At 46.2% G+C, this 72089-nt stretch overlaps 1 protein-coding gene across 2 annotated transcripts; it reads right to left on the reverse strand.

Annotated features, from left to right (window-relative positions):
• Window positions 1-2116: 2116 nt before the first annotated feature.
• LOC134980482 (ERV-BabFcenv provirus ancestral Env polyprotein-like) lies at window positions 2117-21625 on the reverse strand. Of its 2 annotated transcripts, none has more exons than XM_063947325.1 (2): window positions 21357-21625; window positions 2117-4660 (listed from the first exon to the last, which is right to left on the reverse strand). In XM_063947325.1, the coding sequence occupies exon 2, from the start codon at window positions 4378-4380 to the stop codon at window positions 2449-2451; it is 1932 nt and encodes a 643-aa protein (XP_063803395.1). In that variant the 5' UTR covers window positions 4381-4660; window positions 21357-21625; the 3' UTR covers window positions 2117-2448. The 2 variants fall into 2 exon arrangements, with proteins under 2 accessions (XP_063803395.1, XP_063803396.1); XM_063947326.1 differs by lacking the exon at window positions 21357-21625 and adding an exon at window positions 20956-21329.
• Window positions 21626-72089: the final 50464 nt, after the last annotated feature.

The following is a 72089-nucleotide window of genomic DNA, read 5'->3' on the forward strand; positions in this document are numbered from 1 at the left end:
CAGTGGATGACAGGGAGAGGGTGACAGCAGTGACAGGGAAAAGGTGACGCAGGGAAGAGGGTAACCCAAGGGAGAGGGTGACAGCAGTAGGTGACGCCAGGGAGAGGGTAACCGCAGAGGATGACAGGGAGTGGGTGACGCCAGGGAGATTGTGAGAGGGAGCGGGTGATGCCAGGGAGAGGGTGACAGCAGTGGGTGACAGAGTGACAGCGGTGGGTGACAGAGAGAGTGACAGCAGTGGGTGACGGATATTGTGACAGGGAGTGGGTGATGCCAGGGAGAGGGTGACAGCGGTGGGTGACAGTGACAGCGGTGGGTGACAGAGAGTGACAGCAGTGGGTGACGGAGATTGTGACAGGGAGCGGGTGATGCCAGGGAGAGGGTGACAGCGGTGAGAGCTAGGAGAGGGTGACAGCAGTATGTGACGCCAGGGAGAGGATGACACCAGGGAGAGGGTAACAGCAGTGGATGACAGGGAGACGGTGACAGCAGTGACAGGGAGAAGTGTGGCAGCAGTAGGTGACGCCAGGGAGAGGGTAACAGCAGAGGATGACAGGCAGTGGGTGACGCCAGGGAGATTGTGACAGGGAGCGGGTGATGCCAGGGAGAGGGTGACAGCGGTGGGTGACAGTGACAGCGGTGGGTGACAGAGAGTGACAGCAGTGGGTGACGGAGATTGTGACAGGGAGCGGGTGATGCCAGGGAGAGGGTGACAGCGGTGAGAGCTAGGAGAGGGTGACAGCAGTATGTGACGCCAGGGAGAGGATGACACCAGGGAGAGGGTAACAGCAGTGGATGACAGGGAGACGGTGACAGCAGTGACAGGGAGAAGTGTGGCAGCAGTAGGTGACGCCAGGGAGAGGGTAACAGCAGAGGATGACAGGCAGTGGGTGACGCCAGGGAGATTGTGACAGGGAGCGGGTGATGCCAGGGAGAGGGTGACAGCGGTGGGTGACAGAGTGACAGCAGTGGGTGACGGAGAGATTGACAACATACACTGCATACCCCTCTACCCCACAACATACCTTACTCCCCCTGTCCCCCCACATACAATAAATATCCCTCTGCTCCAATATACCTAGCACTCCGTCCCCCCACATACACCTCATATCCCTCTACCACTCACACACCCTAATCCATCTGTCTCCTCACATAAAACCCATAAACTCTACACAACCTCACAAACCCTAGTCTTCCTACATACAACCCTCTACCCCAACACATAAGCTAGTCCCCCTGTTCCCTTACATACACCCAATAATCCACTACCCCCACCACACAACCTACTCCCACTGTCCCTCCACATGGTCATGCACACCCCATAATCCCACTTCCCTGTGTAGCCCGCACCTGGGTAGTGATCTCCTGATCTCGGCCGCAGCAGCAGTGCATGGCCCCATCAGCACAGTCAGAGTGTAGCGGGCGGCTCTGCAGCTCAGCGTCAGCTCCACTCAGGGCTCCTCTCCTCAGGATAGCCGAGCGGGACCAGCGCAGCGGGGGAGCTGAGACAGCCGCGAACAGGGAGCAAAGCAGTGTCCAGCCGGAGATACTGCTGCTGGCAGCGTCCGTCCTCCGGACGGTAGGCGGGTGTGTGAGGGTGACGCCGCCGGAGGGCATAAGGTATGTTCAGGCGCCGGGTGGAAGGAGGGAGGGAGGGAGGGGGAGCGGCAGGCTATGGACGCTGCACAGCTTAGTGCTACCCCCTACCACTGCCCAATCACAGCTAACTGTGACGCCCCTGTCAAAGAGGCACTTATAGTAAGTGCCGCTTCAGGAGCTTTTTTCAATGAGCTTTTGCTGCTCATTTCTTAGCTCCGCCCCGCGCTTCCGGCCATTTCATATGAATAGCGTGAGGCACCGAGAGCGGTGCCTCCTATACACATTTAAAACACTATTTACAATGTAAGAAATATTAAAATAATACAAAGTCTAAAACATATACCTCTTTGTATTATTTTAATCATTAATGACAGGGGAGGCACTGCCTCCCCTGCCTCCTGAAAGGATATCAGCCTCTTCTTGTACCCCTCGATTTGATGGCCACTGACGTCAGTGAGAGCAATCCTTAAAATTACAGATTATACACGACACCATGTAATTAAGAATCACTCTCCGTTTATTGTTCATAACAATGGTATATAAGGCATCATTGTCTAGGGAGGGATTGGAATGTCCAGGGAGGGGTAGGCAAAAGTAAATACTTTATTGGTTTAACTTTACTGCATAGGAGGGATAAAACAGGCTACATGGGGGGGGATGTAGGATACAGCCTAGTACTTCATCTAGGGGTGGTGATTTCACACAGTTCCCAACAAACTATGGGTGGAGCTATATTCATTTTATGCAATGCAAGCTAAATCCAAGGCAAAAGAAAAAGAAACAATATTTACACAATGCACACTGACAGAGGAGATTTAACCCTTCAATCCCCTCTTAGAATCATGATTGTTATATGACATGATTCTTAAGTGAGGCTCCTTTCTTGTTCCTCCAGTTCTTGAGATATTGGGCATAATCGTCGGGTCCCTTACTATCAGAGGAGGTGACAGGACTGGTGGTTATATCATAGTACATCAGGGCCTTATCAATGCCTTTGGAGGTAAGTTTCTTTCCACAGGGAATTACACAATAAACTATAATGCCTAAAAGAATTAAAGTTACAAGTATGAATATGCTTATTTGCACAAGAGCCTGTTTCCAATTTTCAAACCACCCAAAATATTGGCTCCATGGGTTATCAATACCTGAATTTTTCTTAAGTTCTATGGATAAGGTTTCTAACTTGTTTATGGCTAAAGTAACCTTACCGTTGGGACCAGTGTTGTCAGGAATATATGTACAACAGCCTTCCACCTTACTAATGTAAACACATGTACCGCCTTTTTCTGCTAGAATCATGTCAAGGGCCATTCTATTTTGGAAGGTCATTTGGGAAGTGGCTTCTAGCTGTTCAGCTATACCTTTAAGAGCATCTTTGGTATCATTAACAAATCTTTGTTGATTATAATATATATAATTAATCCAGGCTACGTTTTTATTTACAGTTACTATAGGGAACAATGATTCAAAACCCGCAGCCACCTCATCTCTAGCTTTGAACTCATTTGGAACACCTCTTGGGACCCCTATAGCATCAATGTATACGTGGGGGTCAAAGCTACCTCCTGGGAGTGCTCTTTTCTTTCGATTAGCAGGAGTATTAGAGGGAGGAGTGGGGTCATCGGTGATCATTAGGAGTGGCATTATGACTTTGGCCAGGGCACACTCACCATACCATGGTGTGTCTAATTTACTTCTAAGTTTCATATCCCCACATATGTAATAAATGTCGCCTAATGATCTAGTTTGGTTGACTAAAACAGTTGTTCTTTTATTTGCACAATACCCTGGTGGGAAGGTTTTTAAATTTCTCCCTGTGGTGGTGTTAGATGTATAACAGGTATAGTTTCCAGGATATATGGTTATGGTGCTTCCTGGGTTGGGATTTTTTGACAATATGGGATATTCCCTTTTCCACATTTCGCACTGACTGTCATTTGTTTTGGTGTCATTAAAAAGGCTGAAAAAACAATTTTCCTGTTCTAGGGGTATATTAAGGGGCACTGTACCTAGGTGGGGCCTAGATTTGCCACAGACATAACAGTTACTTTTATTATGTTTGCTAGCACTATACTTCATCCATTCTAACCAGAAATTGATGTCAGAGAAACCAGTTTCAATAGCTAGGGTGTCTTTAAAGGTGGGATTGTTAACGGCCATCATATCCTTGAAGGTGGTTATATGAGGTTTCAAGAGGTTGGGGCGTGGTTTAGGGGGCTTGAGCTGGGCATACTTTTCATTGTTAAACATATCCTGTAACAAGAATGGTGTAAGGGATGGGTTTAAAAAAAAGGATTCACCTAGGACATAGGTGCCTGCATCAGTAGACTGGGGATGTTTTATGCTTAATATGAATTTACTATCACATCTGTTTTGTCTATGAAGGGTAAGACGGGTAAGCAGGGACTCACCATATTTGTCTTTTCTTGAGAGAGCCTCTTTGGGCTGGTATCCATAACTATGGCCAGAATTCCATCCCACTGATCCCCAATACGCACATTTATTTCCCCAATATTTACTAGTAACACAAATATAGGCTTCAGTGGGGGTATTACGTGTACCATACTGATCACACTGCCAGGCATAATGTTTGTTAAGACAGGGAGCAATGGTACAGAAATCTATTTTATAGGCGGCAACCTCAGTATTGGAGGAGTTATACCAAAATGTGTAGGTGCCGGATTTTTGTGTAATGTCTACTTCAGCTGTAGCTTGGCAAGTGAGGACCATTAGGATTATCAACATAGTCCCCAGGATAGAGGTAGGGGACAGGTTCCTCATCCTCCTCTGTTCTTCTGTCTTCGCTAGGTGGGAGGTCAGGGCTGTCTGCCCCCGTTCGTACCTCGCTGGAATCACTTGCTTCCCTCTCTAGGTCTGGTCTAGGAACCTTTTTCACTCGGGATGCATGGATCCAGGTGGGGCTTTCCTCTGTCAGGACTGCTGTTCTGGTTACTGCTACGACCTCTGTCTCTGGACCGTAGGTAAAGTCTCCTGGGCTCTTGTTCCTGGGGAGCACCTTCACCACGACTCTGTCTCCGACTTTAAAGGGGTGTGTAGGTTCCTGTGGATTCAAAGGGTTTTTACAAACAACCTCATGTTCAATTTCATTCAGTTTTATTATCAGGGACCTGACATACTCTTCTCTGATAAGTTCTAGATCTCCCTCCTGTATTACTAATGGTTTCTTAGCCCAAGGTGTAGGGAAGGGCCTACCCATTAATATTTCAAAGGGGGAGTAACCCAAAGTCTTTTGTGGTGTCATTCTGATCTCTGCTAGGATAATAGGAAGGACCTTCTTCCATTTATGGAAGGTACCCCCTGTGGCCTTCCTAAGCTTGTCTTTGAGGGTCCTATTCATGCGTTCTACGACCCCTGAACTCTGCGGGTGATACGGGATGTGGAACTTCCATTCCACCTGCAGGGCCTTTACCAAGGCCTGTGTAATTTTTGCTGTAAAGGCGGAGCCTTTATCACTATTGATTTGCAATGGGCACCCCCATCTGGGGATGATTTCCTGAGTTAGGATCCTAGCAACTGTCTTTGCATCCTCAGATTTAGTGGGGAATACCTCTGGCCATCGAGAGAACATGTCTACAATGACCAGGGCATATTCCTGTTTACCAGTACCTGGGATATGGGTGAAGTCAATTTGCAGGTGTGTAAAGGGTGTGGTGGGGTATTCAAGATGCTGATGTTTTGCCTTGTCAGGGTTGTTGGGGTTGTTTCGCAGGCAAGTGATGCATCTACTGACATACTGATCTACTAATGACTTGGCATCCGTGACATAGAAATCATTACGTAAGAGTAAGGTAGTTGTTGCCTTACTGTGGTGTCCTATGCCATGGTAGTGGGCAATAAACAAGGGTGCACTGGACTGGGGTATACAAGGTTTCCCCTCTTTGCAGATTAATCCTGTTTTAGGATTCTTCTGCAAAACTGGGTAAGTCCAGTCAGCTAGGTCGGCATTGGAGGCTGAGGCCTGTAACTGGGTGATCAGGTAATGGTTGTCGAGAGCTGGGGGGGTCATGATGGTCATGTGGGCCTGAGTGATGGGCTGTGAGGCTGCATGTTTGGCAGCAGAGTCAGCAAGGGCATTTCCAAGGGAGACTGCATCCTTCCCCCCGGTGTGTGCCCTGCAATGGAGGATTGCAATGTCAGAGGGTAAGGTTATGGCATGCAGAAGGTCAGAGATGAGTTGGGCATGTGATATGCCTTTTCCATCAGCTCCAAGGAAACCACGGCGTTGCCAAATGACCCCATGGTCATGCACGACGCCGTACCCGTATTTGGAGTCAGTGTAGATGGTGACTGGTTTATTCCGGTAAAGGTGACAAGCCCTTGTGAGAGCAATGAGCTCTGCAGCCTGTGCTGACTGGTAAGGAATGGGCTGTGCTTCCAGAATAATGTCAGGGAGAGTGACAATAGCATAACCCGCTTGGTACGTGGTGTCATTGGGTCTGCTACAGGAACCATCTACAAAAATGACATCCGCGTCGGGGACAGGGACAGGGGACATGTCCAGTCTGGGGGATGTTTCTGACTCAATGGAGGCTGAGCAGTCATGGGGTTCAGGAGGGTGGTCTTCAGGACCTTTGAGCCCCAGGAGAGCGTGGAGAATGGGTGCAGGACCTGAAGAGTTGGTGGCATACTTAATGGTGAGGGAGGGGTTGTTCAAAAGGAGAACCTCATATCCACTAAGGCGCTGAGCTGACATGTGTTGTGTGTGTAACCCTTTTAAAATGGTTAGAACATCATGAGTGGTGTGAAGTATTGTTGTGTGGCCTAGGGTGAGTGTGGTGGCCATTTCAGTTACCATTGCACAGGCTGCAAGTGCCCTGAGGCAAGCAGGCATACCTTGCACAGTGACAGGCATTACTTTGGAAAAAAATGCCACTGGGCGCAACTTTCCTCCATGAAACTGTGTGAGCACCCCCGCCATGGTTTTACAATTGTCCCTTGCAAACAAATGAAAAGGTAGTACATAGTTGGGGAGGCCAAGTGCCGGACTTTTCATTAACATACACTTTAAGCTTTCATATGCAGTTAACATTTCTTGTGACCATTGTACAATATTAGGTTTGTCTTTCAGTGTGGCTTGTCTCAAAATGTTATCATAATAGGAACAATCAGATATCCACTGTCTGCAGTAATTTACCATACCCAGAAAAGACAGCAGTTCTCTCTGGGTAGTTGGGGTGACCAGGCCCAATACAGACTGAATGCGCTGTGGACTGACTTTCCTTTCCCCCTGAGTGAGCACAAAACCTAAGTAATCCACATGCTTCTTACACCATTGCATTTTTGTTTTGGACACCTTGTGTCCACATTCACAGAGCCAGTTTAACAGTGATATACCATCCTCCCGGCAGGCCTCCTCAGTTTGACTACAGAGCAGCAGATCATCTGCATACTGTAGCAGGACTGAACCATGGTGAGGTTGCCAGGGCCCCAATGTGGCCTGGAGTACAATGCTATAGACAACGGGTGCGTCAATATAGCCCTGGGGTAAACGACACCAGGTGAGTTGCTTGCCCTCAAAAGAAAATGCAAAAAGTAACTGTGTCTGTGCATCCACTGGAATGCTAAAAAATGCATTTTTTAAATCAATCACAGAAAAAATTGCAGCATCTGCAGGGATAGCTGAAATGAGTGAGTTAATGTCAGGTACAATGGGTGCTATGGGCACAATGAGTTGGTTAATTGCCCTGAGGTCTTGTACAAACCTTACACTACCATCTGACTTAGCAACAGGGTTGACTGGTGTGCAGTAAGGTGAGATTATGTGTCTGAGAATGCCTTGTTGGAGAAACTGTTGTATCATTGGTCTAAGACCTTCAACCTTCTCTTGTGACAAGGGGTATTGCTTTTGATAGACAGGTTGTGTGTCAGGTTTCAGGGTTGCTCTATATGGTGTGCAAGGAATGAGGCCAGTGTCATAGGGACCCTCCGACCATAGAGCAGGGTTCACTTTGTCAAAATCAGGTGTAATGTCTGTTGCCTCCCACACCGGTAGGTGTGGGGACTCGACCTCCAGGCCACTGCTAGTGGGTGAAGGGAGAATGGAGATTTCGAGTTTGCTAAGAAGATCCCTTCCCAGAAGATTAATTGGACATTCAGGTATTACAGTGAAATTGTGTTTACCCATATACGTGCCTCCCGTGGTTCTGACACTAAGGGCATCTGTCAGGTAAGCATCTGTGGGTATCCCATTGATTCCCATTGAAGGAGCAGTCTTTTCCAAATGACCATCGTACAGGTCGACACACAAAACACTAGTAGTTGCCCCGCTATCTACCAGGAAAGGGATTGCTCTCTTTCCTATAATCAAGGTTAGTAGCGGTGGGTCCTTCCAGTGTCTGGTGAGTTGGGCAAAGGCTGGGATACCCTCCTCCGGGCCCCGTCAGTGGGAGGGGTCCTGCCAGTCAACTCGGAATCGGACATGATCCTGAAAGGGGTTGTTGTGTGACTGTCGGGGATGATCCCGGGAGGGAGCCGGAGCTTGGGGCTGTCGGTGGTTTTGTGGGGGACAAGGGCAATCCCTTGCCCAGTGATCGTCCCTTCCACAGTTGAAGCAGGAGGTTTGTTTCCTGCTGGCAGAGTCAGGGGGGTGGGGTGGCCTGGCTTGTGGGTTTTGATATCGGGCTGGATTGCGGGGTGGGCCAGTAAAGTGCTGCTGGCGTCTATCTCCCCGGTTTCTGTGATTTTGGTAATTATGAGTTGGGGCATTCTGCAAGGGTTTTTTAACATCAAAGCATCCTGCAGCTTCCTTTTCATATAAGTGCTTTTCAAATTCCTTAATATTATCAGAGGTCCAGGAAGAAACACCTTGCTTAACAGGGACCATAACAGATGGCAACAAGTTATTTACAAAGGTAGAAATTAGTAAATGGTCTGTATCTACAAGAGTAAGACCTGCATCTTCAGACCAACACTTTTTAAACCTCTTCCAAAACTCAGTGACAGTTTCAGTGGGCTTTTGTTTACATGCTACGGCAATAGGAAGAGAAGCTCGGGTTTTAAAAATCTCTTTCATATGGGTCTCAATTTCCTTCCACATCTCCGTTACACCGTCCCCAGTATTGAGAGGGTAGCGAACGGCATCGTTAAGGGTGGTAGGAGTGTTTATGGTGGGAATCTTTTTCCAATCCCACCCGTTGTAATGGTCTATAACCCCATCTATGATCAGCTTCATATCTTCTTGAGTATAGCTGCGTCCTGTGCAAGCCTTTTTCAAGTAAGCTATGCAGCCGTCAGGTGCAACAGTGGGTTTGGGACAGTTCTTAACAATTCTGTCTAAATCCTCTATTTCAATGGGTTTCTTTAACAACTGATCCCCTACTGTCATGAAGGGCAGGTGCTGGGTGGCGACACTGCTGGCATCAGCACTGTTTTCAAGGAAACCAGTGCCGGATCGCGTTATGGAGGGGGTAAGAGGGTGGTGAATGATAACAGTTGAGTCAGCGTTACGGCGGGAGGTGATTTGTTTGTTAGGAGTAGGGGCACTAGGGGCGGGGGTGGTTACGTCTATGTGGAGGGTACTGTCAGGGGGGGCTATTCCTCCTGAGCCTCCTTCTCCTTCCCCTTCCCCTCCTCCCCCTCCCCTTTGCATCGGCATTCGTGACAAAGCAACTGAGCTTCCTTCTCCTTCCCCTTCCCCTCCTCCCCCTCCCCTTTGCATCGGAATTCGTGACAAAGCAACTGCAGCTAACAGATCTGTGTCTTTTAAGGAGGGGTATAGGGGATTGTAAGGCGGGGGAGAAGAATTTTTCAGAAACTTGTTGCTTCTAAATTCCTCAGCTTTATGCAGTCTGGAAGTTACAGATTTTATTCTACGCTGTTTCTGCTTGATATTCTTGTCATACCAATGAGGTGCTATCGTGAGCCATTGCTCTCCTCCAGCACGCATATATGTCATGTCCCATTGTGGGTCATGATCGTACCATGGCCAGGCTTCCTTGTCTTCCAGACAAAGACCTTTGACCATGTCCATATAAAAGGGATAATTAATACCGTCACGGGGGAATGGACTGGGGCTGCCAACTTTCTCTGTCCACCCCGCTAAGTTATCTACCCAAGGGTTAACTAAATAATAATCTGTGGTGGAGTTACGGGCAACATATTCCTTACATGTTTCTCCTGGTAAAGGTGGAGGATAAATGACTGTCTTACTCTGACCCCCTCCCATAGTAAAGAATACAATCTACACCAGCTTTCTACGCAATTTCTACAACAACTTATAACAACTGTCTATGCAATATCACAACAAAAATGCAGTTTAAAAAAAAACCTTCTATACAACTTCACAACAAAAAGACTTTCTATGCAATTTACAAAAACTTTCTATGCATGCATTAGTTAACACCAGTTAATTAGTCATTGACAATATCACAATATTATCTGTATAATGAGAACATGAAATCTTTTGACGGGTACGCTTACCTTCGTACAAGATGTCAGAAAAAATACAGCGTTTTAAACAGGAAGCAAGAAAAGTGTTTTGAGTAAAGATATCTGGCAGACGAAAACTTACCAGCCGTCTGGACCAAACATAAGAACTTATCACACTACAAACATACAAGAATATAGGCGATCAAATCGGGGTATTTTCTACGTTACGTATAGACCCCAGGTCTATTTTTTAAGTATCCCAGATACTAACGTCTTTGGAGAATTGCGCTTTTCTCAGACGTATCTTTAAGTCCCAGACATTAAAGATTATATGGTATCCCTGATACCTGTTTTATGGCTTTACATAAAACTACGTAATATTAAGTCCCGGACTTAAATATTACCTTGTCACGTGTTCCCGGAACACGGAGCGAGTTCAAATTCAGTGTTTGAACGCAATCCCTTACGGAAAAGACAGACAATGAATTCTCTATCTTACCGATTCGGGGGCGATCAACTGAATCCAGGACTGAGCCCCCACTTGAAAGGATATCAGCCTCTTCTTGTACCCCTCGATTTGATGGCCACTGACGTCAGTGAGAGCAATCCTTAAAATTACAGATTATACACGACACCATGTAATTAAGAATCACTCTCCGTTTATTGTTCATAACAATGGTATATAAGGCATCATTGTCTAGGGAGGGATTGGAATGTCCAGGGAGGGGTAGGCAAAAGTAAATACTTTATTGGTTTAACTTTACTGCATAGGAGGGATAAAACAGGCTACATGGGGGGGGATGTAGGATACAGCCTAGTACTTCATCTAGGGGTGGTGATTTCACACAGTTCCCAACAAACTATGGGTGGAGCTATATTCATTTTATGCAATGCAAGCTAAATCCAAGGCAAAAGAAAAAGAAACAATATTTACACAATGCACACTGACAGAGGAGATTTAACCCTTCACCTCCCCTGACTGCACGTCCCTGCCACAGACCTGCCTACACTCAGCAGCGTGTGCTAACTGTAACACAATGCTGCTGCTGTTGCTGGCAGGACGGGGGAGCTTCAGAGCTGGGGCAGAGCTACTCCAGCCGGGGGGCCCCCTAAAACTGTGAGGCCCGGGGTACGTACCCCCTGGGCCCACCCTTAATCCGTACCCCCTGATGCCCCCTCTCCCTCTGTCTCCACTAAATAGACGCTGTGTGCATGCTAAGCAGAACAGCGAGTACAGGAGCTTCCCAACTGCCCCCCCCCCCCCCCCCCCCCCACCTCGGGACACTGCGGCCCGCGGGTGGGACAGTGGGACAGACCCAAAAAAATGGGACTGTCCCGCGAAAATCGGGACAGTTGGGAGGTATGGCAGTGTGTGAGGGGGTATGCCATACAGACAGACGGGCACCGGCTCACTGTGTACTTGACCCCCCACGTCAGCATACTCAGCAGGATCTCTCTGACGCAGAGGAGCGTCACTTTCTGGCACACTCCACGCTTCTTAGCTGCAGTTTTGTGGGGCACCTGCCGCTGTGCAGGTTCCGTACTGCCTCTGTTATCTCCAGCCCCGGCAACCCCACCGCTAGCTGCAGCGCTACCGCCCGCAGTGAGGTGCGCCCAGCTCCTTCACACACTTTAGCCGGCGGGCAGCGCTGCAAAAGTCCGCGCTGCTTGCAGGCTCCGACCCCCTCCTCCCTCCAGCCGCAGCGTCTCCTGGGGGCTAACCAGTCACTCCCAGTCTCCCCTTACCACAGTGCCCGGCAGCCGCGAGCATGCTATGACCCCCTAATACCAATCTCTCCTGTGCCCTGTGTTCTGTCATGTCCCTGTCACCCCTATCCTGGCCCTGTCAACCAAATCCTGGTCCCGTCGCCCCTATCCTGGCCCCGTCGCCCCTATCCTGGCCCCGTCGCCCCTGTCCTGGCCCCGTCGCCCCTGTCCTGGCCCCGTCGCCCCTGTCCTGGCCCCGTCACCCCTGTCCTGGCCCTGTTACTGCATACTCTCCAACTACCTTTTTGGCAGGTACAGTACCCGCAGCGCCTCCAGACCCCTCCCCAATGCACCACACCTCCGCACTTTCCCCTCCACCACATGCGACACTCCACCCCTCCCCCACACGCTGTGCCTCCAGACCCCCTGCACCACCAGCGACTCCCACTCCCCCACCACCCACAGCACCTCCGGACCCCCTCCACCATCCACCCCCCATATATGTCTCCCCCCACACCTATCCTCCTCCACCCACAGCATCTGCAGACACCCTCCTCCATTCGCGGTCCCCCCCTCACCCACCCACGGCACCTCCGCACCTGCCCCTCCACCATCTGCAGCGCCTCCGGACCCCCTTCCCCATCCGCGCACCTGCCTCTCCCCCACCGCGGTGTCTCCGGACCCCCTACCCCACCCCCGGCACCCCCGCCCGTTCCCATCCCACAGCACCTCCGGAACCCTTCACCCATCCGCAACATCCCTGCACCTGCCCCTCCCCCACCTGCAGTGCCTCCGGACCCCTCCCCCATCTACAGCCCCCACTCTTCTGTCTCTCCCCCACCCGCAGCACGTCCCAACCCTTCCCCATCCGGGCCCCCCCGCATCTGCCCCCCCTCCACCTGCAGCATCTACAGACACCCTCCCGCATCCGCAGTCCCCCCCGCACCCGCTCATTCTGTACATCGTGCCCTGCAGGTGCTGTTCACGCCGTCGCAAGGGGCTGCGCCTCCTTCACCATCGCACGCCCTTTCATTGTGCAATATTTAACCACTAACAAAGGAATGCAGGTAATACTCCATATAATACAAATATTGAACCCCATATAGGCATGCAAGGGTTAAAGGGGCGTAGCCCCTTGCGATGGTGTGAAGAGCGCCCGTAGGGCGCGATGAAGCACCTAGTTTAACTTAATTGATTAATGTCGCTGAACACACGGAACAGGAGGAGAGGTGCCCCCCTTCAAAGCAGGAGCCCGGCGGCAGCTGACTCCGTTGCCTCCCTGAGTTCTGCCTCTGGATATACTCACAAGCATATATACAAGCACTGAGTACATTTTATAAGAACTGTGTACTGAAATATGATGATTAATGATGTTTGTTATTGTTATTGCTTGATGCTTTTAGTATGTTTTGTTATAGGAAGTTTTGAGAAAGTTTGAGAAATTTAGAAACAAGAGACATCTCTAAAGGCCCGTACACACTGGTCGATATATATTGGCCGTTCTCTTGAACGGCCGATATATCGCGGGACCGTCGGCCAGTGTGTACGGCCGATACGTCTGTGAACTCCGTCGTTCACAGAGGTATCGCGTCGGCCGCGCAGCACAGCCGACGGCCAATATATCTATCGATATATTGGCGCGTCGCTGTGTGTGTACGGGGCGGTCGGCCGCCCGCCCGTACACATGCTGTGGCGGCCGGCGGTGATTGACAGCTGAACTGGGTGGGCGTGTGTACACGCCCGCCCAGTTCATGACGTCAGTCCCCGACGGATCGGGCAGTGTGTATGCTGCACACACTGCTCGATCCGTCCATAGATATATCTGCAGATCAATTGATCTGCAGATATATCTATTAGTGTGTACCCACCTTTAGCGAAAGGGGAGGATATTGACATGTAGCTAAATGGTTAAACGCTGCAGGCTGTCTCTTAACTGCGTGTTATTGTGCATTTACTGTACAGTGATGGACAGCTGGACAGTACTTCGGGCCTAATTCAGCATGAATTCCACTCCTTCCACTAACATGCGGGGTCCAACCAGCACAGGGCAAGGCCACACCACATGCCGGGTCTCCTCACCTCCCCCGCACTAAAATGCGAGCTTGCATCCTGCAAAGGAAGTTGCCTGGCCGTCATGTTTTGGGTTGCAGCGGCTGCATGTCACAACACGCAGCCGCTGCGGCCAGTCCCGTAAACGGTCCGGACATGCCTCATTGTCCAGACCGCGGCCCCCAATGCCGCAACGTTGTCCAGAAAACGTTGCCCTTGATGATGCCCCATCACCGCCCCCGCCATCACTTAGATGCGATTGTTTAAGTCCTAGTGCATGCACCCAGAAGTGCGAAAATCGCTGAATAGCGATTTCCACACTTCAGAGATCGATGCTAAATCAGGCCCCTAGCCCAGGAGAGATTGATACCTTATCATTTTGACTGTTGTGTATCTTCTACCACATGTATTCTGTTACCTTTAATAAATCCTACTCTGGTTTGAGTCAACATGTGGACCTACCAACTTGTAGGCATCTGTGAATAGTCTTCAGACTTTAAAAACTCCTGCTAGCATCCTATCTCCAGGCCCCTAGCTCATTACATTATGACTTAGAATAGAGGCCTCAATACAACAGAGGAAGAATGGCATAAGATTTTCCTTAAAAACCCCACTAGCTCCACTTCTATATTAGTCCAAGAAATTCAAAATAACATTTTAATGTAGTGGTATAGATACCTTACCCTACTTTTCAAAATATTCCCCTCTACCTCAAAGGTTTGTTGGCAATGTAATCCAGAGCCAGGTAGTCTCTTGCATATGTCATGTGAAGGCTTACTCATTCAACTATTCTTGAAGGAGGATTTTTAATCTCCAAAGAAATACTGAATAGTGATGCACCAGAGGATGAAGATTTTTTTGGCTGATGCCTCAGTCCACAATGCCGAATGAGCACTTACAAAAAGTCTCTTATATGCCATCTAAGTAACGTAGCCAGGGTTGTGATTACATTTTTCTGGAAATCATCTTACCCTCAAAGACTGGTTTTTTAGAACTGGCTTTTATATGTCAACAGAGGATATCAGTCTTGAGTTTTGTGCAACCTGGTTTAGCTGGTTGAACATTAAGGAGATGGGTAGCTATAAAAACTGCTTCTTCCAGTTAGCTCCATAGATCGGCTTCATCCTCCCATTGGGTTTGCTTTGATACTTTTCTGCTGCAGTTCTCATCCTCCATTCATGTGCACTCGTGTAGGGGTCATCCACGTCTACGGTTGCTATTTTACACATGATCCTCAAGGCACCCCAACGGTCCAGGTTTAGATCCATGCTTGGCCACAGATGACTTATTTAGTACCTCAATCAATTTGATTTAACCATCTGTGATGAGCTTTGGACATACTTTAAACCTGGACTGTTGGTGTGTTTTGAGGACTGTGTTTGAGAACCTCTGGTTTAGGGTATTTTTCTTTGCTGTTTGTTAACTACTACTACCTTTGAGCAATGATATTCCAGTTGTATTTATTTCTATTGGTAGTACTTGCGAGTTGGTTTGATTGGTTATTGCTGATGCATTACTAATTTGCAAACATTTTTAAACAGAAATAACTGCCGTGTGTTTGTGCCGCTGCTCTGCTGCTTAGTTTACCCAGTCAGCCTTTGGCCGATGTTGGGGAACAATATTGTGAGCTGTGAGGTGGTCAAACTTTATTGGAAATGACTGACAATTAATGTTATTGAGGTTAATAAAACTATAGGAACTTAAAAAAAAAACAGCTCAGATTATGTGATTTTAAGATGTTTTAGCCATTTTTAAATAAAAAAATACAGATCCAAAACCAAAATACGTGAGGACAGTTTTGGCGAAACCAAAACATGAAGTTAATACAGATCCAAAATCAAAACAGGTAGGTCGGCGCACATCTCTACTAGCTTATTTACACCCAGTGGTGACACTAGGGGGGTAATTCTGAGTTGATCGCAGCAGCAGGTTTGTTAGCAATTGGGCAAAACCATCTGCACTGCAGGGGAGGCAGATAAAACATGTGCAGAGAGAGTTAGATTTGGGTGGGTCATTTTGTTTCTGTGCAGGATAAATACTGGCTGCTTTATTTTTACACTGCAATTTAGACTGCAGATTGAACACACCACACCCAAATCTAACTCTCTCTGCACATGTTATATCTGCCCCTCCTGCAGTGCACATGGTTTTGCCCAACTGCTAAAAAATGTCCTGCTGTGATCAACTTGGAATTACCCCCTAGGATCGGTGAAACCCGGTACAGCCAATAGTACGAAAAAGGGCATTCAAAAGTGGGAGTGGTCTCTCAGAACGGGTGTGGCCTCATGGGAAGTCCAAACTGACATCATTATGGGGCGTGGACTCGCTGGAAGCCCTGATTACCCAGCATCCCTGGAACTAATGGCTGCAATGCTGTCTCTTAGTCAGTGACAGGAGCCGTTTGCTGCAGGGTACTATCACACTGCAGCATCTTGCTCCTGTCACTTGGAAGGGTGACACCATACCTGCACCCCCTTTGTGACACCTGTGTTTATACTTCACCCAAATCTAGTCTCAAATGTGCCCAGAGCCATAATAAACCTCATTATTTACTAAAAACACTGGGATGCAGTTAAGATACCGCCTGTCAGGATCCCTGCAGTCGGAATACCAACGCTGTAATCTGTATACTGTTTACCCAAACTATATGGTTTTCTCTTTTTTTTATTGGTCTGATACCATATACCCATTAATATATGTTTAATTTTAGAATCATCTGACACCTCTTTATTTTATGAACAAATATATTCTGAAGGTTTTACCATCAACGTCCTTTAAATTAACCCTTTTTAAACACTAGTGTGGCAGCATTATTACTGTTTTAACTACAGTACATTAAATTATTTGTTATTGTACATAATAGTTGGAAATATTATTAACAACAAACACTAATTAAGGCCCAGATTTATCAATTCTTGGAGAGTGATACATAGCACAGTGATAGATGGGCAAATGTATTAAGCCTGGAGAAGTGGTAAAGCAGTGATAACGCACCAGCCAATCAGCTCCAATATGTAAATTAACAGTTATGAGCTGATTGGCTGGTGCGTTATCACCTTGCACTTATCACTGCTATATCACTTCTCCAGGCTTCATGCATCTGCCCCAGAGTACAAACCAACCAGCTCCTAACTGCCATGTTACAGGCTGTGTTTGAAAAATGACAGTTGGGAGCTGATTGGTTGGTACGTTATCGCCTTGCAGTTTATCACTCTCCAAGGCTTGATAAATCTGGACCTATATTTGTGGATTGAAGGTATTAATGTTATTTGATTCCATTATATGTCAATAAATGCTGTGTTGTATATCTGATATTGTTCAAGTTTATTCTATTACCCTTTAAGGTATACTTTACCCACTATCCCGGCAATATCATTTGTAGTTCACACATACATTTATAAATACTATATACACATTCCCTCCACTTCAAAGAACCCTAATTCCTTACAAAGAAACAGCCGCATATGAACAAAAGAAATATATTTATTTAAAATATGTACTTTTTTTTTCTTAAATAAATAATTTGACATAAAGGTTTATATGGCGTCCTCTATTACGTCGATGTACTGCAGGATATTATCCAGGCTCCTTCGTATGTTGCTGATTTCCTGATGGAGCGCCTGCAGGTAACCAGGCTGCCTACAGCACATAGCTGCTGCAGGAAATGGAAACTCCCTCTAGGATAGTTGATGAAACAAACACAACATACACTGCTCAAAAAAATAAAGGGAACACTAAAATAACACATCCTAGATCTGAATGAATGAAATATACTTATTAAATATTTTGTTCTTTACATAGTTGAATGTGCTGACAACAAAATCACACAAAAATGATCAATGGAAATCAAATTTATTAACCCATGGAGGTCTGGATTTGGAGTCACCCTCAAAATTAAAGTGGAAAAACACACTACAAGCTGATCCAACTTTGATGTAATGTCCTTAAAACAAGTCAAAATGAGGCTCAGTAGTGTGTGTGGCCTCCACGTGCCTGTATGACCTCCCTACAACCCACACAAGTGGCTCAGGTAGTGTAGCTCATCCAGGATGGCACATCAATGCGAGCTGTGGCAAGAAGGTTTGCTGTGCCTGTCAGCGTAGTGTCCAGTGCATGGAGGCGCTATCAGGAGACAGGCCAGTACATCAGGAGACGTGGAGGAGGCCGTAGGAGGGCAACAACCCAGCAGCAGGACCGCTACCTCCGCCTTTGTGCAAGGAGGAACAGGAGGAGCACTGCCAGAGCCCTGCAAAATGACCTCCAGCAAGCCACAAATGTGCATGTGTCTACTCAAACGATCAGAAACAGACTCCATGAGGGTGGTATGAGGGCCCGACGTCCACAGGTGGGAGTTGTGCTTACAGCCCAACACCGTGCAGGATGTTTGGCATTTGCCAGAGAACACCAAGATTGGCAAATTCGCCACTGGCGCCCTGTGCTCTTCACAGATGAAAGCAGGTTCTCACTGAGCATGTGACAGATATGACAGAGTCTGGAGACGCCAAGGAGAACGTTCTGCTGCCTGCAACATCCTCCAGCATGATTGGTTTGGCAGTGGGTCAGTAATGGTGTGGGGTGGCATATCTTTGGGGGGGCCGCACAGCCCTCCATGTGCTCACCAGAGGTAGCCTGACTGCCATTAGGTACCGAGATGAGATCCTCAGACCCCCTGTGAGACCATATGCTGGTGCGGTTGGCCCTGGGTTCCTTCTAATGCAAGACAATGCTAGACCTCATGTGGCTGGAGTGTGTCAGCAGTTCCTGCAAGACGAAGGCATTGATGCTATGGACTGGCCCGCCCGTTCCCCAGACCTGAATCCAATTCAGCACATCTGGGACATCATATCTCGCTCCATCCACCAACGCTACGTTGCACCACAGACTGTCCAGGAGTTGGCGGATGCTTTAGTCCAGGTCTGGGAGGAGATCCCTCAGGAGACCATCCGCCACCTCATCAGGAGCATGCCCAGCCATTGTAGGGAGGTCATTCAGGCACGAGGAGGCCACACACACTACTGAGCCTCATTTTGACTTGTTTTAAGGACATTACATTAAAGTTGGATCAGCCTGTAGTGTGTTTTTCCACTTTAATTTTGATGGTGTCTCCAAATCCAGACCTCCATGGGTTAATAAATTTGATTTCCATTGATCATTTTTGTGTGATTTTGTTGTCAGCACATTCAACTATGTAAAGAACAAAGTATTTAATAAGAATATTTCATTCATTCAGATCTAGGATGTGTTATTTTAGTGTTCCCTTTATTTTTTTGAGCAGTGTATTAGTAAAATCAGGCGCAATTATGCATCAGTAACACTTCGTTAGGCTCTTCCATACATTAGACAGCTCAGTGGGGCTTGGTTACTGCACATGGATTGTTAGGAATGTTATTACAGGATCCTACAGCATGGCACAGGAAGAATGTTTATGACTTTTTTTAGATTTTATTGTAGACTGTATGCAAAGTAGCAGTTCTGCAGATAATGCTGACGGAGGATGTCTGTATAAGAGCGGAAAAGCCAAGGTATGCAGAGACTTATGAAATGTATCACTCATGAAACAATGGGTAAATGACGTGATCTGACGGACTTTGAACGTGCAGTGATTGTTGATGCTCGCAGTACACGAGTGGATCAGCAGACAAAAACTTGGGTCTGATCGCATGGCCAGTGATCTTAAACTGGATGCTTCAGTGGAACGGAGAGTGGGCAGACTCTCTCAGTCCCACAGTTGGGCAATACAGCATTGCACATAACACAATATGGGCTACAGAAACAGAGGCCTGTCCTTACGCCACTCCTGTCTGTTGCAAAAAGTTTGTTCAGGAACACAGGAAATGGGTCATGTGCTGTGACGAATCACATTTTCAATTACACCATGCAGATGGCAGGGAGAGGATATGAAGACAACAATATGAAAGCATGGATCCCTCTGGACCCGCTACCATGAAACCTTCAGGGACTTGAAGATGAAGTTTGAAGTTTATCACATGTGGGATATATTCCCTACAAAACATACCGACAGTAAGTAGAATCCATGCCTAGAGGAATTCAAGGGTAAAAGGTGGCCCAACAAAGTACTATCCAGTCATCATAATAATGTGATGGACAGTGATGGATTTCCCACCAGGTATTTCAGGCACGTGCCTAGGAGTGCTATTACCGAGTGTGGCACAGCAGGTAGTTGACCCTGCGTCAGAGCCACTGTTTTGTTATCATGTAGCACCAGTGTCACACATCGCAGTAATATGACTTGTTTCTGCACCAGGTGCTGAAGCATCATGACAGTGCTTCACTCATCTCTAGTTTCAGGACATATTTGTAGCCCTAAAAATAACATAGACTGCTTTTTCCATCTGGAGCCGGTTCTACTGGCACATGGGAGCCGCCATCTTGTCCATAGTCAGCTGCTAGCTATTCAACCAATTCCTGCTCTTATTTCCATGATCCCTGTGTCCAATCTGCAGCTAGGACAGCCAATTTAATTCTCTCCCTGCTCACTTCTCGTTGCCAGGGCAACTTCTGCTGATTCCTGCCTGTTGTCCCAGAGTTTGGCTCCACAATACAGCTTTCCATCTGCTGCTGTGTTCGCCTTCAGTACCAGAATGTCGTGCTGCATTCTGTGTATACTCCTGTGCTTACAGCTGTCTCCTGAGTAAGCTGTATTTCAAGCTGAACTCAAGCTCAAGTCAACCCTGGGACTAATACCATAACAAGGCTCCGGAGCGGCCTGTGCTGGCCCCGCCCCATGACGTCTCTCATAGGATGCGGAGCCGCCAGCTTCAGGAAGTATAGCACTGCCCAGATCATCCAGAGGACACACCAAATGACTACACAGACTACAGGGTTCCAGCCTGTATTGTCCAAACAATACAGAGAATAAATAGGATATCGTAGTGCGCAAATATAGCAGCTGGTATAGTCTCGAAGTTTCTAAGGAGGTTTTCCTTCACCCCTCACCCATATAGTGTACAACAGAAAAATAGAAACCAAGACTTAACTAGCGCTCTCTTAGTTTCTTCTGGTCCTTATGCTCCCATGGAATCTCATTGCTCAGGGTCGAATCCCATGTGGAAAAAAAGTATATGTGTATATAGTGAAGTACTATTTTAATAATCAACATATAACACATAAAAGTACATCCAATAAAATTGATATAAAATCCAATATATTGCACAATCCCTTCAAGCATGTGTATGAGGACGGGCTAATTACCAGATGATTATGAACTGTGGTTTAGACAGTTCAATCAGCGCATGAAAGATGTAATGTGGGGTTACCGGATCTTCCCACCATGCCACTCAGATCTCATCGAGAGCCTGGTCCTTGCGTCCGTCCTCAGGCTTGTTCAGGAAACAACCAACGCGTTTCTACCCCTGCCTGGGTTCTTTCTCAAGGTTTGCAAGCTAAATGATTACCTTCCTCTCACTCCTGACATTTAAACCACATTCTCCCAATCAGAAGGCTAGGCACCCAGCTGAATCCTATACATTGTCATTTACTACAAGTCCCATGATCCTCTGCCAGAGCGTCCATAGCCACTTCCTGTCCTAATCCTCTATACAGCTTCTGGGCGGGCTTGTTGCCCTGACAACCTTCGCTCCCTCTCCACATACCTGAGGGATGCATAGGTATTCCTTTAGTTTCACCACGCCCCTGGTCTGTGCTACGGACCGTTGTCATGACGACCCGCTTCTCCATGTGTGATTCTATCCCGTACACTGTAGCGCGACGTCACTTCCGGTCCCGTTGCCATGGGAACCGGACGCTCTCGGCGCTACGATCTAGCTGTGTCCTGTGGCGGATTAGATGTTCCTCATTAGGACAGGATTCCTATCCAGGCCTCCCTGCTTTGGACACCCAAAGCCTCCATTGTTATTGGCAGGTTTTAACCGTGATTCATTTCTTCCCTTAACACCGTAACGTCACTTCCGGTCCTGTTGTCATGGGAACCTGAGGGCTTGATCTTTTAAATCCTGGGATTTACCCTGTCATCTGTACAAGTGGGAAAAAAATTCTTACGGGTGGCAGTCCTTATCAAATGTTGGCAAATCCCCGTGCAAATCTTCCTCCATGTCTTCCTAAAATATGATTTAAGGGAAAGTCACCATATAAAATCCAATTTAAAAGAAAATCACAGAATAATAAAAATGTAAAAATATAAAAATATAAAATATTACAAGGATAAAATAAACACATCCAATGCACCCCCTATTCTTAAAATGTAAACTAAAGAAACCACTTCACTTCGAAATCCGAATTGATCCCTCCCGGTTTCAGAGTGCCAAATTCATATATTAGCTGCATTTCTTTCTTAGCTAGCTGACTTGACACATCCTTACACCTCCAGTTGTTCTTTACATGTGTTATTCCGCAAAACCGTTTGATGGCTAAAGTGCTACACTGATGTACGACCCTGAAGTGTTCTGACAATGCATGCGTATTCAGGCCTTTCTTTATGTTCCTCAAATGTTCGCCAATACGAGTTTTCAATGCTCTGGAAGTACGTCCCAAATACCAGAGGCCGCATGCGCACTCTATTGCATACACAACATTCGATGTATTGCACGTAATGAATTCGTTTATTTTCCAATCTCTTTTATTGATGGTAACCTGTGTAATTTTGCTGGTGTCTGACCGGATTCCTCTGCAGCCCAAACAGAGACCGCAGCGAAAAAAACCTTTTGATTTTATCGTGCAAATGGCTCTCTTGGGGGGAAAAGCACTCCTAACTAAGTTGGTTTTAAGATTCGGGGCTTTTCTGAAGATACACTTGGGTTTTGTTGGAATTATTTTGCCTATCACCTGATCTTTTTGTAATACCTTCCAATGCTTTGCTAAAGTTTTCTCTATGTTTCTGTACTGGCTATTATAAGTGGTAATGAAAGCCCAATCAAATACAGATTTTTCTTTTCTCTTCCCTGTGTCGCTGGGCTGCAGAAGGATGTTCCTATCCATTCTGGCTGCTCTGTTCTTGGCATCCAAGATCTTCTCCTTCTTATATCTGGATGCTTCAAATCTAGATTGCATATCCTCTGCTTGTTTGAGATAGATTTCTTCGTTAGTGCAATTTCTTTTAAGTCGCCTGAATTGTCCTTCAGGGATTGAACCTAGCCAATCTGGATGGTGACAGCTTTTGGCGTTGATATACACTCCTGAGTCGGTAGGTTTACTGAAAGACCTAGTATTGAAATTGCAATTTTCTACATACACTGATATATCTAGAAAATTCACCACTTCGCAGCTTTTTTCAAAGGTGAAATGTATGTTCAGATTATTTGTGTTGAGGTATGTGCAAAATTCCTCCAGAAGGGTCTCTCCACCTTTCCACACAAAAAAAACATCATCTATGTACCTTCTCCATAGCACCAGGTTCGCTCCAAAAGGGCAGTGCGAACCTGGTGCTATGGAGAAGGTTCACAAATAATCTGAACATACATTTCACCTTTGAAAAAAGCTGTGAAGTGGTGAATTTTCTAGATATATCAGTGTATGTAGAAAATTGCAATTTCAATACTAGGTCTTTCAGTAAACCTACCGACTCAGGAGTGTATATCAACGCCAAAAGCTGTCACCATCCAGATTGGCTAGGTTCAATCCCTGAAGGACAATTCAGGCGACTTAAAAGAAATTGCACTAACGAAGAAATCTATCTCAAACAAGCAGAGGATATGCAATCTAGATTTGAAGCATCCAGATATAAGAAGGAGAAGATCTTGGATGCCAAGAACAGAGCAGCCAGAATGGATAGGAACATCCTTCTGCAGCCCAGCGACACAGGGAAGAGAAAAGAAAAATCTGTATTTTATTGGGCTTTCATTACCACTTATAATAGCCAGTACAGAAACATAGAGAAAACTTTAGCAAAGCATTGGAAGGTATTACAAAAAGATCCGGTGATAGGCAAAATAATTCCAACAAAACCCAAGTGTATCTTCAGAAAAGCCCCGAATCTTAAAACCAACTTAGTTAGGAGTGCTTTTCCCCCCAAGAGAGCCATTTGCACGATAAAATCAAAAGGTTTTTTTCGCTGCGGTCTCTGTTTGGGCTGCAGAGGAATCCGGTCAGACACCAGCAAAATTACACAGGTTACCATCAATAAAAGAGATTGGAAAATAAACGAATTCATTACGTGCAATACATCGAATGTTGTGTATGGAATAGAGTGCGCATGCGGCCTCTGGTATTTGGGACGTACTTCCAGAGCATTGAAAACTCGTATTGGCGAACATTTGAGGAACATAAAGAAAGGCCTGAATACGCATGCATTGTCAGAACACTTCAGGGTCGTACATCAGTGTAGCACTTTAGCCATCAAACGGTTTTGCGGAATAAAACATGTAAAGAACAACTGGAGGTGTAAGGATGTGTCAAGCCAGCTAGCTAAGAAAGAAATGTAGCTAATATATGAATTTGGCACTCTGAAACCGGGAGGGATCAATTCGGATTTCGAAGTGAAGTGGTTTCTTTAGTTTACATTTTAAGAATAGGGGGTGCATTGGATGTGTTTATTTTATCCTTGTAATATTTTATATTTTTATATTTTTACATTTTTATTATTCTGTGATTTTCTTTTAAATTGGATTTTATATGGTGACTTTCCCTTAAATCATATTTTAGGAAGACATGGAGGAAGATTTGCACGGGGATTTGCCAACATTTGATGATAAGGACTGCCACCCGTAAGAATTTTTTTCCCACTTGTACAGATGACAGGGTAAATCCCAGGACTTAAAAGATCAAGCCCTCAGGTTCCCATGACAACAGGATCGGAAGTGACGTTACAGTGTTAAGGTAAGAAATGAATCACGGTTAAAACCTGCCAATAACAATGGAGGCTTTGGGTGTCCAAAGCAGGGAGGCCTGGATAGGAATCCTGTCCTAATGAGGAACATCTAATCCGCCACAGGACACAGCTAGAACAGAGGGCCAAGAGCGTCCGGTTCCCATGGCAACGGGACCGGAAGTGACGTCGCGCTATAGTGTACGGGATAGAATCACACATGGAGAAGCGGGTCGTCATGACAACGGTCCGTAGCACAGACCAGGGGCGTGGTGAAACTAAAGGAATACCTATGCATCCCTCAGGTATGTGGAGAGGGAGCGAAGGTTGTCAGGGCAACAAGCCCGCCCAGAAGCTGTATAGAGGATTAGGACAGGAAGTGGCTATGGACGCTCTGGCAGAGGATCATGGGACTTGTAGTAAATGACAATGTATAGGATTCAGCTGGGTGCCTAGCCTTCTGATTGGGAGAATGTGGTTTAAATGTCAGGAGTGAGAGGAAGGTAATCATTTAGCTTGCAAACCTTGAGAAAGAACCCAGGCAGGGGTAGAAATGCGTTGGTTGTTTCCTGAACAAGCCTGAGGACGGACGCAAGGACCAGGCTCTCGATGAGATCTGAATGGCATGGTGGGAAGATCCGGTAACCCCACATTACATCTTTCATGCGCTGATTGAACTGTCTAAACCACAGTTCATAATCATCTGGTAATTAGCCCGTCCTCATACACATGCTTGAAGGGATTGTGCAATATATTGGATTTTATATAAATTTTTTATCAATTGTATTGGATGTACTTTTATGTGTTATATGTTGATTATTAAAATAGTACTTCACTATATACACATATCCTTTTTTTCCACATGGGATTCGACCCTGAGCAATTTGATTCCATGGGAGCATAAGGACCAGAAGAAACTAAGAGAGCGCTAGTTAAGTCTTGGTTTCTATTTTTCTGTTGTATTGTCCAAAGGACACTCCGGAAGACACTACTGCTGCAGTACTGGCTGCAGGGTGCCATTCCAGAGCTGTGGTACTGCTCGCACACCTCTAGTTATGGGCCTGCTGGGACCACGTTAGGGACTGAAAAGTTTAGCGAGCCACTAACTTACAATATTAACACTGAATTTTCACTTAAACTTGTAGCTGCTCTCTAATACAATAAACTTATTACAAAAGGGTTCCTAAAAGTTTCATATATTCCATAGCATTACAGGTGATCACTTTTTTCTCGGTAACGCAGAACATAGGCAGGCTGTACTCATGACCATCCTGTAGGCTATGGATGAGCGCTGTGTGATAATCTGCTAACGGGGTCTACTTTTAGCAATAAATATACAGATGCTAGAAATTATGTGAGTAAAACAGGGTTATTAAGTGGAGGTTTCAGTGAAAAATTAACTCTTGATATTTGATTGGGTTTCATTCATCCACCACAAATAGAGATGCTCATTTTTAATTAACATTTTGCAGATCCAATTACACAGTGCTGTGAAGGCAAACACATTTAGGCTGCATGAAAATATTGTATAGGTTACACAAAGTGAACACCACAAATGAGGGCAGGTGATGGATTTAAATTAGGTTTAGGAGGACAAAAGCCTTAAGCTCACAAAACGTCAAATAATCATAGGAGCCATAGGACCTTATTCAGCTTTAGTTGCAGTTTTTCTAATTTAGCAAAACTGCAACTGCTAGCACATCCAGCAAAATAAGGGTAGCCCCCTGCCTGCGCAGCCTGGCTGCGAAGGCAGTTGAACTGCCGCCATATTACATGTCGTAGCGGCCGTGTGTGATGTCAAGTGGCCTCCCCGAAAATGGCCCGGACCCACCCCTGCTTTTGCAGCCACGCCCCCACAATGCCGCATCACCGCCCTGCGAACACGTCTGCCTATAAATCAGGCAGAGGCGTTTGCATCTATGTGATGCAATAGCATCTCCTGGGCCACACACACACAGAACGGGCCCTGCGCGTGTGCACTGACCTGAAAATCGGGAAACTTTGATTGCTTTGCATTGACCAATTGAAGCTGAGTAAGGCCATAGAGCAAGTGTGCACTTCTGAAATAGCACCTGGGCTGCCCTCAGAAATTGTGGGGCCTTGGACTGACAAAATAGACAGGGGCCTGCAACAGGATGCAGTTAATTTACCGGCTGTTGGGAACCCGGCGGTCGGGAGACCTATACCGGAATACCAACCAAAGTCCCGAGTTCCCAATCGGGTGGTGGTCCACGAAGCCACCCGACGGGGAATATAATAGTGTGGCTGCGCTCGCCGCTGGGATTATGGCTATCGGGATTCCAGCGTCGGTTTCCCGCCATCATCCTGACTGCCGGTATTACATATCAGACCCCCTGCAACACCCAAGGCCATTTTATACCTACACAAAATAATTTTAGTCAGATATTTTGCCCAAATAACATCAAGCCTGCCACCAGCTCAAGGTAGACTTTTCAGGCAGCTCTCAGACCACTCTCATTAAGTTAACTTCAACAAATAGCGTTCATGGTGCCTGTCTCCAGGTATTGGCAGGGGCGGATTTAGGGGTGAGGGCACCCCTAGGCACAACAGTAACCGCCGCCCAGACTGTCTTGTTTTATTATTTTGATTGGCTATAAGCCCATATTTGATGATAGCTAATTTAATAGAATAGTAATAGCAAAAAAGCCACTAACTATTAGAGATGAGCGGGTTCGGTTTCTCTGAATCCGAACCCGCACGAACTTCATGTTTTTTTTCACGGGTCCGAGCGACTCGGATCTTCCCGCCTTGCTCGGTTAACCCGAGCGCGCCCGAACGTCATCATGACGCTGTCGGATTCTCGCGAGACTCGGATTCTATATAAGGAGCCGCGCGTCGCCGCCATTTTCACACGTGCATTGAGATTGATAGGGAGAGGACGTGGCTGGCGTCCTCTCCATTTAGATTAGGAGAGAGAGAGAGAGATTGACCTGAGGCTGATACTGTAGAAGAGAGTGCAGAGTTTAGTGACTGACCACAGTGACCACCAGCAGTGCAGTTGTTTTATTTAATATATCCGTTCTCTGCCTGAAAAAAACGGTACACACAGTGACTCAGTCACATACCATATCTGTGTGCACTGCTCAGCCCAGTGTGCTGCATGCCTGCATCATCTATGTATATATATCTGACTGTGCTCAGCTCACACAGCTTATAATTGTGGGGGAGACTGGGGAGCACTGCAGTGCCAGTTATAGGTTATAGCAGGAGCCAGGAGTACAAGACAGTCACATACCATATCTGTGTGCACTGCTCAGCCCAGTGTGCTGCATCATCTATGTATATATTATATATCTGACTGTGCTCAGCTCACACAGCTTATAATTGTGGGGGAGACTGGAGAGCACTGCAGTGCCAGTTATAGGTTATAGCAGGAGCCAGGAGTACATATTATATTAAAATTAAACAGTGCACACTTTTGCTGCAGGAGTGCCACTGCCAGTGTGACTGACCAGTGACCTGACCACACTGACCACCAGTATAGTTAGTAGTATACTATATTGTGATTGCCTGAAAAAGTTAAACACTCGTCGTGTGACTTCACTTGTGTGGTGTTTTTTTTTTTATTCTATAAAAAACTCATTCTGCTGACAGACAGTGTCCAGCAGGTCCGTCATTATATAATATATATACCTGTCCGGCTGCAGTAGTGATATATATATATTTTTTATATCATTATTTATCATCCAGTCGCAGCAGACACAGTACGGTAGTTCACGGCTGTAGCTACCTCTGTGTCGGCACTCGGCAGTCCATCCATAATTGTATACCACCTACCCGTGGTTTTTTTTTCTTTCTTCTTTATACATACATACTACTACATCTCTTTATCAACCAGTCTATATTAGCAGCAGACACAGTACAGTACGGTAGTTCACGGCTGTGGCTACCTCTGTGTCGGCACTCGGCAGTCCGTCCATAATTGTATACCACCTAACCGTGGTTTTTTTTTCTTTCTTCTTCATACATACATACTACGACATCTCTTTATCAACCAGTCTATATTAGCAGCAGACACAGTACAGTACGGTAGTTCACGGCTGTGGCTACCTCTGTGTCGGCACTCGGCAGTCCGTCCATAATTGTATACCACCTAACCGTGTTTTTTTTTTCTTTCTTCTTCATACATACATACTACGACATCTCTTTATCAACCAGTCTATATTAGCAGCAGACACAGTACAGTACGGTAGTTCACGGCTGTGGCTACCTCTGTGTCGGCACTCGGCAGTCCGTCCATAATTGTATACCACCTAACCGTGGTTTTTTTTTCATTCTTCTTCATACATACATACTACGGCATCTCTTTATCAACCAGTCTATATTAGCAGCAGACACAGTACAGTACGGTAGTTCACGGCTGTGGCTACCTCTGTGTCGGCACTCGGAAGTCCGTCCATAATTGTATACCACCTAACCGTGGTTTTTTTTTCTTTCTTCTTTATACATACATACTACTACATCTCTTTATCAACCAGTCTATATTAGCAGCAGACACAGTACGGTAGTTCACGGCTGTAGCTACCTCTGTGTCGGCACTCGGCAGTCCGTCCATAATTGTATACTAGTATCCATCCATCTCCATTGTTTACCTGAGGTGCCTTTTAGTTGTGCCTATTAAAATATGGAGAACAAAAATGTTGAGGTTCCAAAATTAGGGAAAGATCAAGATCCACTTCCACCTCGTGCTGAAGCTGCTGCCACTAGTCATGGCTGAGACGATGAAATGCCAGCAACGTCGTCTGCCAAGGCCGATGCCCAATGTCATAGTACAGAGCATGTCAAATCCAAAACACCAAATATCAGTAAAAAAAGGACTCCAAAACCTAAAATAAAATTGTCGGAGGAGAAGCGTAAACTTGCCAATATGCCATTTACCACACGGAGTGGCAAGGAACGGCTGAGGCCCTGGCCTATGTTCATGGCTAGTGGTTCAGCTTCACATGAGGATGGAGGCACTCAGCCTCTCGCTAGAAAAATGAAAAGACTCAAGCTGGCAAAAGCAGTAGCACCGCAAAGAACTGTGCGTTCTTCGAAATCCCAAATCCACAAGGAGAGTCCAATTGTGTCGGTTGCGATGCCTGACCTTCCCAACACTGGACGTGAAGAGCATGCGCCTTCCACCATTTGCACGCCCCCTGCAAGTGCTGGAAGGAGCACCCGCAGTCCAGTTCCTGATAGTCAGATTGAAGATGTCAGTGTTGAAGTACACCAGGATGAGGAGGATATGGGTGTTGCTGGCGCTGGGGAGGAAATTGACCAGGAGGATTCTGATGGTGAGGTGGTTTGTTTAAGTCAGGCACCCGGGGAGACACCTGTTGTCCGTGGGAGGAATATGGCCGTTGACATGCCTGGTGAAAATACCAAAAAAATCAGCTCTTCGGTGTGGAACTATTTCAACAGAAATGCGGACAACAGGTGTCAAGCCGTGTGTTCCCTTTGTCAAGCTGTAATAAGTAGGGGTAAGGACGTTAACCACCTCGGAACATCCTCCCTTATACGTCACCTGCAGCGCATTCATAATAAGTCAGTGACAAGTTCAAAAACTTTGGGTGACAGCGGAAGCAGTCCACTGACCAGTAAATCCCTTCCTCTTGTAACCAAGCTCACGCAAACCACCCCACCAACTCCCTCAGTGTCAATTTCCTCCTTCCCCAGGAATGCCAATAGTCCTGCAGGCCATGTCACTGGCAATTCTGACGAGTCCTCTCCTGCCTGGGATTCCTCCGATGCATCCTTGCGTGTAACGCCTACTGCTGCTGGCGCTGCTGTTGTTGCTGCTGGGAGTCGATGGTCATCCCAGAGGGGAAGTCGTAAGCCCACTTGTACTACTTCCAGTAAGCAATTGACTGTTCAACAGTCCTTTGCGAGGAAGATGAAATATCACAGCAGTCATCCTGCTGCAAAGCGGATAACTGAGGCCTTGACAACTATGTTGGTGTTAGACGTGCGTCCGGTATCCGCCGTTAGTTCACAGGGAACTAGACAATTTATTGAGGCAGTGTGCCCCCGTTACCAAATACCATCTAGGTTCCACTTCTCTAGGCAGGCGATACCGAAAATGTACACAGACCTCAGAAAAAGACTCACCAGTGTCCTAAAAAATGCAGTTGTACCCAATGTCCACTTAACCACGGACATGTGGACAAGTGGAGCAGGGCAGGGTCAGGACTATATGACTGTGACAGCCCACTGGGTAGATGTATGGACTCCCGCCGCAAGAACAGCAGCGGCGGCACCAGTAGCAGCATCTCGCAAACGCCAACTCTTTCCTAGGCAGGCTACGCTTTGTATCACCGGTTTCCAGAATACGCACACAGCTGAAAACCTCTTACGGCAACTGAGGAAGATCATCGCGGAATGGCTTACCCCAATTGGACTCTCCTGTGGATTTGTGGCATCGGACAACGCCAGCAATATTGTGTGTGCATTAAATATGGGCAAATTCCAGCACGTCCCATGTTTTGCACATACCTTGAAATTGGTGGTGCAGAATTATTTAAAAAACGACAGGGGCGTGCAAGAGATGCTGTCGGTGGCCAGAAAAATTGCGGGACACTTTCAGCGTACAGGCACCACGTACAGAAGACTGGAGCACCACCAAAAACTACTGAACCTGCCCTGCCATCATCTGAAGCAAGAAGTGGTAACGAGGTGGAATTCAACCCTCTATATGCTTCAGAGGTTGGAGGAGCAGCAAAAGGCCATTCAAGCCTACACAATTGAGCACGATATAGGAGGTGGAATGCACCTGTCTCAAGCGCAGTGGAGAATGATTTCAACGTTGTGCAAGGTTCTGATGCCCTTTGAACTTGCCACACGTGAAGTCAGTTCAGACACTGCCAGCCTGAGTCAGGTCATTCCCCTCATCAGGCTTTTGCAGAAGAAGCTGGAGACATTGAAGGAGGAGCTAACACGGAGCGATTCCGCTAGGCATGTGGGACTTGTGGATGGAGCCCTTAATTCGCTTAACAAGGATTCACGGGTGGTCAATCTGTTGAAATCAGAGCACTACATTTTGGCCACCGTGCTCGATCCTAGATTTAAAGCCTACCTTGGATCTCTCTTTCCGGCAGACACAAGTCTGCTGGGGTTGAAAGACCTGCTGGTGAGAAAATTGTCAAGTCAAGCGGAACGCGACCTGTCAACATCTCCTCCTTCACATTCTCCCGCAACTGGGGGTGCGAGGAAAAGGCTCAGAATTCCGAGCCCACCCGCTGGCGGTGATGCAGGGCAGTCTGGAGCGACTGCTGATGCTGACATCTGGTCCGGACTGAAGGACCTGACAACGATTACGGACATGTCGTCTACTGTCACTGCATATGATTCTCTCACCATTGAAAGAATGGTGGAGGATTATATGAGTGACCGCATCCAAGTAGGCACGTCACACAGTCCATACTTATACTGGCAGGAAAAAGAGGCAATTTGGAGGCCATTGCACAAACTGGCTTTATTCTACCTAAGTTGCCCTCCCACAAGTGTGTACTCCGAAAGAGTGTTTAGTGCCGCCGCTCACCTTGTCAGCAATCGGCGTACGAGGTTACATCCAGAAAATGTGGAGAAGATGATGTTCATTAAAATGAATTATAATCAATTCCTCCGCGGAGACATTGACCAGCAGCAATTGCCTCCACAAAGTACACAGGGAGCTGAGATGGTGGATTCCAGTGGGGACGAATTGATAATCTGTGAGGAGGGGGATGTACACGGTGATATATTGGAGGGTGATGATGAGGTGGACATCTTGCCTCTGTAGAGCCAGTTTGTGCAAGGAGAGATTAATTGCTTCTTTTTTGGGGGGGGTCCAAACCAACCCGTCATATCAGTCACAGTCGTGTGGCAGACCCTGTCACTGAAATTATGGGTTGGTTAAAGTGTGCATGTCCTGTTTTGTTTATACAACATAAGGGTGGGTGGGAGGGCCCAAGGACAATTCCATCTTGCACCTCTTTTTTCTTTTATTTTTCTTTGCGTCATGTGCTGTTTGGGGAGGGTTTTTTGGAAGGGACATCCTGCGTGACACTGCAGTGCCACTCCTAAATGGGCCCGGTGTTTGTGTCGGCCACTAGGGTCGCTAATCTTACTCACACAGTCAGCTACCTCATTGCGCCTCTTTTTTTCTTTGCGTCATGTGCTGATTGGGGAGGGTTTTTTGGAAGGGACATCCTGCGTGACACTGCAGTGCCACTCCTAAATGGGCCCGGTGTTTGTGTCGGCCACTAGGGTCGCTAATCTTACTCACACAGTCAGCTACCTCATTGCGCCTCTTTTTTTCTTTGCGTCATGTGCTGATTGGGGAGGGTTTTTTGGAAGGGACATCCTGCGTGACACTGCAGTGCCACTCCTAAATGGGCCCGGTGTTTGTGTCGGCCACTAGGGTCGCTAATCTTACTCACACAGTCAGCTACCTCATTGCGCCTCTTTTTTTCTTTGCGTCATGTGCTGATTGGGGAGGGTTTTTTGGAAGGGACATCCTGCGTGACACTGCAGTGCCACTCCTAAATGGGCCCGGTGTTTGTGTCGGCCACTAGGGTCGCTAATCTTACTCACACAGTCAGCTACCTCATTGCGCCTCTTTTTTTCTTTGCGTCATGTGCTGATTGGGGAGGGTTTTTTGGAAGGGACATCCTGCGTGACACTGCAGTGCCACTCCTAAATGGGCCCGGTGTTTGTGTCGGCCACTAGGGTCGCTAATCTTACTCACACAGTCAGCTACCTCATTGCGCCTCTTTTTTTCTTTGCGTCATGTGCTGATTGGGGAGGGTTTTTTGGAAGGGACATCCTGCGTGACACTGCAGTGCCACTCCTAAATGGGCCCGGTGTTTGTGTCGGCCACTAGGGTCGCTTATCTTACTCACACAGTCAGCTACCTCATTGCGCCTCTTTTTTTCTTTGCGTCATGTGCTGATTGGGGAGGGTTTTTTGGAAGGGACATCCTGCGTGACACTGCAGTGCCACTCCTAGATGGGCCAGGTGTTTGTGTCGGCCACTAGTGTCGCTTAGCTTAGTCATCCAGCGACCTTGGTGCAAATTTTAGGACTAAAAATAATATTGTGAGGTGTGAGGTATTCAGAATAGACTGAAAATGAGTGGAAATTATGGTTTTTGAGGTTAATAATACTTTGGGATCAAAATGACCCCCAAATTCTATGATTTAAGCTGTTTTTTAGGGTTTTTTGAAAAAAACACCCGAATCCAAAACACACCCGAATCCGACAAAAAAAATTCGGTGAGGTTTTGCCAAAACGCGGTCGAACCCAAAACACGGCCGCGGAACCGAACCCAAAACCAAAACACAAAACCCGAAAAATTTCAGGCGCTCATCTCTACTAACTATTACATTTTTAATTTTTAATTATGTATACATATTTACTAAGTGGGACAGCTTACAAGGGCTGTATGTGCACGTCCTACCATTTTACACTCCATTCAAGATGGCATATGGTACAGTACAGTGGAAATATTTTGCAGTTACTGGTACTTTTTGGGTTTCAGTACCAACACAAGTATGCCCCCGAACAAGTGCAGCCCCTAGGCAAGTGCCTCACGTGCCTAATGGGAAATTTGCCACTGGGTATTGGCGATATAAAGGTAATTAAAACAATGGTTATTTAATCTGTTGCTGTAAAGCCCTGTCCCCTCTAGGCAAGCTTTGGATGCTGTTTCCAAACAGCTGGAGTGCACCACAGGCTCATGCCCTAATGTATATTGCCCCTAAATCGATAAGTATATCGATGTTACTACCCTGACCCAGACCCTTCCAACCACTGGTTATGATGCATAGGGCAGGGCTGCCACGTAGGCTCTTTGTCTGGACCCGGGACTCCAGCCACACTGCCCTTACCCCCAGCACATGGTGGCCTGCCCCAGCACATGGTAACAGCTGGATACAAATATCAGATAAAGCTGATGTGTGCATGCATAATTACCTACTATACAGCCCAGAGGGGAAATGTAGCTGGCCACTGATTGGGGTGGGGCCAGTTGCTTTGCATCATTAGGTACTGCCCCTTGAGGCATATTGCCACAAATCACGGGTCTCTGGCAGGGCAATTCTCATCATATTGGCTTTGCCCCCTCCCTAATGTATTGCAATTCGTGGCATTATGCTTCCCTTTATGCACATTTCACTAAGAATTGGGAAGGATGTGAGCAAGCCACATAATTTTATGGGGGTCTGGGGAACTTCTTGGAGATTCCAGGAGAGTAAGTAAGTATGGTGCATGTCAGGCCTGTGTCCTACAGTTCTCTCTGCTTAATATTCCCTTGTGACTGCTATGTTGTGTATGGTGTCAAATCTAGTCCCCATACTATCTCCCAAGGGTGCTTGGACAGGTTGCTCCCACACCAAGGCCCCTGGATAAAAGAAGAGTGTGTTCTGGACAGTGGACACCTGAAGGAAGCTGCTCTTATCTTCCACTGATCATGTTAAACAGAAGGAGCAGTACTGTCACTACTGAATTCTCTTTTATGGGGGGTATTCAATTAGATCTGCTTTTTCATCAAGACAAAAAAATGGCCTTGGCGATTTGCCCTATTCAATAGCAGGGCCGTTTATTCGTCTAGGCAAAAATTTTTGCAGGAGCGAAAAACAATGTGAATCAGCGGATCCACGTGTTATCACACCTGCGCCGGTGAAAACGCGGGCCATTTTCGACAATTTGGGGACATTTTTCACCAATGCCTTTTTGCTAGAAGAAAATAATGAAAAATGCCTTCAAAACGGTCAAAAACAGCCCGCAATTGGATACGCAGGGGGGTGAATTCAATAGCTCTGAAATTATCGGAGCTAATTGAATACACCCCTATGACTCATAGTGGGAAATGTATCAAACCTTGAAGAGAGATAAAGTACCAATCAGCTTCTGTCATTTTTCAAAAACTGCCTGTAAAGTGGCACTTAAACACTGATTGTCTGGTACTAAGGCCCTGATTTATCACGCCTTGGAGAGTGATAAATTGCACAGTGATAAAGTACCAGCCAATCAGCTCCTAACTGCCATGTTACAGGCTGTGTTTAATAGACAGGAGCTGATTGGCTAGTACTTTATGCAGAGGCGGATTGGCCATAGGGTTTACAGGGAAGATTCCCGTTGGGCCGACGCACCCGTGGGGCCTGTTTTGTTTGAGGACATGTGGTCCTATTTATCGACATAATGAATAAGATGCAAAATAATTTACATATATGAAAATTTCTTTGCCACTTAGCCTGTGATTGCAGATGATCTAGTGTATGCTCTGTCTGCCTGCTTGGCTGACATATAGGATTGAGTGAATAGTGATTGGGATACGCGGTTGGTGTAATAAGCTAGAAAATATATCTTTCTAAAGAACTATATAGTTTCCTAAATTCTGAAGGTGTATCATATAATGTGCTCATAATATTTCATTTTATTTCCTTTTAACTTCCCCCTTGATGCTGGACATCCCCACTATCTGGAAAGTCTTGGGAGAAGGGAGCTGCTGCCATGGCCCATGGCTAGACCTTACACCTCTGGTGCCGCCCATGTGGGGCCACTAGTACAAATTTTTCCAGGGCCGCTTTTTGTTCCCAATCCGGCCCTGACTTTATCACCCTGCAATTTATCACTCTCCAAAGCTTGGTAAATCTGGGCCTTTATCTCTCTATCAAGGGAGTAAAAGCAGAAGGCAATGGAGGCAGTTTGCCTCCAAGCATCAGCCCTGAAGGGACCACACTGATCTTCTCCATTGCTCTAGTTTCTGCTTTATGTGCCACAGAGCAGGAATAAGCATGGGAGCAAGTGCGTAGTTACCATAGGTGCAGGCAGTGCAGCTGCTATGGGGCCCAGAGGTGAGAAGGACCACCTTCCCTGTCACAGTTACATGTGTTTTATACAGGGTGTAGCTACCATAGGTGCATGCAGTGCAGCTGCTATGGGGCCCAGAGGTGAGAGGGACCACCTTCCCTGTCACAGTTACCTGTGTTATATATACAGGGTGTAGCTACCATAGGTGTAGGCAGTGCAGCTGCTATAGGGCACAGAATGGAGAGGGACCACCTTCCCTGTCACAGTTATATGTGTTATATACAAAAGGGTGTAGCTACCATAGGTGCAGGAAGTACAGCTGCTATGGGGCCCAGAGCTGAGAGGGGCCCACCTTCCCTGTCACAGTTATATATGTTATATGCAGGGTGTAGTTAACATAGGTGCAGGAAATGCAGCTGCTATGGGGCCCAGAGCTGAGAGGGACCGCCTTCCTTGTTACAGTTACATGTGTTCTATACAGGGGCATAGCTACCATAGGTGCAGAGAGTGAGCTGCTATGGGGCCCAGAGCTGAGAGGAGCCACCTTCCCTGTCACAGTTACATGTGTTATATACATATTTCATCGTTAGGTGGTACATAGAGGCCCATACAAACCTTTGCCTTGGGTCCTGCAATATATCTAGTTATCCTTCTGGCCCTGCTCTTTGTAATGTGGTATAAAGTGCATTATAATGTTACATAATATCAACTGGGGCACTGTAATCTGGCATAATATGAAGTGGTAGCACTATAGTGTGGCACAATAGGAACGGGGGAACTGTAATCTGGCATAATACAAACTGGGGGCACTGTATGTCATAATGTGAATTGAGGGTACTTATGTTGCATCATGTGTCCTGGCAGCCCTATAATGTGACACATATAATGTGAACTAGGGCACTATTATGGGGAATTTAATTAACAACTGCTGCAGAGAGGTGTTTCTTTAGAAGCATTGGGACAGGGGACCTTTCAGAATGTTGCTATGGGGCCCACACCTTACCTTAAATGTGCATACAATCCTTCGATTTCTCTCACAGATGCGGTGGAAATCGAAGGACTGTATGCCATATCTCACAAGTGTATGGGCTACATAACTGTTAGACATATAAGTGGTGCACTCAGCAGGCAATGATCGCGGCTTGATCATCTGTAACCCCAAATCAGTCTGCCATCTCAAAAAACAAAAAAACAGTAATATTACAATTACAACAATGTAGGGTTGTTGTTTTTTTGGGGCGGGGGAGGGGGCCCTACATCATACTTGCCTACCTGACCCTCTCCATGAGGGAGAAAATGCTCTGTTCCTGGACTTTCCTGGTAATGTATGATTGCCATCACCTGTGGTGAGCTAGGTAATTGATAAGAAAGGTGTTTCACCACAGGTGATGGCAATCATACATTACCAGGAAAGTCCAGGAACAGAGCATTTTCTCCCTCATGGAGAGGGTCAGGTAGGCAAGTATGCCCTACATATTTTGTCTGTCCCAGGCCCCACAATTTTTGATGGCAGCCCTGTGTGTAATCACAAGTCTGATATTTTATACAACCCTTCAGTTAAAAAATACAGTATTTTATTGATTATCTCATATTTTTCATAGCAAAGTTATTTTGATAGCAAATTATAAAAAAATAAATGTTTTTTAAACATACGCAGCTTGATAACATTTAAGACTGCTGAAAGCAAGAGATTCACAGATCACCGAGACATATTTAACATGAAGATCCCTTTTCTGGGGATGGGTTGGGCACGGGATCCCGGGGGTCGGAGTCCCAGCGGTCAAATTACCAACGGTGGAATCTCGACCGTAAGAATGCTGACGGGGGGGGGGGGAGGGGGGGGCTGGCGGAACGCGTCATGCTCGCCACACTGTGGGCTCGGTGGCTCGCTTCGCTTGCAACAGGTTCTATTCCCACTCCATGGGTGTCATGGACACCCAGGAGTGGGAATAGCTGTGGCGGCGCTGTGGGCATTCTGGTGGTCAGGATGCTGGCATCCGTATTTTGACCGTCGGGATTCCAACTTCATCCCGTGGGGATATGTAATATGTTACTGTACATACAGTGACACTGATTAGTTAGTTTGCCAGGCCAGTCCTGGAGCCAGTTTGCCCGATTGGGTAGAAAAAATATTTAAATCTAAAATGTGCAGTATTTAAAAAATAATAATATTTAAAACCTTTATACATAAAAAAAAGCTTTATTCAATGCATAACACATTTTTGTTAAATGAGTGATTAATTTGCTGTTATGTGCTGACAAAGTAGGTGTTGTGCTCATATAACTACCGTCATAATAAATATGAAATTTGCACGGCGGACCTTCAGAGATGAAAGCCAATGAACCTTCCTTCAGTAAGAGTTATCATCGGCTGTAAGATTTGCTGGCTCAGAAACAATTCCAATCAGATTGTTCTTATCTGCCATCCTCAGGTTCCTCCATGTCGCTTTTGCTCAGCGGCCTGCAAGACTTCAGCGATGTCATCTGACTAGATGGAGGAAGGATAGGGGTGACTTGTAAGAAACAGTGGGTGGTGGATGGACGTACAGGGCAATATCTACTGTATAAGGAGAAAATGATAGAATGGGGGGGATAGAAAGAGAAGAAAAACATTATGCAGAGGCACACAAAGGAGTGGGGTGAAAAGAGAGACATGGGTGCATACAGAACTACAGGCAGAGAAGGGAAATTATATACACAGAGGAAACACACACACACACTGGCATGGGGTGGTACAAGGATAAACGCTACAGCGTTTATAACTTACCCATAACTGATGCGTCGGCTCGGGTCTGGGAAGCACCAGGCAGAGGAGGAGCAGAGGTGAGGGCAGGGGCACTTCATGTGAACTGTAATTGCCCTATGTATCTGCGCCGGTCCTCATATCATATGTTGCCCCCTGCCCAGAGTGATAGATTGTGGTGCCAGCATGTTATGTGGGCATATTGCTATAATATCTTAATGCGTGGGTTGTATTTATTGATGCAGTGCAGATTCCATAGATTTAATATTGGAGCTGATCGGAGGTTTATTAGTTGCTCTGCATTCCAGGAGATGAATAGTATATTTCGCTTTTTTCAAATATGGCTTCACCATATCGGAATCCATGCAGGAAGCAACAGAGCTTATGACACCAGAAGACAGTGAAGAGAAGAGAAGTGGTCTGCGTACGTCTTAATGGTGCTGGGACTGTCTCCTGCACTGAGGACTTTCACCAGGGGTGAAATAACAGAGGAAGGGGCCAGTATACAGACTCTATATATGGCTCCCTTCCTCTCAACGGAGCCATAGACTCTACTGCGCATCTGCAGGTCTCTGGAGACATGGCACCCATCATGTTCTGGAAACTAAACACTACTGTGCATGCGCGGCGGCCATTTTCGGAGTGATTTTTTGCTGCGTCTGCAGCACTGACTAGGAACTCTGGAAAGATAAGTATTTAAACCTGGGTGCAGGAGCACTGCACACACTGCACCTATTATAGACTTTCGCCCTTATTCAGGGGTGCACATGATGTCAATGCTGAATGCACTGGGGCAATTGTTTGCCACTGTGCATGCGCCAAAGCTGCACTTTGCATGTGCAGTGATTGCATTGAAGTAGTGTGCATGTGCAGTGATTGTATTGATGTAGTGCGCACGTGCAGTAATTGTATTGAAGTAGTGCGCATGTGCAGTGATTGTATTAAAGTAGTGCACACGTATAGTTATTGTATTGAGGAATGTGCATTGATTGTATTGAGGTTGTGCACACGTGCAGTGATTGTATTGAGGAAGTGCCTGCAGGCAGTGATTGTATTGAGGTAGTGCGCTCGTACGGTTATTGTATTAAGGTAGTGCGCATGTGCAGTGATTGTATTGAGGAAGTGTGCACGTGCAGTGATTGTATTGAGGTAGTGTGCACGTGCAGTGATTGTGCTGAGGTAGTGCGCGCGTGCAGTGATTGTATTGAGGTAGTACACGCGTGCAGGGAGGATTTCTTCGTACAATGAGTGACAAGTAATCGTGTCGGGTCTGTCTTCTGGGCATTTCCTAGTCAGGTATTGCGAGGCGCATGTGTAGTGATTGTATTGAGGTAGTGCGCATGTGCAGTGATTGTATTGAGGTAGTGCACATGTGAATTTATGGTACTGAGGTAGTGCACACGTGAAGTGATTGTATTGAGGTAGTGCACATGTGCAGTGATTGTATTGAGGAAGTGCGCACGTGCAGTGATTGTATCAAGGTAGTGCGTGCAGTGATTGTATTGAGGTAGTGCAGATGTGCAGTGATTGTATTGAGGTAGTGCACATGTGCAGTGATTGTATTGAGGAAGTGTGCATGTGCAGTGATTGTATTGAAGAAGTGCGCACGTGCAGTGATTGTATTGAGGTAGTTTGCACGTGCAGTGATTGTATTGAGGAAGTGCGCACGTGCAGTGATTGTATCAAGGGAGTGCGTGCGTGCAGTGATTGGCACATGTGCACTGATTGTATTGAGGTAGTGCACATGTGCAGTGATTGTTAGAGGTAGTGTGCACGTGCAGTGATTGTATTGAGGTAGTGTGCGCGTGCAGTGATTGTATTGAAGTAGTGCGCATGTGCAGTGATTGTATTAAAGTAGTGCGCACGTATAGTTATTGTATTGAGGAATGTGCATTGATTGTACTGAGGTTGTGCACACGTGCAGTGATTGTATTGAGGAAGTGCCTGCAGGCAGTGATTGTATTGAGGTAGTGCGCTCGTACAGTTATTGTATTAAGGTAGTGCGCATGTGCAGTGATTGTATTGAGGAAGTGTGCACGTGCAGTGATTGTATTGAGGTAGTGTGCACGTGCAGTGATTGTGCTGAGGTAGTGCGTGCGTGCAGTGATTGTGCTGAGGTAGTGCGCGCATGCAGGGAGGATTTCTTCGCAAAATGAGTAATCGTGTTGGGTCTGTCTTCTGGGCATTTCCTAGTCAGGTATTGCGAGGCGCCAGCATCTTAGGTGAGGTGCTCTGGGTTACACAGATGTCCAATGGTGCGACCAATGTCCATCCAGTATTGTCAATGCTGCTGCTCATGGATGTGGGATGCCGGAAGGAGGTGTCTCTGTGAATAAGACTGCAGCTGTGCCATTAGCTTATTTTGAGAGACACAGAGTGAAGGGGGGAAGGCTGAGAGACAAAGAATGAAGGGTAGGAGGCTGAGAAACACAGAGTGAAGGGGGACAGACAGAGAGACACAGCGTGAAGGGGGGGTGGGGGGGCTGAGAAACACAGAATGAAGAGTAGGAAGATGAGAAACACAGAGTGAAGGAGGACAGACTGAGAGACACAGAGTGAAGGGGGGCAGGCTGAGAGACACAGAATGAAGAGTAGGAGGATGAGAAACACAGAAGGGGGACAGACTGAGAGACACAGAGTGAAGGGGACAGACTGAGTGACACAGAGGGAATGGTGCGCATCTGAAAGACAGAGTGTAGGGGGGCTTAAAGACAGTGAAGGGTGGGAGGCTGAGAGACACAGAGTGAAGGTGGGAGGCCGAAAAACACACAATGAAGAGTAGGATGATGAGAAACACAGAGTGAAGGCGGATAGACTGAGAGACACAGAGTGAAGGGGGGCAGGCTGAGAGACACAGAATGAAGGGTAGGAGGCTGAGAAACACAGAGAGAAGGGGGACAGACTGAGTGACACAGAGTGAAGGGTGCGAGACTGAAAAACACAGAGTAAAGGGGGGCTGAAAGACAGTGAAGGGTGGGAAACTGAGAGACACCGAGTGAAGGTGGTAGGCTGAAAGACAGAGTGAAGGGTAGGAGGCTGAGAGACACAGAGTGAAGGTGGGAGGCTGAAAGACAGAGTGAAGGGTAGGAGGCTGAGAGACACAGAGTGAAGGTGGGAGGCTGAAAGACAGAGTGAAGGGTAGGAGGCTGAGAGACACAGAGTGAAGGTGGGAGGCTGAAAGACAGAGTGAAGGGTAGGAGGCTGAGAGACACAGAGTGAAAGGTAGGAGGCTGAGAGACACAGAGTGAAGGGAGGAGGTTGAGAAACACATTGAGAGATGTACTAAGCCTTGGAAAGTTATAAAGTGGAGAGAGATAAGGTAACAGCCAATCGGCTCCTAACTGCCAAGTTACAGGCTGTTTTCAAAAAATGTCAGTTAGAAGCTGATTGGTTGGTAGTTTATCTCTCTCCACTTTATCACTTTCCAAGGCTTAGTACATATCCCCTCACAGAGTGAGGGGGATGGTGAAAGATGCAGGTGGTAGATGATGGCGAGGCAGAGAGACACAGGCGGGAGATGATGGTGTAGATCAGGGATGGGGAACCTTCGGCCCTCCAGCTGTTGTTGAACTATACATCCCAGCATGCCCTGCAACAGTTTTAGCATGGCCAAATAACAAAACTGTAGCAAAGCATGCTGGTATGTGTAGTTCAACAACAGCTGGAGGGCCAAAGGTTCCCCACCCCTGGTGTAGATGATACATGCAGGGGAGAGATGATGGTGTGCTGAGAGATGACGCAGGCAGGAGATGATGGTGTGGCTGAGAGATGACGCAGGGAGATGATGGTGTGGCTGAGAGACGCAGGGTGGAAATGGTATGGCTGAGAGACAATCCAGGGAGGAGATGATGGTGTGGCTGCGAGATGCAGGGAGGAGATGGCATGGCTGAGAGATAATGCAGGGAGGAGATGAAGGCATGGCTGAGAGACAATCCAGGGAGGAGATGATGGTGTGTCTACGAGATGCAGGGAGGAGATGGCATGGCTGAGAGACGATGCAGGGAGGAGATGATGGTGTGGCTGCGAGATGCAGGGAAGAGATGGCATGGCTTAGAGACGATGCAGGGAGGAGATGGTGGTTCGAGATGCAGGGAGGAGATGGCATGGCTGAGAGACGATGCAGGGAGGAGATGATGGTGTGGCTGCGAGATGCAGGGAGGAGATAGCATGGCTGAGAGACGATGCAGGGAGGAGATGATGGTGTTGCTGAGAGATGCAGGGGGGAAATGGCATGGCTGAGAGACAATGCAGGGAGGAGATGATGGTGTTGCTGAGAGATGTAGGGGGGGAATGGCATGGCTGAGAGATGATGCAGGTAGGAGATGAATGCATGGGTGAGAGACAACGCAGGTAGGAGATAATGGTGCGGCTGAGAGACGATGAAGGGAGGAGATAATGGTGTGGCTGAGAGATGACACAGGGAGGAGGTGACACAAGTCTGGTTGCCCTCTGTTGTATGATGTTGACCTTGGTTATATTCCTACACAAACAGGCATCTTTCAGACCATGTGATCTCTGACTGAAGATGCTGCCTGCCCAGGTAGGATACATTTCTTCAAAGGTTTCATGTTGTGAGAAACCACCGTATCTGTAAGCTGCATATAGAATGGAAAGGAATTCTCTCAGAGTGATGAGAAACAGGTGGCGTGTCATGTTGACATGTCCCCATTTTCAGTGGCCACACCCCTTGGGGAGGGCTGCACAGTGGCTGAGGGGTAAGGGGCTGGCTGCCAGGCTGGGGAAGAGCACTGTGATTGCAGTGAGTGCCATCCGGGGTGTTTGTTTGGTACACACCACAACATCTGACAATGTATCTGCATTTATATGATTGGCACCAGGGCAGAGCTGGCCATAGGCATAGGCAAACTAGGCAATTGCCTAGGGCACCTGATATGCCTAGGTGCATCAGCAGCTTCTGCTGCTTAAAATGATATGCGGCATGCCTATACTCTGTGTGCAACATTTCATATGCAGATACAGCCACAGTCTCACACAATATATAGGCATGCTGCATATCATTTTAATCAGCAGAAACTGCTTGTGCATCCTAGCTACATAGCAATGCAAATAAGATGCATTTTAATAAAGAAAAAAGGTGCCCGACGTTAGCATTGAGACAAGATTTATGAGGACACATCTGTATCCAAGCAGAGGCAGAGGTCACAGTGTTAGTGGCAGTGTGAGTGCTGTGTGCATGTGAGTGGGTTGGTTGTGCAGTAGTGTTTGGAATATGTGTAAGGAGCATTATGTGTGTCATGTAAAAATGCATTAATAATGTGCAACATATGTGTAAGTGGCACTATGTGTGTCATTATGTGTATAAGGGCATGAATAATGTGCGGCATATGTGTAACAAGGTACTACTGTATGTGTGTCATTATGTGTATAGGGGCACTAATGTGCAGCAAATGTGTAGGGGGCACTATGTGTGTCATTATGTGTATAAGGGCATTAATAATGTGCGGCATATATGTAAGGGACATTATGTGTAAAAGGGCATTAATAAAGGTTGTCGTAATGTGTAAGGCGCATTATGTTTATAAGGACATTAATAATGTGTAAGGCGCATTATGTTTATAAGGACATTAATAATGTGTAAGGGGCATTACTGTGTAGAATTATGTGTATAAATGCATTACTAATGTGTGGCATTATGTGTATAAGGTGCTCTACTATGTGGCGTTGCGTATAGAAAGGGCACTACTGTGTCGTCTATTATGAATAAAGAGCAATAGGGTGTGGTGTAATGTGAATAAGGAGCAATTCAGTGTGATATAATGTGAATAAGGGGCTCTACTGTGAGGAGTAATGTTTATAAGGTAAAGTAATACTACTGTGGGATGTAATATGAATTATGGACACTATCGCATGATCAAATGTGAATAAAGTTGCAGTACTGTGTGGTGTGGTGTAATTGGGGTTACTATTGTGTGGCCATGCCCCTTGCTAGCAAAAACACACCCCTTTTTGGGCTGTGCGCCAAATGTGCGAACTGTTCCTATTTAATATATAGGGGGTACAAACCCCAAAATAAGGACTGTTATGGGTGAGGGGTGATGGTGCTGGGAAAGAGGTGCAAGGTCAGAGGAGGAACCAGCGGTGGTGCTAGGGGGCACCAGCCAAAATCTTGCCTAGGGCATCATATTGGTTAGCGCCGGCTCTGCACCAGGGTGGATGTTTATATGAGTGCCAATAGATGGTGCTAGACATGCCGAACAGGTGGTGCTAGACTCACCCCTCTGACGGTGCACCCCCTAATAAAATGTCCTGCGCACACCTATGGCGCTATATGTACAGTATATCTGCATGCACTTGGGTCTGACTTTGTATATGAAGCAGCAGCCGTGGCTTTTTCTCATACCAAGTTCTGTTGAGCTTCATCTGCCAAGTGCTTCATCTGTGACTTTGTATGTGTTTAAAACTAATTGAAGCAATTGAAGTTGCAGCCTAGCATCTTTAATATACTTATAGAGGAGTAATCCATCAAAAGCAGGAAATAAACAAAATAAAAAAACGCCGGTAAAATGTCACGGTGAAAGGTGCATATACAATAATAAATCAAAGCCATTCTGACTTTGCAGGTCCCCCATTGTCTGGTATAAGGTAACACAATCTCATGATGATGTTACCTATTCACAAAAAGTATCTGTATTCATTGCTTAGTAAATTGCAGTAAGGCTTTGTTCCCATAGTGGTCTATGGGGCTAATGCAGACCTGATTGGTGCTGTGCGCGTTCGCACAGCAGCGTTCAGATCTGAACTGCGCCGGCGCCGCTGTACGCCGGCGCATGCCAGACAGCCAACGGCTGTCTTAGCCCTGCGATCGCCTCTGCCTGATTGACAGGCAGAGGTGGTCGCTGGGCGGGCCAGCGGTGTTTGGCCGCCGTTTAGGGGGGCGCGGTTCGGGCAATGCAGGCGTGTCCAGACTGTGGGGGGCGGGCCGCCACGGTGGCTGCGTGACGACACATGCAGCTGCTGCGACCCGGGCAGCGACGAGTAGCACTCTGCCAACGCGCAGGAGCTGCGCTGGCTGGGAGCTACTCCTACAGTACAAAAGCCGCAATGCTTTTGTACTTGTATGACGGGGTAGGGCCTGACATGCGGGGCGGACTAGCCCTCTGCTGGGCGTCCCCCGCATGTCAGGGAAGCTAATCGTAGATATGCTAAATTAGGCACATTTACGATCAGGTTAGAATCACCCCCCATGGGGAGAAAGGCAAGCAGCACTAACTAGTCTAGTGTTAACCTTTTCATTCAAACAAAAAGGGCAAAAGCTTTTCTCAGCATAAATAAATAAACCCTTATTTGCTTGTCATTGGGAGCTGTATGTTTCCCATCCAGGCCAGTTATATTTTATAGGATAACTTGGACAGTTTCTCAGAGACGCCATGGAAAGGGGGAGCCACATTTTATAACTTCTGGGGTGTTTCTTTCTCCTTTCATTAGCTCAGGAGATAATTATTAGCTCAAAGCTGCCAAGGAGGATTCAAGGAAAGTAAATGATTGATTCTTTGTTTTTTTTATTAATATAAAGTTTATTGGAAGCTCCCAGATCATAAATATGATGACACATTAAAGAATATATATATTAAGTAGGCATGCAACACAATCTGAAGTCCTCAAAATACAGATCACAGCATAGTGACAATTTTTATAGGCCCTCATTCCGAGTTGTTCGCTCGCAAGCTGCTTTTAGCAGCTTTGCACACACTAAGCCGCCGCCTACTGGGAGTGAATCTTAGCTTATCAAAATTGCGAACGAAAGATTAGCAAAATTGCGAAAAGACACTTCTTAGCAGTTTCTAAGTAGCTCCACACTTACTCGGCATCTGCGATCAGTTCAGTGCTTGTCGTTCCTGGTTTGACGTCACAAACACACCCAGCGTTCGCCCAGACACTCCTCCGTTTCTCCAGCCACTCCCGCGTTTTTCCCAGAAACGGTAGCGTTTTTTCACACACTCCCATAAAACGGACAGTTTCCGCCCAGAAACACCCACTTCCTGTCAATCACATTACGATCACCAGAACGAAGAAAAAACCTCGTAATGCCGTGAGTAAAATACCTAACTGCATAGCAAATTTACTTGGCGCAGTCGCACTGCGGACATTGCGCATGCGCATTAGCAACTAATCGCTCCGTTGCGACAAAAAAATAACGAGCGAACAACTCGGAATGACCCCCATAGTTAGAAGAAGGGAAATGGCAAACCATGAGAAGAGAAGGAAGAGGATAGCTAGACAGAGATACAAGAGAAGATAGAAAAAAAGAGAGATCCTGATGGATGGATACTACTACAAATGATGAGGAATCTCACCCTAACTCAAGTGGAGAGGGAGTATTTTGTGAAACGGGCTAGGGGCCCCAAATCTTATCAAAGGTGGTCATTCCGAGTTGTTCGCTCGCTAGCAGTTTTTAGCAGCCGTGCAAACGCTAAGCCACCTCCCACTGGGAGTGTTTTTTAGCTTAGCAGAAGTACGAACGAAAGGATCGCAGAGCGGCGACATAATTTTTTTGTGCAGTTTTAGAGTAGCTCAATACCTACTCAGCGCTTGCGATGACGTCAGACTGTTCAGTTCCTGTTTTGACATCATGAACACGCCCTGCATTCGCCCAGCCACGCCTGCATTTTTCCTGGCACGCCTGCGTTTTTTCGAACACTACCTGAAAACGGTCAGTTGACACCCAGAAACGCCCACTTCATGTCAATCACTCTGCAGCCGGCAGTGCGACGGAAAAGCTTCGCTAGACCTTGTGTGAAACGACATCGTTTGTTGTAAAATTACTTCGCACGTGCGCATTGCGCCGCATACGCATGAGCAGAACTGCCATTTTTTTGCCTCATCGCTGCACAGCGAACGAAAGCAGCTAGCGATCAACTCGGAATAACCACCAAAGTTTCTTCAGGAATTCGTAAGAATAGCGGTCATGTTATTTATACGCTGCGTATACCAAATTCGAGATATAAATGAAGATGAAGATATAATTGAGCAATGAAGGAGGATCCAGTTGTTTTCAGTTAGCAGTTATCTGACAAGTGGTAACAGAAACAATTTACAATACTTGAAAAGAGTAACTTGCGCCCTAGCTGCAGCTCAGCACCAAAACTCTCAAGAGCACCACTTCTCCACCAATATGTACATCCAAAAAAATTAGAGTGGTCCACGAGCGCTGCTAGACAATGTAAATGTCAGTCCCAGGGGTTTCTGTCAGGATATCCTATATGTTCAAAACAGGTTCCAAAAACAGAGAAACAGAATTCCGTCAAATAGACCATTTCACATTCTTCTCCATATGTTAGACAGGAACCTCTGAACTAACCTTCTATCAAAATAATGCGTACATCAAAAGGTTTCTTTTACTCTTCCCAAATGGAACCATCAACACTCTGGTGGACATTATCCTTTCCCTTATGTGGGACACTAATCTAAGTACTGTTCCCTATGTTCCTTGAAAGGTATCTTTCTCACACCAACGATACCTGGATCCAGTCCTCCATTCACACGAGAATAGGTAAACCATACAGGTAATGGAAGACGAGTTGTATAGCATCCCAAAAAATATATATTTTACAATACTGTTAAACATATCCATAAAAATAATTAAAAACATACATTAAAAAGGACGTAAACCCCAAATGAATATTAGGTTTGTTCCACCATACAACCCTAGGACACCGGATTCTCCTTCTCCTCTATTCAAAGATATAACCTATAACCACGGTCGGATAAACCGGTCCTAATGTCCGGGTGAAAAAAACAGGTGAAAGATATGTAAATTCAAACCTGGGGTACACCATAAACAGCAACGCGTTTCGGATTACTTTTCCTTCCTCAGTGTGACCCGAAACATGACGGGTAACCATCTGCCTTAGCAGCTAGTCTGCGTAGGAGGGCTACTCTAAATATGCAAAAGCATCGCCGGCATGCGATGCTTTTGCGTGTGTACAGGGGGGGACTAGATCCGGCATGCAGGACGGACTTGCCCTGCGCTAGGCATCCCTCCGCATGTCAGGGTTATGGATCGTAGATGTGTGATTTTTCGCACGTCTACGATCCATGCTGTATTAGGCCCATAGTACCATCGGTAGAGTAACTTGTAAATATTTTCTTTAGTCCTTACACAAAATGAGCTGGAGGCAGCGTTTTCCCAGATCTCCGTCCCATCAATTTCATGGGGGTCATGTGAAGAGGGTAATTCCTCAGACAACTGTGAATATAAACATAAGATTAAACCTTTGGTTGAGGAATGCCTAAGGCATAGAGATTTGAAAGTCATAATGGGTCTATGGGCCTAATTTAGACCTGATCGCTGGGCTGCAATCAGATAGTTGCCACCTGGGGAGAGTGAAAACTCGCCCCATGCAAGTGAGCAAATACATGTGTACGCCGTGCAAAAACTTTGCCAGACAGCAGACATCTGCAAATCCGTTCGCAACTCATTCACCATCGAATGATTTTTCCATACTGTGCAGTCTGTGCGTAGCCCAGGACTTACTCCTACAGTGCCATACAAACAGGGTGATAGGGGCCGGAGCTGGCGTCACACACCCTCCCAGAAATCACTTGGGAACACCTGCGCACTCCCAAAAAACGGGCAATTACCACTCCCAAATGTCCTCTTCCCGTCAATCACTTTGCGAACGCCTTGCAATCACATTTTTCACACCATTCTGTCACTATATGGCGTTGCGTCTGTGCATTGCAGTGTATAAGCATGCGCAGTCATTCGATAATTGGCTGCTGTGCGATTTCGCACATCAGCGATTAGGTCTGAATCGGGCCCTATGACAGAGATGCTGCTTTACCTTAGGGCCGAAGCTTCTAAGCAGAAGGAATTGATAAAAAATCATTAAGGGAACGGTCAGGTTGGATTGGAGGTCCGAAAATGAAGGAAAGTCACCATCCTGAACGAGGTCGTTTAAAGTAAATAATCTATTATGTACAGCGCTACAATTTCTCTCTATGGGGGTCATTCCGAGTTGATCGCTCGCTAGCAGTATTTAGCAGCCGTGCAAACGCTATGCCGCCGCCCACTGGGAGTGTATCTTAGCTTAGCAGAAGTGCGAACCAAAGGATCGCAGAGCGGCTACAAAAAAATATTGTGCAGTTTCAGAGTAGATCCAGACCTACTCAGCGCTTGCGATCACTTCAGACTCTTCCGTTCCTGTTTTGACGTCACGAACACGCCCTGCGTTCACCCAGCCACGCCTGCATTTTTCCAGCCACGCCTGTGTTTTTCCGAACACTCCCTGAAAACGGTCAGTTGGCACTCAGAAACGCCCACTTCCTGTCAATCACTCTTTGGCCAGCAGTGCGACTGAAAAGCTTCGCTAGACCCTGTGTTAAACTACATCGGCCGTTGTGAAAGTACGTTGCGTGTGCGCATTACGCCGCATACGCATGCACAGAAGTGACGGATTTTTGCATCATTGCTGCGCAGCGAACATTTTCAGCTAGCGATCAACTCGGAATGACCCCCTATGACTTGCGCAGTGAGAGACGATCAGAGGCGCATGCCGCCAGAGACATATTGCTTCTGCTATTATATTCTAGATGTATGGTAAAGATATAGTAAAAAATAAAAATAAAAAATACATTGTTATTATTACAGACATAGAATAAAATGCAGAAAAGGATCGATCAACAACACTGGAGGCGGTGGTGACAAGGATAAAACTGCAATAAAATAAGCACAGCCTGAACAGAGAAAACAAAGTGTCCAAGAAGCACAGATAGAAACTTACTAGGTTATTCAATCATCCGCAAATTCGCGGCAATTTTTCGCCCGAAAATTTTTTGTGGCAATCGGGCGAAAATTGCAGCAAAAACGCTCCATTTTTTCGACCTATTTAATTCCAAACGGGTTTCACGTGAAAATTCTTGCAGTGAAAAGTGCAGGTGAAAATGGGGAAATCAGCCTGTACCCCAAAAAATGCTAAACTAACATAGGGAAACAGAAGAGAGGTGGGTTAGAGATCACATTAGAGAGTTTTTGGGGACTTAAATTATGTGAAATGGCTGTTATATGCATTTTTTTAAAAATGCAAAAAAATGATAGAAAGCAAGTTTTTTTGAGAAAAATAAATGCTCTCATTAAATTTGGGGTACATGAAAATGGGTATAAGTATATATTTGGGTCATTTTAGGGTACTTTAAACAAAAGTGGAAACAGACCGATTACTCCCATCTGCAAGCCTAAAAACACCTGTCCCACTCATAAAGCACCCCAATATACCTGTCCCATACCTTGAACCCCAATTTCCATCATTTTGTACTTTTTCACCCCAAAAATGACATGTCATTATTGGCCAATTAAAAATAATTAAAAACTTCAACGTGCCTAATTAGTCATTAAGGGGGGTGTCCCAGGAGTTCTGTACCATATCCAAACATTTTTACCTTAAAATAGTGACTTTTCCCAACTTTTCACCTGCTTCAGAGTAGGTGAAGTGAAATTAGTGAAAAAATTATCACCGATAAATTTTCCCGGAAAATTGAATAGGCTGTAATTGCGTTTCGCGGGAAAAGTCCGGTTTTTCGCGGGAAAACTGGACTTTTCACTTGGAAAGTCCGTTAGCGCTGCTAATTGAATATACCCCTGTGTGAGAAAAAAAAAAAAAGACAAAAACATATTAATCTAAACAGATTTAAAAAAAAAAAAAACACATTGCAAATGAAAAGAAAGAAGCAACACACAAGATGGTGGAGAGAGCGAGATAAAAGATGGACAGATAAAATATAGAGAAAAATGGGGGGGGGGGGAGTGGAGATGGAGTAGAGAAAAAAAATGTGAGATAGAAGGGGAAGAGGGGGAGAGAGACGACTGGAAGAGGGGGAGAGAGGAGGAGAGAGGAGAAGAGGTGAAGAAAAAACAAACAAAAACTCATGTTTAAACTTATACTGCTGGTCGGGTTTCAATGCTTGAAGTAATTTTAGAACCGTGTTGGCATACTCTACTGAACATTAAGCTACACTGTCATTGTCCACATTGTGAATGGTGGGAAATCCTACTGATCCCATTATTTTAATGCTGTGATTTCACAGTGTTGGAGCACAGTGTAACAAGCTACCAGGAACATGCAGTCAGGGGAGGCAGGGGAGGTAGGAGGCAGTGCCTCCCCTGTCATAATGATTAAAATAACAAAAATAAGATATTTACAACACAGAGTCTGTGATAAATATCTTCTTTTATTATTTTAATAATTTTCCCCCTTGTGACTATGCCTGCATCTTAGGATGTGAGGCAGCGGGAGAGGTGCCTCCCGCTGCTAACATGAAAGTCCGGGCAGCGGGGGGCGGGCAGGGCGAAGCAATGGGCTGTAAAAACCTATTGAAATTGTATGGGGAAGCGGCACCTATACTGGTGCCTCAATTACAGGGGCGTGCATTCAGCCCACATGAATGCACGCCCCTGTCAGTCCCCCAGATGTGATTGGGCCAGCGGATCCACTGGATCTGCTGGCCAACGGGCACATGCTGCGGCGCGACGCAGCGGGCATCGTGGTGGCGGGACCCGGCAGGGAAATGGTGGCTGGCGGCATACCTGGATCCGAGAGGATCCAGCCCCTGCCAGCCACTGTTCAGAGTTCGGCAGCGGAAAGCGGCTTCCAATTTAAAAAAAAACGGCTCACCGCGTCATTGCTCCGCCGCCTCTGGCTGACTTATAAGTCAGTGCGAGGGAGCGGCTGTCAGTCCGATGGCGGAGGAGGAGCAGAGAAGAGCTCCTGAAGCAAGAAGACGCCGTGGAAATCCTGGATGGGCAGCGGCCATGCAACAGAGCTTAACGGCCGCAGCTTACCAGGTGAAGCCAGAAGATGCCGTGGAAGCCCTGGGCAGGCGGCGGCCATGCAAAAGAGCTGCCCCCCAGGTGAAGAACCTGTACAATAAACGTTTTTTTTTTAAATGTGTTGTGTGTTTATTTTAATATTTTCTTTACAGGAGGACTACAGGTGCCAACAGTCACTTTATGTCCGGGCTGCTGGCACTTGTGGTTCTCCAAGTGCCGGCATGCTGGGGCAGGCTTGCTGGGACCTGTAAGCCCCCTGTAAAGAGCAATATTAACATACAATGAACCCCGCACCCACCGCCACCAGGGGTGTGGGGCATAGCACTGGGCTATCAGCTCAGTGCTGGTTGTTGCTCGGGAGGGGGGACCCCATTCAAATTTTCTGGGGTCCCCACTTTCCGAGTAATTTCAGCCCTGGCCTGACTGGTTTTGAGGGGTGTTTAATGCTATGGCAGGGGGACCCCATACCGGGTGTTTCCCCTGCTATGGCATCACTCCCCCTGGCTGGTTCAGCCTGGTGCTGGTTTTTCTTAAAGAGGGGGAGCCCCAATTTTATTTTATTTTTTATATTAAGGGGGGATGGGGGGGGGGGGATTGGTGCGCGGCGGCGCTAGTGATTCATCCAGTGCCTCCCTAGCCACGGACCTCACTGCACGTCACTGCAAGCTACATATGTAGCACATTGTGGAGGGGTGTGGAAATGGTAATTAGTGTGAATTGCAACACTTTTGGTAACATTTGTTGTATAGTGTTTTTTGTTTTTTAGATATACACTTCGCAGCCTGGTAAGCACATTGAGGATCTACAATGACATCTCTCCTACATTCACTATGATTGGATAGTTACAAATGATATATTCTCTAGTACAATTTGTAAAGCAAAATTATCAGACAGATCAGCGAATTACTGCTCCAATTTTTGTGCAGGGTGTAGGTAGGTACGATGGGTTTGCAGAATTGCAGATAAAACCGACCAGAAACACTTGGACCTAATTATCCGATATCCCGACCCTATTTCCTCAGATATTTTTGGTTTATACCATCATCCTTGTGAGTGTATATATGCAACTGGTGAACATCTGAGACTGGGGGAGGGTTCCGCTGTCCACACACCTCCAGGTCAATAGTAGCAGTGCACACTATGGGGGTCATTACGACCTGTTCGCATGCTGCAGTTTGTCGCAGCGGTGAAAATGGGTCGGAACTGCACATGTGCTGCAGCCGCATTGCACACGCGCTGTGGCCACATTGCACCCGCGCGTCGTGACAGTCGCCGGGCAGCGATGCCACCTGCGGAAAAAGTGATCACAGCGGCGATCACAAGAAGACTGTCAGGTGGGAGGCGTTCCGGGGCGTCAACTGACCATTTTCCAGGCGTGGTGAGGTGAACGCAGACGTGTCCAGGCGTTTGGAGGGCGGATGTCTGACGTCAATTCTGGGACCTTCGTCGCCGGATCTGTTGCACAGGGTAAGTAAGTCTGACCCTGGTCTTGTTTTGCAAGAAACTTTTTTAGCATAGCAGGGCTGCACAAGCGATCACAGCCCTGCTATGCTAAAATACACTCCCCCATAGGCGGCGTCTAGTTGATCGTACGAGCAGCAAAAAGTTGCTACGTGCGATCAACTCGGAATGACCCCCCAATACTGTATAGTGTGTACACTAGATATAGTGTACGATGCGCACTCTGTCAGGTCGTATGTGGCATTGCACGTTGCACCTGCATGCAGAATGCAGCACGGCCCCACTCCTTCCCCCTGCCGGCACTCCTCGCAGCCGACATCTGCAAATGTGTATGCACTTGCCGATGTCGGAGTCCTGTCTCAGGCGATGTTGCATCCTGTGGACACTGCACTGATGTGTACATAGCCTTAATAGCGGCAAATAGGTTATAGGCAAAACCAGATTGGTTGACTTTATACCAAATACAGGGGGTGATTCAGCACACGTGCACTGACAAACGTGCTTGTGCACGACCGTCACCATGCATTCGAATCCTGATTGACGGCCACGGGCGTCGGGGGAAGGCATGGTCCCAGGCAATGCGGGTGTGTCCAGACCATTTTCAGAGCGACTGCATGATGTCACACGCAGCTGCTCCAAGAATAAAAATGGCGCCGGGCCGCAGGGGTCGACCTCCAATCAATGTGTTCGAAATGTGTGCAAACGAATCATGGGGTGGCATCACACACATACTGGGCAGCCTTCCTCTATGCTGGGCGGCCCCCGGCATGTGAGTAGATGGACGCAGATCTTGCTGCGGAAGCAAGATCTATGTAAATCTCTGAATAATCCTGCAATCCTAAATACCTAATACACTATGGGGGTCATTCAGAGTTGATCGTAGCTGTGCTAAATTTAGCACATCTACGATCAATCACACTGACATGCGGGGGGACGCCCAGCACAGGGCTAGTCCGCCTCGCATGTCCGTGCCGCTCCCCCCCCCCCCCCCCCTGCAGAAGTGCAAAGGCATCGCACAGCGGCAATGCCTTTGCACTTCAACAGTAGCTTCCGACCAGCGCAGCTTTAGCGTGCTGGCCGGGAGCTACTCGTCGCTTCCCGGCCCGCAGCAGCTGCGTGTGATGTCATGCAGCCGCTGCGGACTGGCCCCCTATGGTCCGGCCACGCATGCATTGGCTGGACTGTGCCCCCTAAACGGCGGCTTAACGAGGCGATCGCTAGGTAATGACGGCTGCCATGCGCCGGTGCACTGCGGCGCCGGCACAGTTCCGACCCGATCGCTGCGCTGCGAGAAACTGCAGCGAGCGATCGGGTTGGAATGAACCCCTATAAGCAAATGAAGACACACAATTCAGAAAAAGCACGCAATCTGACTAAAAAGGCAAATGAGTGACCCGCACCACACATCATTATGCTTAATCTGATCATTTATTCCAGTTCCATTGCAACAACAAATAATAATTGTAAATACCTATCATTTCACTATATGTAAATTTGTATGTGGTTAAAATGCTAAATTTAGGAAAAAGTGCACAGGTATTAGGAATCTCTACCCATGGCGTAGTGTCTAATTCACATCATATGACGCAAAAACTGACAAGTGTATGAGGACACATCTGTACGGTAGCCTGTATTTTCCCCGGGTGTGGTTCATCAAATCGACAGTGTCTAGGTCGACAATGTTTAGGTCGACCACTATAGGTCGACAGTCACTAGGTCGACATGGATGGAAGGTCGACAGGGTCTCTAGGTCGACATGTGCTAGGTCGACAGGTCTAAAGGTCGACATGAGGATTTATTTATTTTTTGGTGTCGTTTTCTTCGTACAGTGACCGGGATCCCAAATTAGTGCACCGCGTCCCTTCGCTCCGCTACCGCTTCGCTCGGCACACTTTTCCGTTCCAATCGTAGTCCACGTGGATCGTTAAGTATGAAAAAATTCAAAAAACAATTTTTTTTTTTAAAACTCATGTCGACCTTTAGACCTGTCGACGTAGAGACCCTGTCGACCTTCCATCCATGTGGACCTAGTGACTGTCGACCTATAGTGGTTGACCTAAACATTGTTGACCTAGACACTGTCGATCTTCAGACCGGATCCCATTTTCCCCCTATGGGGTACGAGCCAAATACATGATGTCAAGGTGATGATGGATGGAATACACACTATTTACCGGTGGACAGGATGCCGGCTGTCAATATCCCGCCAGCGGCATCCCAGCCGTCAGAATGCCGCCAGCTGGGCTCGCCACGCTGCGGGCTCGGTGGCTCGCTGTGCTTGCCACAGGATCTATTCCCAATTTATGGGTGCCGTGGACACCCATGAGTGGGAATAGCCCCTGTTGCGCTGACATCCTGACAGCCGGCATTTTTTTTTTAAAGTCATATAGATTTTTTTTTTTTTATAATATATCTTTATTGGGTTTTCTTTCAGGATAACAACAATAATAATCATGACAGAAAAAGAGAGAGAAAGTTAAATCAGAGAAGAAGCCATCGGTGTACATTGCGCATAGTCATCACATAAGTCTGTCTAAATATCAGACTACCGGACATAACACTGAGCGTTAAGAGATGATAGTACTCATGAACATGACATTAACTGAATGACATGACTGAATAGAGGAGGGGCGGGGGTCAGGAGAATAAGGGGACAAAGTATCATATAAGATGACCAGAAAGAATATTTTGGTCAGATAAGATCTGTCAACCGTTTGTAGTGCCACCAGTCAGTGTTTTCATAAAGCTTGAAAATTTTGGAACGAGTCACCTCATCAAGTGTGTCAATCTATATACCCCATTTTCGATAAAAGTGGACAACACCCTTTTCTAGATCAGGAATAGTTGATTCTCTACCGAAGTAGAGAATCTTGAGAAGTAGGGTTTTCACCTCACATAGCGAGGGAGAAGTTGACGTAATCCAATGCCTCATAATAACTTTTTTCGTCATATAGATTTATTGCAAAAAGTTGTACGTATACATCATGAACAATGCAAGAAAAGACACGTACCATATCAATATAGAGAAAAAGATAGGAGGTAACAGTGTACAATACCTGTGAAACATAAGCACATTCGTAACGGATGTATAAAAATAAACAACAATAAACAGATGTAAGACTGTATCGAGAGTCAAGACGGTTACACAAATTCGGAAAAACGTCTAAAACATCCAATAAAGAAACACACATAAGTGTAAAAGAACCAGCAAAAAATCTGAGTGTTATCAGTGGTGAAAGAAAAGACAGTATGGTAAAGAGAGGAGAAAGGGGGAAAAGATTGGGGATGTGAGTGTAAAGAGTGGAGGGTGGGAAGGACCCCCTAACGGATCGGGGAATAGGAGGGGAGCACACATACAAAAAAAAAAAAATGGTAAAAATGCAAATCCTTACAGATCCAGGTCTGTAATTCATCAAGACCTGGGAGAGGAGCATTATGAAATCTAAACCAGGGGAGCCAGATGGAGTGGAATTGTTTTGCTGTGTTGTTTTGTAGACTCGTAATGTATTCCATTTTGTTAAGGAACCATATTCTGTTTATAAGTTCCTGATGACTAGGTGCATCAGAGAGTTTCTAGTGACGGGCAATTTAATATCTAACAGCACAGGACACGTGAAGAACCAGTTTGTTGGAATCCTTAGAGGCATGGTCTATAGGAGCACAAAAGAGTAGGTAACAGGGTAAAGACGCTCAGAGAAGTCAACCAAGTGGGCTAGAAGGCGACGAACCATGTTCCAATAGTGTATAATCACGGGGCAAGTCCACCACACATGATAAAAAGAACCTATTTGTCCACAATTTCTCCAACACAAGTCAGAGATGTTAGGGTAGATGCGGCGTAGCCACTTCGGTACCAGATACCATAGTGAATAAATGATGTACAAGCGTTCACGTATGGCAACACTAATAGAGCATTTAGGTACCGCCAAACTAATCGTGTCCCAAACCTCCTACTCTAAGTGTCGCCCAATATCTGCTTCCCAAGCTCGTTCGTGAGGCTCCAGAGGAGATTCCAATGCTAGAACAGATTTGTAGAGGACAGAGATCGCGCCTCTGTCATTAGGGTTATGTAAGCATAATCTTTCCATGGGGGAAGGAACAGGTAGTGGGTATGAAAGGCGTAATAATGAGTGAATAAAATGATAGATTTGCAAGTACTGAAAGTGTAGGGAATTAGGGATACCATGCTTGTCCTGCAATTCAGCAAATGATCGGATAGCATGAGTGCTTGTGACGTGACAAACTCTAGAAATGCCTGCTGAAATCCAGGGGAGAGACATTGCGGGGGAAATCCCCGGGGCGAAAGCAGGATTATTCCAAAGAGGAGTAAGGAGAGATGGATTCGAAGACAGTTTTAGTTTTGTGTGGAGAGATTTCCAACAGCGAAGCGTCCATTCGACTGTAGGGGAAGGAGAGTGAAATTGTTGATAAAGCTTACGTGGTAACCATAGCAGAAAGGAAATCGAGTGGATACCTATTAAATCACTCTCCAGATCAACCCATCTCTTAGTGGGGATCCGGTCTGAAGGTCGACAATTTTTAGGTCAACAACTATAGGTCGACAGTGCTAGGTCGACAGGTCAAAAGGTTGACATGAGGTTTTTTTTTTTTTAATGAACTTTTTCATACTTAATCCACGTGGACTACGATTGGAATGGTAATCTGTGCCGAGCGAAGCGGTAGCGGAGTGAGGCACCTTGCCCGAAGCATGGCGAGTGAAGCGAGCTATGCGTGGGAACACGGTGCACTAATTGGGGTTCTTGGTCACTCTACGAAGAAAACGACACACAAAAAAAAAAAAAAACTCATGTCGACCTTTTAACTGGTCGACCTACCACATGAGGTAGACCTTTAAACCCTGTCGACCTTCCATCCCTGTCGACCTGGTGACTGTCGACCAATAATGGTCGACCTAAACATTGTCGACCTGGATACTGTCGATTTGATGATCCATACCCCTCTTAGTGTGTCGCGGGGCATGCCAGGCAGGTAGTTGACTTAACTGAGTAGCATGAAAATAACAGTGAAGGATGGGAAGCTCGAGACCCCCATTGTGTGAGTGTTTAGCTAAAATACCACGCCTAATTCGTGGATTTTTGTGGTTCCAAATAAATTTACAAAATGCAGTTTGAAGGGTGTGGAGAGGGTGTGAGGGAATTTGAATGGGGAGGGTTTGGAACAAATACAAAAGCTTGGGAAGCGCGTTAATTTTTATGGCGTTGATACGACCAATCCACGACAGACAATAGGATTCCCAGCGCTGAAGATCCTGGAGAATTTATTTAAACAGAGGGGGATAATTAGTGTGGTAAAGAGAATCCTAAGATTTGGTCAAATGAACTCCCAAATATATAAGCGAGTGTTTACGCCAAGAGAAGTCAAAACTCAATTGCAATAGGGTTTTAGTGGACCCAGGGATGTGAAGAGGTAAGGCTTCCGATTTCGACTGATTCATTTTGTACCCAGAAAGATTGCATAAATTGATAGTTCATGGAATAGGTTAGGGAGAGAAATGAGCGGATTAGTTAGTGTAAGGAGTATATCGTCGGCAAACACTGACAAGGTATATTGGGAGCGGTTAACAATGTTGGAGAGTCTGGAGCATAAATGGCCAAGACCCTATAAAAGGCTTTCTCCGCATCCAGGGCAAGCACCAAAGAAGGAGTTCTATGAACATTGTGACAATGTAAAATTCCTTTGTCGTATAAACAACCCTTATGAAGCTAAGAACACTGTACGCTGTTTACTTAAGAAATACCGTAATGATACGCTATTTGCGTAACGATCGCTCAGCCGTAGGCGAGACGCTCAAGCGTCACGTTCGCTCACGGCCCAGTGATCACAGGACACGTTATTGGTTATGTCTAGGGGAAAGATTCGCTGTAACGTAGCATACGCTAGAGACCACGAGGAGGTCACCAGCGGTGCAGACGCTCACAACACTATACCTTGATATTAAACCTTATACCGATGAAACACACAGAATACCTTAATGTGAGTACAGGGTGTAAATGCAACCTTGTGTAACCTGACTACCTACAAAGCTGTTTGAGCGTCACCGACGCTCAAGTGAACACTTAACACTATAGTAAATACACTGATACTGGTTTAGGTTTCCAAGGCCTATTAACTGTATTATGTCTAATATACTTGTAAAAGGGGATAACAGTACATATGATACACTACAATATAACAGAGACTTCCTAACCACAGAACTAAACAATAAATACAAAAAGACAATACTACACTGACCTAAATGCAATACAATACCATACTACTATGAAGTATTTAAGAGAAAAGAGGAGAGAGAGAGATAGAGAGAGGGAGAGAGAGAGAGAGAGAGAGAGAGAGAGAGAGATATTGGCTCGCAGAAAGACAATGATAACGGAGAGAAAACTTACGCACAAAGGGTATGATCGCCTGCGCCTCGATATCCAGCTCCCGGTTATCAGCAGATAACCGTTGATGAGAGAGTGAGAGCTGGATGTGGTCGGCCTGCCTATTTATGCCCCACACACAATGCAATCTCCTGGTCCTACAATCCCATTGTCCATTGGCCGAAGGAATTCGGCCCTGTATCATAACAAAAGGTCATAGGGTGATTCATACAGGTGGGCTGTGACGATTTCCAACAGCTCAGGTGGGTGGGAAACTGGGTTTCCCGCCGCATACCTGAGTATGTGTAAATAATAGAAATGGACATAAACTTCTTATGTCCATAACTATTCGCACGAGCGATTAATACGCTCCAAACCAACACCGGAATATTGCTAATTAAATACTCTTCCGATGGGTACCAAACACTGCTGTATGATTCCTGTTAGACCCTTCGTACGATATAAGGAGGGATTCCTCAGCTCTGGGACATTGTACTTTAACCAAACTTACAGAATCTATCAAAGGGACCATGATCTATAAACTACATTAATTGTGAACATCTGTAACGAATGAGTCGCACGCTACGATCACATAAACTCTACCGTAAATGCGCATACCGCGCCTGCGTGTGCACGCTATTGCGGGTATGCGCCTCCACGGGAGAGCGTACGCACGCGCAGCACGGACCAGTGTGCGGTGCAAATATGGCAGTGTGCATTAAGACATTTTTCTGACTTTGACAGTCCACCCTTTGGCAGTCAATAATAACTGCCACAAAATATTTAAGGAGAAAAATGTAAGTCAGGGGTTAATTGATTTCCATGGTGGGGAAAGGAAGAAGAATGGAGTAGGTGTGAAGAGGGTATGACCTAGTGAGAAAGTAGAAGCATGTGTGTATGAGTCCATGTTTGGAGGGTCATGTATCATCGTGCCGTACGTGTGGTAAATCAAGCTTCGAGGTATTGCGAAGTATACATTTGAATTCCTTCTTATCCTGTGGTACAGGTCTGTGGATGGGCTGTCAAACTCTACCGAGCTCATTTCGGCTGTGGTTGTAACACAATGGGGATGCACATTTTAGTTGATGATACATGAATTGGGGGGGTATGTGGTTGCTGCTATCTGTGCCTGTATTCCCTATCGACTATGTGTGTTATTACCTGAGGGTTGCAGAGATGAAGATAAAGAACACTTATGGGAAATGCAATGATATCCTATGTCAGGTTAATGTACGTTCGTCGATTGAGGTCTTGATTGGTGTCGGTTGATCGGAGTCTTCTTCTTTGTGCTTTTGCTCATAAATCGTGAGTAAAGCAAACAACGTCCATGGATTTACAAAAACTGTTGGGCTTGCGTGATTTTAAAGTTCCTAGGGAAACTGGGGTACCCATGGCATTGTCCATCAAAATCTTGTATATCAGGTCGTCTGCTCTTCTTCTTTCCATCTTTCCGTTGTCGGCCCCTTGGCTCATCAAATCCTTCGTCTACGTGGGTCTTTGTACCTCGGAGGAAAACATAGAAATGGGTGAAAGACGGACCGTATACTCATTACGTCATTACGTCATGGTTTCTAGCATTGGGTCATAAATCAAATCCAGGTTAATTACAGTTTCCTCACTCCTTAAGCTCATCACTTTCGTACTTTGCTTGCACCTCATCAAAGCCTGCCCGCATCTAAATATCAATCCAATAGATATAACGACACCCAAAATACATAGGAGAAACTTTCCAACATCCATTATGACTCCTTGAGCCCAGTCTCCTAAACCGGAGAACCAATTTCGCGGGTTCAACCATGACACCCAACCAGTCAGCTCATTACCTACAGCAGCAAGGGTGAGATTGTGTTTTCGACGAAATTCCCACTTTAGTTGGAGAATATCGTCCATCTTTTGGTCTATGACCTCTACCGGATCCTCGGTGCTATTTGTGATATACGTGCAACACTTTATGCCGTACTGTGTTGCCAATGTAACACAATATCCGCCTGTTACTGCTGTAAGATAATTAAGAACCATCCTATGCTGAACTAGTTCTGTTTTGTAAGCTTGAAGTTCTCTTCCAGTGTATCTAAACGTGTCATCATACATTTCAGTGATATTATCTAACAAATTGGCGAGTGCGGAAATGTATCTATAATTCATCACACCTCGAGCGGTACGAGTGAAATCTAACGCTACCAGAACCTGAATCCCGGTGGATTCATGGATAAGATCAGAGGCCGGATGCTCTAACCTTTCTGACAGTTGTCTTTTAACAAGGTGCTCGTAGTGAGTGTGAGTATAAGGAGCTTGGGCACCACGGTGTATGTCCTTCATTTTGTCATGTGTAACAGTCATCACTTCAGGCAATACTTTTCCAATATAACACAATCCTTCAGAGTTTGGGGCAAGCCACTTGTACGCCTTTCTCCCGCATATGAAATATGCATCATCGGGGAGAACATAAGGGACGGAGAAGGACATGACCATGTTACAAACCTTCCAGGTGAAATCTCCTGACCCTAATTCTTCCATCTGTCTAATGCACGTATCAGTTTGTACGATATGTGCACAGTATCCTGGTGATACCTCTCCAACTCTAGTAATCCTATTTCCTAAGGTATATCGATACCGGAAAGATTTTCCTCTACTGGCTATGTGGCGTACGAGCTCTGTATCTGTAGGCATTCTATCTGCTCTGTGTGAAAAGGTCATGGTAAGGTTGCTCCATGACACTTCCCAATTTCCCGGTTTTCTGGGATTGGAGATGTTAAAACATATGAGGGACCTATCCACATGGTATTGGTGGAGCTTCAAACTAGGAGGGCTGGAGATGTTAAACCTCCGGTCCACCGGTCTCCCACCACTTAGCTCAAGTACCTCCCCTAACGTTAAAGGAAATGGTACTAGCCCTGATTTGCTGTGACCCTGAGGTACTTGAGAGCATACCCAACAATCTGTTTGGTTCAACACGTTACCCACTAGAGAGTGATAGTCACTCAATGGATGCCGGTCCATATGGATATTAAAACTAGATTGGCATTTCTTTATGCATCCATCTTCAACCAGATTACCACATAGCCTACAGATACAGTTTTCCTCAGCTAACAATCCATCACAATTTCTTCTATCGGATCGTTTTCTGATACTCGCCTTTACTCGTTGGTTTGGTTGATCTTGGAAAACTACGCCTCCATCATCATAATCGGAACCCATTCCAGAACCTCTCTCGACCTCTATGGTACTCTCGCCGGAACAGACTGCTCTGGTCAACATCATGGTTAACATCAAAATCCGGATTACAGTCTCTTGGGGCAAGTCCATCTTTGAGGAGGAAATAGAGAAGAATGAGAAGGGGGAAAAAGAAATTTTTAAGGGAGAGGGGATGGGAAGTGGAGAAAAACAATAAAAGGGAGAGGGGAGTCGACAACTGCTTCCGGTCTTCAAGGCTCAGGTGCCGCCTCAGTCCTCCTGGAACAGACACTCCAGTGATACAACCTCTACCGTCTGTTCCTTATCACGGGACTTCTCTGGATCAGCAACCTTCTTGCAGTGGGACGAATGGACCCAAGTCTCTCTCTCAGCAACCTTCAATGCTGTGGTGCTAGTCAATAAGACCTGGTATGGTCCTTCCCATCTATCAATAAGACAACCTGAGCGTAGAAAATTTCGTATCATTACATAATCCCCAGGTTCAATGTCATGACAATTACTATCTGGTAAATCAGGAATCACCAACTTCAGATTATCATTTTGATTCCTCAACTGCTTACTCATATTAATTAAGTACTTTACAGTTACTTCATTGTTACATTTCAAATCATCCTGAGGGTTAATTATGACATGCGGTTGTCGACCAAACAGAATTTCAAAAGGAGACAGATTAAGAGGGGACCTGGGAGTGGTTCTGATGCTATACAAAACAATGGGTAAAGCTTCTGGCCACGTCAATCCTGTCTCTGCCATTACTTTACTCAATTTATTTTTAATAGTGCTGTTCACTCTTTCGACCTTCGCACTCGCCTGTGGACGGTACGGAGTGTGCAGCTTACTATCAATTCCCATCAACTTACACATTCCTTGAAAGACATCACCTGTAAAATGGGTACCCCTATCACTTTCAATGATTCTAGGGATACCATATCTACATACAAATTCCTGCACAATTTTCTTAGCTGTAAACATAGCGGTATTTGTAGCTGCTGGAAAAGCCTCAACCCAATTCGAGAAAACATCTATACAAACAAGTACATATTTCAAATTTCTACATGGGGGTAATTGAATGAAGTCAATTTGTATTACTTGGAAAGGGCCGCCGGCAGGTGGGATATGGGATGGTTCTGTAGGTATTGCTTTTCCAATATTCTTTCTCAGACAGGTAAGGCATGACATTGCTCTTTTACTAGCATGAGAGGAGAATCCTGGGGCGCACCAGTATGCTCTTACCAATTTGCACATCCCCTCCTTGCCTAGATGAGTCAGCCCGTGAGCTGCTTCAGCCAGACACGGAAGGTATGCCCTGGGGGCCACTGGTTTACCATGTCCATCCGTCCAGAGCCCTGAGGACTCCTGGCCATATCCCTTTGCCTTCCAGACTGCCTTCTCCTGAGTGGAACACAAATTCTGCATTTCACACAACTTTTGTGTGTTGATGGTATTAAATACCATCAGTTGTGTGGTGTCTGTCCGTATGGGGGTAGCAGCTGCAAGCTTTGCAGCTTCGTCTGCTCGGCTGTTACCAAGGGATACTGGGTCTTGACTATATGTATGTGCTTTACATTTGATAACAGCCACTCTGTCGGGTTCCTGTATCGCTGTTAGAAGCCTTTTTATGTGAGCTGCATGCGCTATCGGTGTACCAGCTGCCGTCATGAAATTTCTGAGACGCCATAGCGCTCCGAAATCATGGACTACCCCGAACGCGTATCTAGAATCGGTGTAGATATTGGCAGACTTACCCTTAGCCAATTCACATGCTCTGGTTAGGGCGACCAGTTCAGCAACCTGGGCTGAGTGAGGTGGGCCTAGCGGTTCCGCTTCTATGGTGTCTTGGTCATCTACGACTGCGTATCCAGTACACAAGTCTCCCGAGTCTGTCTGTCTGTGACAACTACCGTCCGTGTAGAACGTGAGTTCTGCATTTTCTAGTGGATTGTCACTGATGTCAGGCCTTGCGGAAAAATTTTGGGTCAAATATTCCATACAATCATGTGTATCTTCCTTTGCATTAAATCCTCCTTCCCCATCACTCTCACCTCCCACCCTTTGTGCCTGTCCAGGCACACCTGGGAGAAATGTTGCAGGGTTTAATGCGCTGCATCTCCTTATGGTGATGTTTACTGGGGCCATTAATGCCAATTCCCATCTCGTAAACCTTGCTGATGAGACATGTCTGGTTTGGGCAGAATTCAATAAGGCCGATACCGCATGTGGTGTATGGATTGTGAGGTTGTGGCCTAGCACGACATCTTCGCTTTTCGTCACTAGCAATGCTATCGCCGCAACGCTACGCAAGCATGTGGGGAGGGATCGCGCTACCGTGTCTAGCTGAGCGCTGTAGTATGCAATTGGCCTGCTGGCATCACCGTGTTTTTGTGTTAGTACACCTGCTGCGCACCCAGCACTTTCTGTTCCGTATAGTTCAAAGGGTTTCCCATAGTCTGGCATACCTAGTGCTGGTGCCTGCGTTAGGCACTGTTTGAGTCTCTCAAATGCTGTTTCAGATTCGTCTGTATGCGAAATCCGATCAGGTTTGTTTGAAGAGACCATTTCCTGCAAAGGTAGCGCCAATATGGAAAACCCTGGGATCCAATTACGGCAATACCCACACATTCCTAAAAACGTCCTGATCTGTTGCTGGGTTTGTGGCAGTGTCATGTCTCTAATGGCTTGGATTCTATCAGCGGTCAGGTGTCTCAGTCCTTGTGTTAGACAGTGTCCCAAGTATTTTACCTTAGCTTGGCATAATTGCAACTTGTCTTTGGAGACCTTGTGACCTGTGTCTGAAAGATGAAACAGGAGCTGTTTCGTATCCTTCAGGGATGCCTCCAATGAATCAGAACACAGTAGTAGATCATCCACGTACTGTATCAACACTGATCCACTTTCCGGTTGGAAAGACTGTAAACAATCATGCAAAGCCTGAGAAAATATACTTGGACTATCTATGAAACCTTGGGGTAACCGAGTCCACGTGTATTGGACTCCTCTGTATGTGAATGCAAACAAATATTGGCTGTCAGGGTGCAGAGGTACCGAAAAGAAAGCGGAGCAGAGGTCAATAACAGTGAAAAATTTGGCAGTGGGAGGAATTTGCATTAGGATGACAGCTGGATTAGGCACTACGGGGAACTGACTCTCAACTATTTTGTTAATCCCCCTTAGATCCTGCACTAGCCTGTAACCCCTCCCCCCACTCTTTTTAACAGGGAAGATGGGACTATTTGCTGTGCTGGACGTTCTTACTAGAATGCCCTGTTGTAGCAAGCGCTCTATTACCGGGAAAACTCCTAACTCCACCTCTGGCTTCAGAGGATACTGTGGGATTTTTGGAGCTATCCTACCATCTTTTACTTGTACTACTACTGGAGCTACATTTGCCATTAATCCAGTGTCCTGTCCATCTTTTGTCCAAAGCGACTCTGGTATCTGAGATGTCATTTCTTCTACTTGGGATGGATTCCTATTTGTCATAATGGAATGTGACATTAATTTTGATGGGGAGTCTAACATGTCTCGTACTTCCTGAGCGTGATTCTCAGGGATGTCCAAGAATACACCTTCAGGAGTACAATAAATGACGCAACCCATTTTACATAGTAAGTCTCTACCCAGGAGATTAGTTGGTGCAGATGCAGCCAGCAAAAAGGAATGCTTGGTATGCAAAGGCCCTATTGTAATCTCGGCTGGTTTGCTAACAGGGTAGTGCTGGACTACTCCTGTTACTCCTATGGCTGGAACTGTCCTACCAGTGGTTCTCATGCCCACTGTCGAATTGATCACTGACTTGGCCGCCCCTGTGTCTACAAGAAAGTTTAAAGTTTTACCGGCTACATTGATTGCAATCTCTGGTTCGCTTCCAAGACTGGCAATCAATTTAACTGGTTGCAGATTACAGGTATGGCCACACCCCTATTGGGTATGCTGACCTCCCTGAATCCCGCTGGCAGCAACTACTTGTGAGGGAGTTAGCTGGGAACTACCAGAGGCATGCCAATCTCTGTTCGGGGGATATCTTTTTGTTTCCCCTGTATGTGGCTCAAAACTCCGCCTCTGTGGACCCTGCTCCCAATGTCGTGTGTTGTGTTGTTGTCTAGGGGGTTGAAAAGATCTTTGTACATTTCTTACTCTACAGTCTCGTGCAAAGTGTCCTGGTTTGTTACAAGAAAAACATGTTATTACACTTGCCTTACCCACAGGATTCGGTGGTACATACGCAGGCTGCCTTGTGGTCAGCGCCTGTATACTTACGGACATCAACTTATCACTTTGCGACTCCCTGTGCCTAGTGATATTTCTGTCGTGATCAATAGCAGCCTCTCTCAAGGTGGACACTGACAGACCTCGCCAACATGGCTGCGTGGTCTGTACCCTAGCTTTTAATGTTTCTTTCAAACCATCCATCAGTACAGATACTGCTACTTCTCGATGGTTTGGGTTGGTCTTAATGTCCTCTATACCAGTGTACTTTGCCATTTCTAATAGTGCCCGGTGAAAATATTCTGTTGCCGTTTCGGACTCCTTTTGCTTAATGGAAAATATTTTATTCCATTTAACAACGGCAGGGAAATACTCTTTTAGCTGTAGATTTATCCTTTTTACATTATCCTTGTTGTACACGTCTGTAAGCGGTACATCTTTATCCAATGCACAATCAGCTAAAAACTGAGTTGCATCAACATTGGAAGGTAAACAAGCTCTTAGCAGTATCTGCCAATCCTTGTTGTTGGGTTCTACCGTGTTACCTAAATCCCTGATGTATTTTTGGCTAGCAACTAAATCCTTCCTGGGGTCAGGAAATTCGGACACTATTGTTCTTAATTCCATTCTGGAAAATGGAGTGTACATGGCAATGTTCCTTATGGGAGTGGCTCCAGACACATCTGTTTTTCCATTGGGAACTGCTATTACCCTTACAGGAGCAATTCTAACAGCCTCTTCCTGTGTAGATTCTACAGCTTGTTGTGGTACAATTGTTTCAGTGTAGTGCATGGTGCCGTACTTACCCGTTGACACGACCTCACCTATCCCTCCGCTAGGGGCTTTCACTAATCTCGTGGGTGTCGCTGTGCCTACTGTGGTCTCTGCTATGGTGGCTGCAAGAGAGAGAGCTGAAATTGTTGCTGAATCGTCTTCTTGATCACACTCCTGAGGAAGGTTCAAAACAGGGTACATCTTGCACGGGTTAATACTTGCATGAGTTATTTGGTTAACATCATTAACATTTACAGTGTTACTAAGAGTTTGTGTTTTACAACCCAGTGCGTTTCTCTCCGCAATCAACTTCTCTCCTGCAATGTATGGTGGAGGAGGAGCTGTGGCAATCAACTTCCTGACTGCCCCAGATCCCGCCGCCAGAGCCAAACCTCTCTGTATCTCACCTTCCTGGTGCCATAACTGTAAATAATCATGATGCTGAATTCGCCTCTTTGCTGATTTTACGAGACATATCCTCCTCCTTAAATTTTGTAACACCTCTGGACTGAAGCTACCTATTCTTGGGAACTTGTCCCTGTCTTGTACAGTCATTCTCTCCCATTCATCACATAAAGATTCGGTGTGAATTCCATATTTTTCACACATTACATATCGTGCCGACCCAACTGGTCGGTTCACAGAATCAACCTGAACCAGGGTTGATCGCCCCCTACCTGAGCAACTGGCCCCCATAGTCTGTAGGTGTTGCTTAGTCCTCCTTGGATTTTCTGTATCAAGGTTTTCAGCAAGCCTTTTCAGACAACCAAATTACTCCACAGTAGGCCGGCGGTGGCGGTTTACCGAGTACCCCACTCACTCGCCCACCTCGACCAATACGACCTGATCACACCGACGTGGTGCTGGCGTACTCGATACAGGGCCCCTATGGAACCTTCAGTTTACTGGAACATATGAGGGTTACCCGCAGGACACTTACTCTTTCCAGTAAAGGTGGGGTTGTTAGATAGTTCCTGAGTGACCAGCGAACTTCCCTTCCAAAAATAAAAAATTACACAAATCACGTCAGAATGTACAAATAGCGTTTGTGACCACTTTACTCTAATGGTATTAGGTCAGATTACTAACTACTGCACACAATTACGTGCGGTCCAATCGTTCAGTACACGAGCACTACTTGTCATGTACTGAAAGACCAATGAAATCGATGTTTCCGGCCGCGATTCCTTCAGCAAGAGCTTATGGCCTATATGGGTTCTGCACCAACACCCCAGGCGTTGTGCCACTGGACTTTTATAGCGGACCTTTTACCTTACGACCTCCTGGTCTTGTTCCTTATGACCTCCTGGTCTTGTTACCTTATGGTCCGCTATACTCTAATGCTCAAATATTATTTAACCAGGGATGCCTCCCTGGCCACCGTATATGTCACTTACACGTATGTCCCTTGACGAGTACCCGGCTTTCCTTTTGGTTCCACCTTAAAGTTATATAAACTTTTGTATACAAAACACACTCACTCAACACAAGTACACTTTTGTTTCTATATCTATTTCTGCGCAGAAATTGTCTTCAGGCCAAGAGTGTTACCAATTAGGAGCAGGATCTGTTAAACTAAATTTCAGATTTTTCCAAAAATAGATTTGCGTTATTTACCGCTTCGCGTTATCTACCGCTGTGCGTTACTTATCGCTTTTGCGCTAATTATCGCTTTGCGCTAATTCAACTTTTCGTGACTTGGGCTACGTGGGCGTAACCAGACGCTACGTTGCGTAATGTACGCTGTGTGCGTCCTGCCTTTCGGATTGCGTACGCTAGTCTTTGTTAGTGACACGTGTACGCAATGCAAAGGATCCACCGTAACACAATATATATATTTTTATCAATGTAAATGATCCCTGATCATCTACCGCAATCCACACTGACTGCCTTGTATCTCAGACAAACCGTGTGTTTGTTCTATACTTTAACTATTACCTCTACTATTAAATAACAGCAAATCTCTTTTTAGCACTTTCTATCAACTATAAAAATTGGCAAACAGGAATAGTGATATACGAAATTTGAAAAAGAAATGCAGATAAATGTATGCGTACGCAAGACAAAAGAAAAATAAACAGTTTTAAAAGACACAAGCGTTTTGTTCTTACTTCCGGTTACCGGATTCCTTCAGCACTCTTTACCTAAGCGAAGCAGACGCTTATCCCGTCAGCAACTGCGAGACAACCTCCCACCCTTTGCTGGAGGGATAATGTCTGCTGATCTACCTAGTGCAGATGTGAAAAGGACCGGACGAGCCCGCAATTGACAATGTAAAATTCCTTTGTCGTATAAACAACCCTTATGAAGCTAAGAACACTGTACGCTGTTTACTTAAGAAATACCGTAATGATACGCTATTTGCGTAACGATCGCTCAGCCGTAGGCGAGACGCTCAAGCGTCACGTTCGCTCACGGCCCAGTGATCACAGGACACGTTATTGGTTATGTCTAGGGGAAAGATTCGCTGTAACGTAGCATACGCTAGAGACCACGAGGAGGTCACCAGCGGTGCAGACGCTCACAACACTATACCTTGATATTAAACCTTATACCGATGAAACACACAGAATACCTTAATGTGAGTACAGGGTGTAAATGCAACCTTGTGTAACCTGACTACCTACAAAGCTGTTTGAGCGTCACCGACGCTCAAGTGAACACTTAACACTATAGTAAATACACTGATACTGGTTTAGGTTTCCAAGGCCTATTAACTGTATTATGTCTAATATACTTGTAAAAGGGGATAACAGTACATATGATACACTACAATATAACAGAGACTTCCTAACCACAGAACTAAACAATAAATACAAAAAGACAATACTACACTGACCTAAATGCAATACAATACCATACTACTATGAAGTATTTAAGAGAAAAGAGGAGAGAGAGAGATAGAGAGAGGGAGAGAGAGAGAGAGAGAGAGAGAGAGAGAGAGATATTGGCTCGCAGAAAGACAATGATAACGGAGAGAAAACTTACGCACAAAGGGTATGATCGCCTGCGCCTCGATATCCAGCTCCCGGTTATCAGCAGATAACCGTTGATGAGAGAGTGAGAGCTGGATGTGGTCGGCCTGCCTATTTATGCCCCACACACAATGCAATCTCCTGGTCCTACAATCCCATTGTCCATTGGCCGAAGGAATTCGGCCCTGTATCATAACAAAAGGTCATAGGGTGATTCATACAGGTGGGCTGTGACGATTTCCAACAGCTCAGGTGGG

This window comes from Pseudophryne corroboree, chromosome 12 (genome assembly GCF_028390025.1).
Source record: "Pseudophryne corroboree isolate aPseCor3 chromosome 12, aPseCor3.hap2, whole genome shotgun sequence".
In the NCBI taxonomy this organism is placed as follows: Eukaryota; Metazoa; Chordata; class Amphibia; order Anura; family Myobatrachidae; genus Pseudophryne; species Pseudophryne corroboree.

Coding starts and splice junctions, on each gene's coding strand:
- LOC134980482 (XM_063947325.1), bottom strand. CDS start 4,380: ATGAGGAACCTGTCCCCTACCTCTATCCTGGGGACTATGTTGATAATC.